Source organism: Chiloscyllium punctatum, chromosome 5, assembly GCF_047496795.1.
Source record: "Chiloscyllium punctatum isolate Juve2018m chromosome 5, sChiPun1.3, whole genome shotgun sequence".
NCBI classification, from domain to species: domain Eukaryota; kingdom Metazoa; phylum Chordata; class Chondrichthyes; order Orectolobiformes; family Hemiscylliidae; genus Chiloscyllium; species Chiloscyllium punctatum.
In genome coordinates, this window is record NC_092743.1 from 45053189 (window position 1) to 45125277 (window position 72089).

Below are 72089 nucleotides of genomic sequence, written 5' to 3' on the forward strand. Positions count from 1 at the left end.
AGACCAGGCCTCACTGCAGAGACTTCAACTAACATGTAATGTTGTTGCGTCCAACTCCTACCCCAACCCCTGCCTGGTACTTGATAAAAGTAGTAAAGACTCAGCAATAGGCTGCACATTTCACAAAAGGCCCAGCAGATCATGCCCCTGCCCAGATGCTACTTTTAGTTCCTAAGTGATGTTTCAAGCTCTGGGCCGGGAACGTCACTCCCCAGCTACATTGCATGAACTGACGAGCTCTGACTCTCCCCAAGATTCAAGCAGACTGGAAGGAATGTAATGTAACATCTCAATTCATGAAAGTAGGGAGACAGAAAAAAAATATCAAATGATAGGCCCACTATTCTGACTTTGAGAAATTTGAAATGCATTGTCTAATAATACGAGACCACACCCATATTACCGTGCACACTTTTGGGTTCCTCAGTTAAGGCAAGATACAACTGAAATTGAGTTAGTACAACAAAAGGTTTACTGATTTAATTGTTGAGTAGTACAGAACTTAAGCATTGCTAAAAACTTCAATCTCATGTCTCCTTTAATCTAGCACTCATCAAGACAGGAATGCAAAAAAACCACACAAAAAGGAAGTAGTCTTGCTGTGGCTTTCCAAATACTTTATTAGAGTTAGGTTTTATTGTCAAGTACTCAAGTACAGGGATACAGGATTACAATGAAGAGCTTATAATGTCACCAATATGATTTTGTACTTATTTCTTTATTTTTCTATAAAAATAAGTACGTACAAAATCATAGGTACAATGTAGAAAAATAAAGAAACAAGTTCAACATTACAGTTCTCCTCGGTATAAAGTAGTAAATCAAGTTAAAAGTTTCAGAATTACAGGCCTTACTTCCTCTAATTCAGGAGGCTGTTGCATGGTTGCTATACAATCAAGTGTCAATGTTATACAATTCAAATGGGCAGAATGCAGTGCTCACTTACAAAGTTATTTTCAATACATGTATACTTCTTTAACAGTTCATTCAAAATATTTTACTTGGTTTGCATGACCTGTTGTGGAGATAATGGTTTTCCCAAATCAGCTTATAAACAGTGAAATATTAGTCAGATTATCTGCCTGTTTGGTTACTTGGTTGACCTATTAGTTTTCCCTAACCTCAAGGAGATTTCTTTTTGCCCTTAAAAGGTGTTTCTTAATAAGCACATACTAAAAGTCAGAAATATTCAAGAAAGACATGTTTTTAAAGATGTTAATATGGCCTAGTGAACGAATACTGCAACTTGTTCTCTGGATGTCAATAATGCATTGATTCCTTGTTGGACCAAAGCAACAAGCTGTCTTCTGCGCTTAGAAAACTAGAATCAATTAGACAATATTACACACAAACATAACAGAGATATGGCCCAGATTCTATTCTCAGGGGAGTCACTGTGGTCATGGCAGTAATATCACTGGACTAGCAATCTAATGTTCTGGAAATGTATTCAAACTCCATGATAACTGGTAAAATTGGAATGCAATAAAATCTGGAATTAAAGTCTAACCATGTCAATTGTCATTAGCAGCAATAACTGCCCCCCATATACCTAGTCTAAACTCCAAACCCACAGCACGTTTGACCCTGAAGCAGCCTAGAGAGGCATTCAGCTTCAAACTGCAACACAACAAAGGGTAGTGGCGATCTGCAATGCACTGCCTGGCAGAGTAGCTGAGGTGAGAAATCTCAAAACCTTTTAAAAGCATGTGGATTAGCATTTAAAATGTCATAACATTCACAGCCGTGACTCAAGTACTGGAAAGTGAGACTCGTGTAAATTTAGTCGTTTTTGACAGTGCAGATTACACTGATTCTATGATCTTCAGTTCACATCACTAACTCTGCTCCCTTCTCATTCTCCCTATTTGCCACCAATAGTACATTAGTGAGAAAGTGCTGTTGTGTTTCAGTTGAGATAGTAAATTGATATTCGTTACCCTCTCAGATGTGGAAAAGCTCGAGATCACCTGATCAATATTGATCAATCAAGTAACCAAAAAAAGGCATACAATCTAATATTTCCACTCTTTGTGGTATCGTGCTGTGTATAAATATGCAGCCACATTTAGAAATATGTGCAATGTCTGCAAAATCTGAGGACATTAACAATGCTACGTAACTAGGAAGAAGTGAGGACTGCAAATGCTGGACTATCAGAATGAAAGGTGTGGCACTGGAACAGCACAGGTCAGGCAGCATCCAAGAAGCAGGAGAGTCGCATTTCGGGCAAAAACCCTTCATCAGGACTTTGCCAAAACATTGATTCTCCTGCTTCTGCCGTGCTTTTCCAGCTCCACATTCTCGACATTTACCTTGAAGCCCCTCTCTCTACAACTTCTCTATTGACATACTGTTTTTTTTAAGAAAACCATTGAAATACTGCACTTTATTAGATTCCTTACAATGTGGAAACAGGCCCTTCAGCCCAACCAGTCCACACCGACCCCCCGAAGAGTAACCCACCCAGACCCATTTCCTAATGCACCTAACACTATGGGCAATTTAGCATGGCCAATTCACCTAACCTGCACATCTTTGGATTGTGGGAGGAAACCCACACACAAACTAGGAGAACATGCAAACTCCACACAGTCACCCAAAAACAATCTCATCTGAAGTACACTTTCTAGCTCTTAAGTTAAGCTACCCTTAGCTGCAGACTTCATAGTGCCCCAGCTCAGCCTCAGTGACAACAGGTCATTTTTCATTAACTTGTGCCAGTCATCATTATTGTGAGGACATTGATAAAGGAAATGAGAAACATTCTACTGTCAGATGTTTTGGTAATCAGAGAATACAGATTTTAAGATAAAAGGAGGGAACTGTGTTTATTAACTGAGGTATTTTAATCTGGAATGCACTGCTTGAAAAGGTGAAAGCAGATTCAGCAATTTTCTGAAGAGAATTTGATGAATAACTTGAAGATTGTGTTCTAACATTTTATGAATTGGTATCAACTGCTGTTGTATGATCTCATCCCTCCACCATCTACAATAGGAGCAACATTTTGTAATTTCTGAATAATGAGTGGTGAAGCAAAGTGCAGGACAGCCCCAACGTCCCAAAATTGCGTCAAGCTTGAAAATGGCTCAGAATATTTAATGTTACCACCCAAGAGGCTATTGCCATGCCTGAGTAAGCACTTAATCTGTCCTTTCACCATGTGTCAGCTTATAGTGGAACTGCATTTTCTCTCACCCAGAAACCAGAATGAGAAAACAGAGGGAAACAGATGACAAAGACACAAGAAGCAGCCTCCTTCTACTGTCCATCCCTTTATTTCAGTTCATTACCGTACAGAATGTAGGCACTTCATTTCAAATCAGTTAACAGTCAATAGTATCACACACCAGGAGTGAGAACATTCAGGTATCTGTTAATTAGAGCAGAGCCCTGAATTTGATGAAGTAATCATAGGAAAAGGATTCAGCCACTACATTGTAATACAATATTAATTAATTCAGTTATTTTCTCTAGAAATTGTAGTTTGTAGAAAGATCTTCTGCATCCGTGATCAGTAACTACAAAAACCGAAAGGAGTTTTGAGCTAATTTCCCATAGTTGGTTCAGTATCTTTCTGTGGAGACACTGCCCAAAATTGCACAAAAGTTACATTCTCTTTATTGCAATTGTGATAAAGCATCAAGGATCAGACCCAAGTGCTTCCAGCAGATTCTCCTCCCCAAACTTGAAGAAATTAGTTTGATCCACTAACTAATATATTTTATATAAAACTGGTGGTCCCACACACAGCAGGACACTAAGACAATCTTGAGAGAGTTTCAGAGAATAATTTCTGGGGGGAGGCGTGGCACAGCAAAGAGGCGGTGGGGGAAATCAGCAAATAAAATATGTTGCACATTCCCACCCTCCCTCAAGAACTCCCTCCAAAATGCTGATACATTAGTTTTCTTGTCCAGTTCTACCTTGCATTCTATTGTTTATGTGGAGGGAGAATTAAGTGCATTCAACAAATCCCTATTGTTTAGAGCGAGAAAGGGAAAACTCCATTTTAAGTTCTATAACAGCAAGAATTTCCTGCAGCAAACCTGCCTCCAGCAAAGAAAGCTGATTTGATGTCCAGCTCCCCCCAGGTAAGGAGTTCAGTTCAGCAGCAACAGTACATGGATACCACCTCCCAAAAGCTTGGACGTACAACCCCAATTGCTAAAAGATGAACAAGCTGTTTTCATCAGGAATTTGTGATCCCCTCTCATTATTTTCATCAGAAGGCAGATTCCAGCTGTGTGATCAGTGCTGGAAAACAGGAACATCAGAAAATGTTGGAAATGTACTAAGTTAGTTGGCATCTGATACAGAACAGATTTAACCAGAAGTAATCCAAGTGTAGCCATCTAATTCCCAGATGCCACCCTCGGCATTCCAACATGTTTTTATTCTGCTTTGCCATGCTGACAGATGCCGCTTCATAGTAGCTGAAGGGGTCAATTAATTAATACAGGCTGTACTTTCAGATTGATCCGAGATGCTTATTCTTAAGGCAGTGCTCAAACAAGACAAATGAGAGCAAGCTGTAAAAGTAATCTTACTGACTTTACTGAACCCCATTTCTGAACTGAATTGTTTGCTTGCAAACATTTCATCCATTGTCTCCTCTCGACACGGTCAGCTTATATACAATTTAACTTGCCCAAAATTCTTTGGGTCTAATACTCAACAGGTCTACTTTCCATAACCAATATTTTCCCACACCTGCATTCATTGTCCATCATCTAACATACCAATGTTGTGGCATTTTCTCAACATCTCAATTCTACATTGCCTTTGCAAGTGAGTCCAATCATATGTTTCTTTAAGGCTAGGTTCCTCTGATCCCAGCCTTCTGTACTTAAATGTTAGTAGTAGAGCATTCAGCTTTGATTTACTTGCTACCATTTCCTTTTTGGTAAGTTGAAAATTTTGGTATTGCTAATATTTCACATTGATTGAAAACTTTTACAGAATCCAATTTATTTTTCTATGCAGAAAACCAGGCACCATTTACAAAAGCACAGTCCTTTATTTCAATAGGATATAGTATCCAATGATCCACAAAAACTCATTTAATTATCAAAAGCTTACAAGCATCAACTTAACAGTGTATACCAATCAAATTCATTATCTGGTTTTGACAAATTAAAAACAAAGTTTAACAAAGTTCTTCTGAAATTGAACTCTACAGTAATTAGTACAATTTAAAAAGATTCAGTTTGTGCCAAAGGAAAAAATTGTATTTTAAATGCAGCCCATTGAGTGTACCATGCCTTTGCTGTATTCATAGACCAGCCAAAAATTTACTTTTTAATAAAAGCATTTACATCTTGATTATTCAGTCAACTTTACTCACTTTAACGTACTTCAGAAATGCAGAGCTTGGCGGCAAAGATGATAGCGTAGATCATAGCTACAACATGCTGTACACAAAATAATAGGATACAGGCCTAATCCCTATGAGTCATGACTTGTTCAAATTCTCAATTTCAACTAAGTGGTGGTTAAAGATGCCAAGGAATAACCACGTACTTGGTTCCTACCAAAAAAGGGAAGGAAAATATGACTAAACATCTCAGCCCACACTTGCAGAGGTTAGCTATTATGCTATTTTGGTGGAGCTTTGAGTGTATATGCCCAAACACACACACACAATTAGATGATGAATGACTGGAATACATAGAAGTGAAGGCATTAACTTATTTTTATATTCAAAACTGGATGAAAATAAAACAGTTAATAACTTGGAACCAGATTTGAATTTTAGTCTATCAATGCCTGATCCAATTCGGTTTTTAAAATTAGACATTGTACTGTACCATTACAACCATCCCTTTCCAATTCATTCAAGGGATTGGCATCTCTCTAGCAAGACTAATATTTATAACTCAGTCTCAAGTAAGGTAACTTTCTGAAGTGCTGTAGTTCATACAGTGAAAATAATTTTAGTGCTGTTAGGAAGGCAATTCCAGAACTTTGACCCAATTACAAAGGAACAGCAATATAGCCGCAAATCAGGATAAGAGACTCAGAACTGATTTTGTGATCAAGGTGGCCCTGTGCTCACGGTCCTTGCTCTTCTTCGTACAACTTGAACTTGCATTGCACCTTTATGAGGAAGAAAGGGGGTCATGGCCACTACTAATCTGCGCTGCCTTCCCACGGCAACACCCTGAACAGAGGTTGTCTGTTTAGTCTGAGAACCAACAATAACTCAACCAATCACGATGCAGAATTTGGTGACCCTTTCTTCAAGTTTGTCTCTTGGCATCATAGTTCAAATCATAGCTCTTGCCTCCTTTTTGCAACTATAGCTCTATTGGCCAGACAATTATTTAAAATAATAAATTTAAGTGGGATACAGCAGTAAGAGAATACTATAATTAATACACAACACAAAGTTGTGAGGCAGGTCAGTAAGGCCATTCACAAAAAGCAAATCCATTAGTGGGGTTCTGGAGGGATCAAATTTAACAGTCAAGAAGCTATGTTGAACTTACAACATAGCTTAAGCACTCTAACTCAGCATAGTTCTGGTCAGCATATTATAATAACAACACTGCTGAGGGTGCAGAAAAGACTTCTCTGCCATGAAACTACTGATTACCGTGATAGCTTTGTTCAAGTGCACAGATATAATTTCTTTATTAATTCTAAAATCATCCCAAGGACAGATATCAAGCTAACTGGCCTACAGATTCCTATTTTCTACCTCCCTCCTTTCTTGAATTAAGGGGTTAGATGTACTCTCTGTTCGATGAAAACTTTCCAGAATCTAGAGAATTTTGGAAAATTAACCTCAACGCATTTATGACCTCATTAGAAACCTCTAGTGAAATATTAGGATAAAGTCATCTGGAATCAGAATTTTCAGCCGGCAGCTCCTAAAGTTTGTTTGGTAATATCTTCCTCGATATGATTTTGGTAATTTTCTCCATCTTTCACCTTCTAATTCACAACTATTATTGGAACTTTTGTATCCTCTAGTGAATTCAAAATCAAAATAGATGTTTATCTCATCTCCCATTTTCTTATTATCTATTAACTCCATTCTTATTTTCAAAGGACCAACACTCACTTTATTGGATTCCTTTTTAAATACCTGTAGAAACTCTGGCTATCCATTTTTACATTTTAATGAGCTTGTCCTTATTCTTTAATTTCTTTCACCTGTTTAACCATTTAGTTATTCTTTGCCATTTTTTAATATCGTTACCAATCGCCTGACTTGCTATCCTTGCTGATTTGCAGTCATTAAAATGATAGATGTGAAGTTATCACTTTGATAACAAAAGCAGGAAGGTAAATTATATGAATGGTGCAGAGACACTTAGGTACGATCATGCACTAGTCACTGAAACCAAGCTTGCATGTGACAGAGGCAATGATATTATACTCTTCAGTGAGGATTTCAATACAGGGTTGCCTTTGCTGCAATTGACAGGGCCTTGGTTACAGCACCCAAAATATTATGTGCAGTTTTGGTCTCCTTATCAGAGGAAGGATGTTCTAGTTATAGTTGGAGTACAGCAAAGGTTTACCAGACTGATTCGTGGGATAGCACGACTGACATATGAGGAGACTCCATCAGTTAGTTTAGAAAAAGGGAATTCCCAAAAACTTCCGATAGGAACAGGGAAAATGGAGGAAGATTTTCCTGTTGACCAGCAAGTCCAGAAACAGAGGTCAGTCCAAAGACACTAGGTAAAACTATTTAGGACCAAGATGAGACATTTCTTTACCCAAAGAGTGGTGAGTCTATGGAATGATCTACAGTTGAAGTCAAATCATGTCTTCAAGGTGACATTAGGATATAGTTCACCTCTCCCCATTTTTTGATTGTATATTTCAATGTCACACCCTCCTGGAGTTACACTTTTTCCTTAAGTTCGCTTTCTTCAGCTTTAATTTACCATGGATTGTGGGTTCTCGCTTTAGAATTTAAAGTGGGAATGTTCTTACTGAACATTTTAAAATATGCTCTTAACCAGTGTGCCACCGTGTCATTATTGATCATTCACCTGGACTAGCACACCAGTTCACATCAGCTAGCTCACCTTCATGCTCATAAGTTGCCCTTATTCATGCTCTCCTTTCCAAAATGGATGCTAAAAATCAATCATGTCATTGCTACCTTGGGATGTCTTAACTCTGAGGTCAATTAATTCTATCATATCAATCTAATATAGTCTGCTCCTTCATCAGTTCCAAATGTGCCAGTCTAAAGAACTCTCTTGAAAGCATTTGATAAGCTGCACACTCAGGCCAATTTAATCTTTCCAATTTCTATGCAGGTTCTTGTTTGACCACTAATCAATTCAGAAGACTCCATCCAAAGGGGTACAAGAATACATATAGATACATCTCCCCCTCAGTCATCTTGCAGAATCTGTAGATTGGCCTCCAGTTCATATTCAGAGCTGTTCAAGCTGCAAACACTTACTGAAGAGCTGTTTCACCTAGATCACAATGACTTCCTTGGTCGTTCTACCTGGCATTAGTTGTTCAATTGTGCACATGCTGCAGATCTTCAACCCAATCTGTTGGTTAGGAATTACCCTTGCACCGTTTATTGCATGCTGTCTCCACTTTGGTTGTAGGTCTGTGCTGCATCTCCGTTTCACGTGAGACGTGGCTAAGTTGGTCAATAGTATTTTACTGAGCCACTCGTGGTGATGAATGATAAAGTACCTCACCCAGAGTGCTGTATAAGCCCCTGCTACCGAGTGCTTTTGTCAACTGCTGTTCAACAGAGGGATATGGACTCGTGAACTGAAAATGGGCAGGTGATGATAATCAAGTCAGTTCTTTGCCTCAACTTGACCCTATCCTCATGAGGTAGGCAGTCAATGTTGAAGAGTCATAGGGGAATTCCTTCCTGACTGTAGAATACTGCTCTTCAACCTCTGCTGGATCTGTTCTGCGAGGTGATAGTGTCTGGGATATAATCATCCTCAACAAATTTTACAATCCAGTTTAATTCCTTTGTTTCAACTCTGTAGCAGTCGACTAAATGATTTGATAGGTCATTTCAGGGGGTAGTTAAGAGACAACCAACCTGGAGTTGCATGTAGGACAGACCAAAGATTGATGGAATTTAAACTCAAATAAAAATCTAAAACCTGAAGCTAATTTAATGATAACAAACTCACTCTATATCGTGAAAGACAGGCTGAAGTTGATGTCTGGGGTACCCTGCTAGTCTCTACCTTCCACTCTATAAAAGACCCATTTGTTCCTACTGTTTCCTATCTGCTAATCAATTCTCAATCCATGCCAGTATATTAGCCACAATCCCAGGTGCTTTAAGACTGTATACTAATATTTTGTGAGACCTTATCAAAAGCTTTCTGAAAATCCAAATGCACTACCATTCACCTGTTCTCCCTAGTCTGTTCTACAAATTTCATCAAAAAGCTTCACTTTGTTCAATTTTGTTCATTACACAATTTCCATGTTGGTTGTGTGGATTTAGAAAATATCAACCGATTTTACAAAATGCCCTGTTTTCCTTTGTAATAGGCTATAGTATAACCTACTGGTAATATTGGACTACCCAGTCTGCAATTCCCCCATTTGCTCGCTCCTTTTTCTGGTAGTGGGGTTACATTTGCAAGGTCATCTCCTGGCTGTCTTCTTTAGAATGTAGGTCTTCACACCCCATGGATTTCAATTTTCAGTCCCATTAATTTCTCCAGCTCTTTTTTTTAAATGAACACTAATTCTTTCAATTTCTCCTCCCCAATAGGCTCATCTTTCACTAGCATTTCTAAAGAAGTTCTTTGTGTCTTCTTCTCTGGAGACAGCACTAAATTAAAAAGCAAAATTATAGATACTGAAAACCTGAAAACACATGCCCTCAAAAAGCTCAGCAGGTCTGATAGTGGGGTGAGAAACAGGAGTTAACGTTGAGTCTGATGGGACGCTGCTCAAGTTCTGAACAGCTGCATCAAGCTTGAAATCTTTGTGGGCGGCACAGTGGCAGTGGTTAGCACTGCTGCCTCACAGCGTCAGAGACCCGGGTTCAGTTCCCGCCTCAGGCGACTGACTGAGTTTGCACGTTCTCCCCGTGTCTGCGTGGGTTTCCTCCGGGTGCTCCAGTTTCCTCCCAGTCCAAAGATGTGCAGGGTCAGGTGAATTGGCCATGCTAAATTGCCCGTAGTGTTAGGTAAGGGGTAAATGTAGGGGAATGGGTGGGCTGCGCTTCGGCGGGTCGGTGTGGACTTGTTGGGCCGAAGGGCCTGTTTCCACACTAAGTCTAATCTAATCTAATTTACCACTCTCCTCTCTCCACAAATGCTGCCACACCAGGTAAGATCCTCTACCATTTTGTGGAATAAAGTAGCAGTTTGCTTGCTCTAAAATATCTTTGCTCTCCATTAACACCTCTCCTATTTCAGATTATAAAAAAATTATATTTGTCTTCACTTTTTTTCTTTTTACATTCTTCTGGAAGCTTCTACACTCCATTTTCTGTACCTTGCAAGGTTATGCTTTTATTTCATTTCTCCTTTTTATTCAACCTCTTCGGTCCTCTTCTGTTTAAGGGAGGAGCGGCGCTGGGAATACGATAGATGGAAGGTGGGGAGGGTGAGGGTGATAGGCTAGAGAGGGGATGGGGGTGGAGAGGTCGGGAAGATGATTGCAGGTCAAGAGGGCGGTGCTAAATCGGGGGGTTGGGACTGAGAAAAGGTGGGGGGAGGGGAAATGAGGAAGCTGGAGAAATCTACATCCATCCCGTGTGGTTGGAGGGTTCCTAGGTGGAAGATGAGGCGCTCTTCCTCCAGGCATTGTGTGGTCAGGGTCTGGCAATGGAGGCAGCCAAGGACCTGCATGCCCTTGGCAGAGAGGGAGGGGGAGTTAAAGTGTTCAGCCACGGGACGGTTGGGTTGGTTGGTGCGGGTGTCCCAGAGGTGTTCCCTGAAACGTTCCCCAAGTAGGTAGCCTGTCTCCCCAATGTAGTGGAGACCACATCGGGTGCAACGGATACAGTAAATGGTGTGTGTGGAGGTGCAGGTGAATTTGCGACGGATATGGAAAGATCCATTGGGGCCTTGGAGGGAGGTGAGGGGGAAGGTGTGGACCCCAGTTTTGCACTTCTTGCGGTTGCAGAGGAAGGTGCCGGGAGTGGAGGTTGGGTTGGTGGGGGGTGTGGACCTGACGAGGGAGTCATGGAGGGAGTGGTCTCTCTGGAACGCTGACAGGGGTGGGGAGGGGAATATATCCATGGTGGTGGGGTCTGTTTGGAGGTGGCGGAAATGACGGAGGATGATACAATTTATCCGGAGGTTGGTGGGGTGGAAGGTGAGGACCAGTGGGGTTCTGTCCTGGTGGCGATTGGAGGGGTGGGGTTCAAGGACGGAGGTGCGGGAAGTGGAGGAGATGCGGTGGAGAGCATCATCGACTCCCCAATCCTGAGGCTAGTAAATTTTTCCTCGCAATTTTTTTTTGGATCTAAAACTATTCTTAAATTCCTTGGTTAACCAGGGTTGGTCACATTTCCTATTGTTGGAACTAGAATGGAATATACAACTATTGTCATGTATGCATTCATTCCTTAAATATTTACCATTTCCTATCCATCATCGATTAACGAACATTCGAGGACTCTGGGACTTTACTCAATGAACTTTAGAATAGTAAGGGGAAGACCCTTTAGAACAAGGTAAGGAGCAACTTCTTCAGCCAGAGTGGTGAATCTGAGGAATTGATTGCCACAGAAGGCTATGGATGCCACGTTATTCGATACATTTAAGATAAATAAGTTCTTGATTGCCAAGAAGATCAAAGATTACGGGGAGAAAGTAGGAAAATGGGGTTGAAAACCTAGGAGCCAGGATTGAATGGCACAGCAGACTCAATGGGCTGAATGGCCTAATTTCCACTCTTATGTCTTATAAAGTTACCCAATTTATCACAGCCGATTCATACCTCATATTTTCATAGTTTCCTTTGCTTGTATTTAGGACCCTAGCATCAGACTAGATTATTTCATTTTCTATCTCAATGAAGTTATGATAACTCTTTCCTGAAAGAACACACAAGATTAATTCCTCCCATTGCACAATACCAAATCTAGGATAGCCATTTCCCTAGTTGGTTTCTCAATATACTCATTTAAAAAGGCATCTTGTAAACACTCCAGGAATTCATCTGCCACCATATTATTACATAGTTTTGTTCAGTTTGTGTGTAATCTGTAAAGCCACCCATGATCATTGCATCACTTGTTAAGTGTATCTGTAATTTCCTGTTGAGTACCATCCCCTGCCTTATTTCATTTCAGCCAGACCAATTCCATGTTCAGATATTGAGCCAACATCTTTTCTTAGCAATGTCCTTTGGTTAAGCTGGCCTGTATGAAACTCCAGACCTACAGCAATGCAATACAGGATTCTCAGCTGCCTTCAAAACAACCAATTTAGTTCAAGGCCTGTAGTGATGGGTAATAAAAGATAGTCATTGCACTTTCCGTGAAAGAATATATAAAAAAACAGAAGGATAGCAGATTTCCTTCTGTAAAGAGCATTAGAGAATCAGATAGGATTTTTAACATTAAAAAATGGTTACAAAGTCATCATTAGGCTAGCTATTTTAAATTCTAGATTCTATTGCATTCAAATTCATCTACCATGGTGGCATTCAAATATTTCTCCAGATCATTAGCTTAGGGCTCCATCCAATGACGTTATCGCTGGGCCAAGACTCCCCCAATGTATGGTTGGCAGCACTGTGAAACCTAACTCTGTATGCAGTTTAACATAACTCGTCATAAATTCACTTTAACTAGGTGTTCCACCTGATTAACAAACTTAACAGGCAAGTAAACAATGGTCCATTGTATAATTACTTCATTCTCATGCAATTGTTCCATCAGATCAACTGACTGAAGCATTTTCAATTTCCCACAAAAACATAATAGCAAGACATTTTCAATATGGAAAGTAGTAGTGTTCTAATATTAAACTTATCCTGCAGCCTAACAACGCAAAGAATATCATTAATAAAACAAAACGCCATCTGACAAAAATATTTTCTTCCATATAGCTTTAATGTTCTTGGTGATCGTATAGTCTCAATCCAATTCAGAATGTCCCAAGCTTGTCCTAAATTTGCTTGCTAAGGCCAAAAGGATGAATGATATGGGAAAGCTATCCCAATGGAACTAAGATCACTCATACAAGGTGTTGTTACTGGACAAGTCAGACTCAAATTGAAATCTGGTTTGATAGGTCAGATTTTGTTTTCTTTCAAATTAATGTAGCAATCTTTCACTAAATATAGGAATAGTTTTAGATGGACTATTGCTGATAAATGGGACTAGATTAGTCATAGAGATGCACAGCATGGAAAGAGACCCGTCCAGTCCAAATCGCCCATGCCGATCAGATTTCCTAACCTAATCTAGTTCCATTTGCCAGCTCTTGGCCCATATCCCTCTAAACCCTTCCTATTCATATACCCACCCAAATGCCTTTTAAATGCTGTAATAGTACCAGCCTCCACCACTTCCTCTGGCATTTATTCCATACACGTCCACTCTGTGAAAAAGTTGCCTTTTTATCTTTCTCCTCTCACCCTAAACCTATGCCCTCTAGTTCTGGACTCCCCCACCCCACTCTTCATAACTTGAGAGTTTTTGGAAGAAGTAATGAGACATGATTTCCCACACACAAAGCCATGTTGACTATCTTTAAGCTCTCCATGCTTTTCCAGATTAATTTAGGATATCTGGTTAGCTTGGACAAGTTGGACCAAAGGGTCTGTTTCTGTGCTGTACATTTGTGACTCTAAGCACACAAGGTTGCAGATTCCATTTCAACAATAAAACAAGTTTATTATGTAAAACCAAGTCTAAACTAACCTAAATACAAGTTTGAAAGATTTCAAAACATATAGTAAAACAAAATACCAACTTACTTCCCAATACTATGACTACAGTTAATGACAATTCAGGGAAATTTTCCTTCCTTGTCCAATCTGTAGAGTTGACTTAACCACTTCGTCTCCAGTTCGTCTACCGTGAGTTGTGAGTTCTTTTCCCTTGAATGCAGTCACAATTTTTAACAATCTACAGAATTCAAACCAAACACCCCTAGTCTGGAGTTCACCCTTCAGGTTGCTCTGAACAGTCTCCATTTTATAAGACAAAATGTATTCATTTCTGACTCAATTGGATTTCCTTAAAGCTAAACAAAAAGACTACTGAACCAAATCAAAAAATAAAACCTGTTCATCCTAAACTTTGATTCATCTAATGGCTTAATATTTTCTCTCCTACCCCCAACAATACAAACAGCTTCTATTAATAATCCAGGGGTCCCCTCAATTACATATGCTGTCTAACACATTTGTTTTAAGTTGGGTACTTCAGCAGAAAGGCCAACCTAATGAATTTGAAAATAACTTCACAAAAATAAACCAATACCTTATTCCACTAATTTAATATCAAAATATAGCGCTGTGGTTTGCTACACTAATTTGGAGGAGAATGTTGGTGACATGATTAATAAGTTTGCGGACAACACAAAGACTGGGGAGCTGCAGAGAGTGAGGATTACCTGAGGGTACAGCAGGATACAGATAAGCTGGGTGCTTTTGTGAAAAAAATCACAGATGGAGTTTAATCTGGACAATTGTGTTGATGCATTTTGGAAGAACTAATGCAAGAGGCAAGTACACAGGAAATGGCAGAAACTTAGCAGCATCAACATGCAGAGGGATCTCGGCGGTTAGGGAAATGTGGTTGTGTAAGTGGCTACACAAGTGGATAAAATGGTCAAAGCCATATATGGCATGCTTACCTTCATCGGTCCAGGCATAGAGTATAATAATTGACAAGTCATATTGCAGTATACAACTTTAATTAGGCCGTATTTGAAAAATTATACACAGTTCTGGTCACCACACTAACAGAAGGATGTGCAGGCTTTGGACAGGGTACAGAAATGGTCTACCAAGATGTTGCCTGGTTTGGACAGTATGATCTATGAGATGTGTAAACATACCAAAATGTGTCCATTGAACAAAGTGAGAGGTGACCTGATAAAGATTTCCAAAATTATGAGGGGCATGGATAGAATAAATAGTGCCTTTATCCCAGGGTGGAAATGTCAATTACTGGGGATCATAGGCTTAAAGTGAAAGAAGGAAAGTTTAAAAGATTTGAGGGGCAAATTTTTCTTTAAACACAGATGTTAAGTGCCTGAAATGCATTGTGAGAGGTGATGGTGTAAGCCAATACAATAGCAATGTTTAAACAGCATCTTGACAGACATATGAGTAGGCACAGAATAGAGCGCTATGGACCACGTAGAGGAAAAAGGTTTTTAGTTTGGAAAGGCATTGTGTCGTTGCAGTCTTGGTGGGTTGAAGGGCATGTTTCTGTACTGTACTCTTTGTTCTTTGAAACCCAAGATAATGATGCACATTTTCATTCAAATTTTTCACCTTTTATCACAAAGGCTGAAAGTAAAAGCAATTAGAAAAGTAGCAGGAATGGTTTATTTTGCATATAATTTGAAAATGACAATACTGACAAAAAAGTTAAAAAACTCGAACACCCTAAATCCAAGGTCGCTTTCACTGACATTAACATTTTAAAAGGACCATAGCTGACAGAAATAGCTCCAACAGTCAAATGGATATTTTTTCCAATATTGTAACTAGAAAGCACAATCGCTGTGCACACCCGCTGCTTATTCCAATAACTACAAACTAATCTCGGGGCTGAAGAACATTCACCATCTGTTTCCCGTCTTAACCAGGAAATGATTGCTTCCTTCACAAGCAAAACGAACCTCCATGCAGAAGCAATGACTAGCCACAGAACCAACAATGTCCAGTAGGTACTGAATCACATTTACGACTCATATTTCCACTAGTACTTTCTCTTGAATTCACTTCGGCGATGTGGACATCGCTGGCTAGGCCAGCATTTACTGCCTATTCACAAGTACCCTGGACAAGGCAACACAGTTGCCATCCTGGATTACTACAGTCCTTGGTCGGACATACACCATTACTTGTTATGAAAGGAGCTTTAGGACTTTGTCTAGACCAAACTAACTGCAGCCAGTTTTATCAACAGAGTCAGGTTGCCAGATAGCAAAAATATTTCCAAAGTTCCACTTCTAACAGCAGCAATCTATGGCTGCTTAAGCTAGAGTCTTTTTATTGCTATGTCAGGTGTCATTTTTGCCAAAGAAAATCAAATACAAAATATTTTCAACAATTCAACTTGTCGGTCTAAAATCGCACAAATATAAAAATCAACCCATCCATTTTCACCATGTTAGCTTTGGCAATTCAAATCAGATTCCTTGAGGATTTTTATGCTTGCTGTTGGATTGCAAAAAAATTATTACTCAAAGCTCAGAAAATTGAATGTTTGAAGGCACTAAAACATACCAATTTTATAATGTCTTTGAAGTCTTATTTTAGACTTGGAGCTGCTGCATTTTTAATGTTTCCAAATGGACGACATAAAGCATGTTTAAGTTGTATTAAAATAAACTTTTCCTTTTTTAAAAAAATGAAAAGTTAAGTTATTATTGACATTTGTAAAATATTTATATTCTAGAAATGTTATATCCTGATTCACACTTGAGGACTGTGGCTTATTTCCAACCCAATCATGCATTTGACATGCTTATCTCTAAATTTAATGATAACTAAATTTGCCGACTTAATTTCATATTAGTCTTCAAAAGATCAGCAAAGTACGAATAATTCATAGACAACATAGCAATGTAGTGCTACTGTGTCCTCTTAAAAGCAGTGGGATTTTTTTCAAATTAAAGGCTCTATACAAATGTTAGCAGCATGAAGCATAACAAAACCTTGTTGGTAATACTCCACAGAAGGTGTAACAATGATTCTTCAGGTCTTCACTATGAAAGCATGTTAAATTTTACTAACTCTTCCAACCCCACCACAATGTAGTGCAACCTACTAAGTAATGAAGAGCATTACGAATGACATGGTTAACTTGATATGTAACTTTTGTCTGTGGGGCCTTTGCTGAAGTGCCTTCTGTCAACAGAGAAGCATCAGAATAAATGTTGCATTCTGATCCACAAATACTCCCTGGGCTGTTGAGTATTTCCAGTACTTCTCATTCACCCGAGTTCACAACTATTAACCTGAACACGAATGTGTGAATTACAGGGACTCAAATTGTTTTAAAGCTATATCTAAATTTTACCATTTGAAACAATTTCTAGTTTTTCACACAGCGTGCACATATGAAGTCTGATTAAAACAAAGTTAAATAATTAGGTTAAGGATATGCCCTGGTGAAACCTAAATTATTTGATTAGATTAGATTACTTAGTGTGGAAATAGGTCCTTCAGCCCAACAAGTCCACACCGACCCTCCGAAGAGCAACCCACCCAGACCCATTCCCCTACACTTCACCATGGGCAATTTAGCATGGCCAATTCACCTAATCTTTGTGACTGTGGGAGGAAACCGGAGCATCTGGAGGAGACCCACGCAACATGGGGAGAATGTGCAAACTCCACACAGAGTGGCCTGAGGCGGGAATTGAACCCGGGTCTCTCACGCTGTGAGGCAGCAGTGCTAACCACTGTGCCACCCCTAATGGTTGTGTTCTTGAGGATTAAAATGACAAATGTTTCAAATGTTTTACAGCACCACTGCACTTTGAAAATTGCAGTCCAATGGACAGTAGAGTGATCAGTTTGCTTCATATGACAAGTTTATAATTACAAACATTGTTTCTTCCCCGCACAATATGGGATAAAGTTTTTTTGTAGACAAACCATACTAAAGAAATTTTTCACTCACCTTCCAAAAATGTTACACAAAATGTGAACTGGCAATTTATGACATTTAGTGTAGGTACCACTTTCCTTGCTGAATAGGAATTGACCTGATAAAGAAATCACCGATTGTCACAGGAACACAACTGTTTACTTTGAAAAACTGAGATGCCAAAAAAAATGTGCATCAAGATCTGAACAATTACAAACAGTTAAGAGAGTTTATTTTTAAAGACAATTTTAGTTGTATTTCATTACATAATCTGCCCTAAATCATCACTTCATAACTTGGTATTAGTGTCAGATATCCACTAAAAGTATTTTAAGTAATGCAATACTTAACAAAATACATCCGTTACAAAGTACTAAGCCCTTTCAAAAAGATTAAAGTTTACACATTAATAGTCAACACCAAAACAAAAATCTACATCTCAGACTTAAAGATGAACTGAAGGAATTCTACACCATCATATACAAAAGGAACAGCTTGCACAAATATTTTAATCATTAACTGCAGATAATATACATTTAACCGTGTTTAATTCAGACATTTCTCCATCAAACTCAGTGCAGTATAGTGCAAGCTTCTATATTTGCAAGGAAAAGCCTGAATGTAAAAGATAATATCACATTTACACTTTTTGGAAAATTCTTATGAAGCAACATACTTTGTCAGCAAAATAAAGTGCCAATTTTGAAAAAGTACATTTTATAGAAAAATGGTACATCTTAACAAAAGAACTGTAGATAAAGTTTTTTTTTGAAAAAAGCCATTCCTTTATATTACAGAATACCTGTAGGAAGCAAGCCAAAGGACAGGATAGTAATCTAACTCCTTTTGAAAATCTTTCTTAAATTTATGTACCCTTTGTACACTGATCTTTCCTGAGGGAGAGTTTGGAAAGATTAGATTTTCAAACTGTAGTCATCTTATTATTTTGCATAACTGGAAGTAAAATGACTTCCTTGGGCAACTCAAACAGATCTAGCGTACAGAAAATTAAACTTAATTTCTCTTGGGTGCAAGTTGCTTTCTTTCTCTCTACTTCAACAGCTGAATGCACAAGAATGAGCATGGAAAATTGCATAGATTTTCTATTGACATTCCATGTAATTCAGCTGATGAGCAGGTGAAAATTTTGAATTGAGAAAAGTTGTTTCTTAGGATTCTAAATCAATACAAACTTCAAAAAGGTTAGTTGACTTAATGACCTCATGCTGTCATATTTCACATACGAAGGACTCAATACAACAGCTCCATCAAAAATTTAATCCTCAATGTAACTGCTTAACAACTTTGAAGTCTAGAAACCTCCATAAATCAGAACAGGACCTTAATAAAAGTTGCATATACTAAATGCAATATTCAACTGAAGGTGGGGGGTGAGAGGTCATCTCAATTTGATTTAACAGATCTGGTCACAGAATCAATAATCTAAACAAAAACCCTCTCAAATAGATTAACACCATTCACAAGGTCACTGCATACAAGCACAGTTTGAGACATTAACAAACTCAATTACAGTCCATTAGGAGTATCAGACAAATGGAACTCAGCAACTTTCATCAAAACTTGTTTTGTATTTACATGGGTGTCAAACTGGAGACAAAGTATAATTCCTGCTACTTTAAAAAAGTTACGTCTTGCTGAATAAATATAGTGATTACAAATGAAGAGAGGTTAAACAGTGCAGTTAAGTATTAAAATAATATTTCACGCTACTCCACATTACTAATTAACCAACCAAGGAGAATAAAACATACGCCACCAAAAACACAAAACAAAGGAACAGAAGGATCTAAAGTCACTCTTATCAAAAAAAGCCACCAATTTAGCAGAGCTCAGCTTCCTCCAAAAATGTTGCAATAACAGCTGATTGTTTTTCTCTTAATACTCATTTCTCAGTTTAAAATACTATTTGGCGTAGCAGATGGAAACCCATAATACTATCCATCAACCCCATTTTTACTGATCTTTTGTATAAACAAAAGTGGTTTTTCAGTGGGTCAGATGTAAGACAGAGTAACAGAGTATGGTTAAAGCTGTGGCTTTAAGGACAAGATAAGATCTGAACAAATCTAATGTGATTTGTTGTTGCACCTTTGATATTACCACAAAATGAACCACACTACAAGAGTGGATAATTTCAGTTTCCTGGCACTGGACACCACGACAAAAGACTAAGCTTATTCACTATAATTAGCATTTAGGAAATAATGGAATACTGCTTCTGCTTATGTTTGCTTTTACAAATGCTTTACATCATGAAGATAGCTGCTTCATATCAAAGTTAGTAAAAAAAAAATTCATAAGCCAAAGGTCAACAACCTTTCCAATACACACACCACAAACTTGCCTCCTGCACCATAGATGGCAGTACAGCTATTAGGGTATTATTCAAATTTAATTTCGCTTTTTAAAATACGCTGATCGAATCAGGTTTACAAAAGGGAAAGCCAAAGATGGACGGTTGTGTACAGGACTATGCCCCTGTTACCAGAAAAATTACACTTATCTAGATAGCAATAAAACCTTAAAATTTAACCAGTGTACAAAGGGTTTGCTTCCTTGTAACACACTTTTGTCAAGGCACTACATGGTCTAAGGAATTCTCATTTCCAGTTTGCTGCCTCCTCTCCTCCAGATTCCCCTGCCAACTTGCTCGCATTCATGAATTTGTTAATGATAATCAGCTAATTACATTTATTCACTGCTTCTGGAATATTAAAACAAACCTGAATGCCAGGTTTTAGTGACCTTATAATACAACCCAACTAAATAAGTGTTTCAGTAACTGAAGTAATGTGTGCCTCATTTTAAAAAATAAGTTTTACCAAATTTAATTACACCACAGAAAGTAATACATAACATGGTATTTAGTCTTACTTCTGCTTTACTACAAAAAGTTGGAATAGAAACTCCTCAGGCAAACTGATAAGAAAATTGTTACCATACCAGTCAAATCACAGTACTCCAAATGTGATCATGCAATTCAGATTTCCAATTGGTAATAACGGTCTTATTGGCCATATATACTGACAAATGGTTTGTACTTGACCACGTGAGAAAGCAAACAAATTAATTTCTCCAATCATGCTTTTCAGTCAGTTAATATACTGAGACTTTGTTGTTAATTCTATGGAAGTCAATAACTACTTCACTCTACACGTTCTACCTGAATTGATTATTTCCACAATGGTCCACCTTATTTCAAATTTCCAGCAACTGCAGCACTTTGCTTTCCATAAACTCTTTTTGTATTCAATGTGCTACGCAAATAAAAGATTAATATCAAGACAAGTTCCAGCTCTTTTCCTAAAGAGTTAAAAATTTGGTAGCGAAGCTGGAACAGGCTACGTAAAGGAGAGGGGAAATTACCTTTTAAATGTAACCTGACTATCTGAATTGCATTAAAGAAACACAATTCATAAAGTACTCCAGAATAAGAGATTTCTCTACAATGTATTAACTGATATTTAGTCAGGAATAAAACTGCTTCCCAAAATAATCTTTAGTAAGCTCAATACTATTTGAAAGAATGACTTCAGACTTATTTATGAAACATACTATCCTACCACCTGAGGGAAAGCTTCAAATAATGTGATTTGATTTTTGAAATTAAACAAGATATTTAGGACATGACAAGAGATTGGAAAGGAAATCTACAAAATTTGCAACATAAAACATTTCCTTCATTAAGGTCCCACCTAGATGTGCAAGATTAAATTCAACTTGTCTGCATTATTTAGGTCAGACATTTAGTTTTGATTTTGTACAAGCCACTGCACTAATTACAAAACTTCAATATTCTTTTTAAATCTGGCCAATATTGACATTTGACAGTAACGTACAACTGAGCTTTCATCTGGCCCAATCTGAATATTCTCTCCCCACTTAAATCAAAATTGCTGCATCCAGCCATGAACATTTACTGTACTTTTCAGTAATAAATGAAATTTCTAATTTAAAATATTTGGGTGGACAGAATAATGTAAATGGAACACAGCAAGATTTATTTTTGTGCAGCCAAGAAGCAAATCAGTTAAAAATTATGATTACAAACAGTCAAGAATTATATTTTTCAACCAGCATGTGTTTCAGCAAAAGACAGTACGAACCATGAGTATATCCAACATTTAGGCACAAGTTTTGTATTAAGGTTTGTCGGTATAACTTATGGCTAATTGTCATGGGAGGATATTTATGTAAAGTTAATTCATCTCAAAAGCAGTTCATTTGAAGTTCTACCCCAATTATTTAAATACCAAAGCTGACATTTCACTTCTTAATCACTGCTGTCTTCATCATCATCTTCATCTGATAAATTTCTAGGGGACTGGAGGGAGCCACGGTAAAACTCAGAACGATTTGGCAGAGTTGCAGTCAGCTGACCAGTAGAGAGCAGATCATAGCAGAAGGAGCAGACACGTACTGGTTTGGAGGATTGGCTGGGAAGAAGAAATCGTTTTTCTGAACAAGGCCCACAAACGACAAATCCACATTTTCGGCAATGATGTCGACGGCTGACTGGTGTAAATTTGACTTTCTGGCAACGCATGCATATATTCGCCTCTGAATCAGGCACCCAAACAGCAGCGTGCTCATTACTGGGTACTTTCCCACTTTTTGACAACAAATCAGTAACACACTTGTTAATATGATTCATCCATTCAGATTTCTCAGTGGCAGTAGCAGCATAAACAGCAAAAGATTTAGTTGGTGTCTTAATAAGCCAGCCATTACGCAACTCACCATCATCTTCAATGGAATCAATTGTAACGTTCTCCAATGGAATTATATGCTGCTTGTTGTACTTTTTCTTTTGGATGACAATATTACCATAAACAAGAATGTCATTGAATAGGAAAAATTGCCTTGCTTTCGGCTTCTTTCGACAAAGCTTTGTAAGAACACCCTCGCCTATAAGTACACGACCCGGAATAGTTAGAGGTTGGCCAGCTGCTCCAAAACAACTCTCAACCATGCCAATGCGGCGAGCATTTGCCTCACTGTTTGCTAAACGGTCCACCATCTTGCTCTCTGTAGGGGAGAAAGACATGAATTACATGGTATATTTAGATAGAACTAACATTTGGCTACGGAAAAAACTAAAATAACTGATCTTTACTGGGGACAAAATGATTAAAAAATAATTACAATCTACAGCATCCACTTCTACAGCCTAGGCATGTACCTACATTACAAGACAAGACAGCAGGAATAAGTATTATAATGCAGAAGAAAGAAAAAGCTACTGAAGTATATAACTTATTTGCCATTCTTTCATTAAATTCAAAGATTGTTAGGCAATTATACACAAGTAGAAACATGATGGAATCAGAACCCTTAACAGCGTTTAAAACTAGACAAATATCTGTGGAAGAAAGAATAGAAAGGGAACAAGTGGATAGCTCTTTTAGCAAGTTGGCACGTTTGACAGTCTAAATGATCTCCTTTTGCTCTATAACTGTATCAACTGAATATCAACCATACATTCATAACCATTAGTTATTTGATTTACACAATCATTGTACAAAATTAAGCTTTGGATCCTTAATTAGCTGTAATGTACAAACTTGATAGTTTCAAAGTCTTCATCTAATCTTACATATGATTTAGTAGCATTTAAAATACATTATCTGTTCAAATTCTTAGACTTCCTCAAATATAATAGTGGACTCAAAAATCTGCTTCAAAAGCGGTGTTCAAAATTTTAGTCTGTGCATTCTAGTCACACCTTATACTTTCAAGTGCTATCAAGTGTAGTTAGACATCAAACCATTAAAAACGATTAAGGGCATTTGGTCAAATGTTTTGTCAGAGAGGTAGAGGTTAAGGAGCATCTTAAACAGGAACAATGAGGTACAAAGGAGATATTTAGCATGGAACAAATATTTTAAACAACTCAGTATGAGCATTGTTGGCTAGGCCAGCATTTATTGCTCATCCCTAATTACGCAGAGGCCAGTTCAGAGTTAACCACATTGTTGGGTGTCTGGAGTCACATTTAGACCACTTGCTTACTCCAACTGATAAAAGTGAACTATTGTGCGAATGGTTGTGCGCATGTGGGCTTTCCTTAATCAGAGGGTAAAGTCCTGCTTCTGACTAGAAATTCAAATTCTTCTTTTCCTCTTTCACACATTTATCTTTATCTCTTTAAAAGTTATTATTCAATCTGCTAATGTTTCCCCTTTAAAGGAGGCATTTCTCTGCTGATAACTCAAATATCTCATTTCACCACTTGTCTGTTACTAAAACAAAAGACTTCATGAATTCACTTTCACCTTAAACTCCGTTTCTCTCTACGGACAAATCTGAACCATTGAGTATTTCCAGAATTTTGTTTCTTTTCAACAATTCACTTCAGCTTAGCTGCTGGATTCCAGTTAAGCATATGCATCCCATTTTGTTACAGTCATCTGCAACACCTGTAACTTATCACAAGTGTGATGTGGGTCTTCTACAGCAGTTAGGATTGACAATGAGGACATTGATAAAATATCAGCAAGCACTATTTCAAATAAGCAATTATTTTATGACGAATTAATTTGATGCGACTCTTTGAAAACACCAACTCTCAACAAACAGATGCATTTTTCAATTAAAATACAAAAGTACAGCACATAAATCCTTCAAACTCACCATATCTGCACTAACTATAATGCCAATCTAACCTCAATTGCCTGTACATGGTCCATAACCCTCTAACTTCGTGTGTCTAAATGCTTCAACTTTGCTATTACCTCCTTTCCTGGTAGTATACTCCAAGCACCTATGACCCCAAGTATTTGACATTTTTGCTTGCTCCCCATCCATGCCTCCTTTTATATACTTCTATCAGGTCACCCCTCAGCCTCCTAAACTCTAACAAACAATCCAAGTTTGTCCAACCTTTCCTTATAGCCAATGGGCTCCAATCTAGGCAACTTCCTGGCAAACTGCCTTTGCACTCTCTCCAAAGCCTCCACAGCCTTCCTATAAGTGTAGTGACAAGAACTATACTGCTGCAACATGACTTGGCAATTTTTACTTAATGTTTAATGGGATTAACCTTTTTAAAGAGTTAATAGAATAGGTGGTGATGCTCCAATCTCCAGTTTTCAGTCAAACCATTGAAATTAAACAATCCTTGCCAAGAGTTGAGATTTACTATCAAAGCAATTAGCATGCAAGGCTAGCAGAACATGTTCATGGCACGCTGCTTTAAAATAATGGGAATCGTTTCAGCCAAGTGGAAAATACATGCTAGGGAGACCAGTAGCAGCCTTAATCGGTAGTTCAACCGACCAATCCTTGACGTAGGTTAAGTTCCAGGGTCCAGCTGAGACAAGCATGTTCTGCTAGCCACTGCTTCCAGTTCCAGTTTTCCAAATAGAATCAATTCAACACAAATTATTTCATGGGAAATGGGTACTGCCATTCCCAGTTAACTGAGGCAGTGGTTGTGATTCATATTCTTGGACAGCTGCAAGGGCAGGTGAATGCAACACGCAGCTTGCTCTATTAAACATTTGAAGAAAAAATCCTGCAACTTCAAGATCACACAAAATTGCACATGCAAACATTTCTAAATTGCGCACTGCAGACTTATGCCAACATAAAAAAATCCATGATAGAATACATATGAAAAGTACTATTCCCAACACACTAGTTTCAAGATGTTCCAAGGAGGAGGACATGGCCTCAGTGAGTTTCATGTCACCGGGTAGTATCGGAAGTTTAATTTAAAGCTCAGACAGAAGTGGCGAGTGGATGGTGCATCTCAACATCTTCCAGAGGTCCTCTATATCACGGAAGCAAACATTCAGCCAACTCAATTCACTGCACAAACTACAGACTACAGTGTGGAAGCAGGCCATTCAGCCTATAGAGTCCATACCGACCCTCCAAAGAGCATCCCTCCCAGGCCCACCCTCTGATCCTCGCCCTTAACATTGTGTTTCTCATGGTTAATTCACCTAGCCCACAGAGTCCTGGACACTACAGGCAATTTAGCATGGTCAATCTATCTAACCTGCACATCTTTGGACAATGGGAGAAAACTGGAGCACCCCTGAGGAAACCCACCCAGGCACAGGAAGAACTTGCAAATTCCACATAGACAGTCACCTGAGGCTGGAATCAACAGAAGAAAATTAATAGGCTTCCAATTCCAAAGCGTTAAAACTGAAAGCACATTAAACAAGTGGCAACCTGGTGACACGAGTATAAAATTGGCTGGAAGGTAACACATTCAACACATTATCTGGGCTGACACCAGTTGTTAAAGTTCACCTGAGAATCCAACTTTTAAAAAGAAGTTTTGTGGTTTACATATGAAAGAAGTGAAACTAACACGGTCATTCCAACAGATGAGAGACTTAAACAATCAAGGTATTTTTCAATGTATAATTTTAGTTACATCACACGGTAAACTTTTGCTATAAATTCTGTGTCTTACAATTGTGCACTCCAAAACCACCTGATGAAGGAGCAGCACTCCGAAAGTTCATGCTTCCAATTAAACCTGTTGGACTATAACTTGTTGTTGCGAAATTTTAAACTTTGTACACCCCAGTCCAACACCAGCATCTCCAAATCATGACCTCATCAATGTTGAACACTACATACCTACATTTACTGATGGCATCAACTTAGGCAATATAACAGTGTAAATATTGTCACTGGACAATGAGCACTTAAACGAAATTACAAAAATGTGGTAGATGGAGATTAATGTAGTTGAGTAAGAGGATGATCCGCTGCCTCAATTCAACTTCCCATCATTCCCCAATTCGGAGACCAAAAATCTGTATTGATCTATTCCGAACCCTTTTCTATGTCCCTAACCAGCACAGACAATTCAGTCTTGAACGTGCTCTGATGTTCAGTTGATCATGTCTCAACTGATCATACTTCCAACTATCCACTTTAGTTCCACAACCCTGAAAACAATCATCAGGAAAATGTGACAATCTCAGATTGAAGTTTCAATTGACCAGTTAGCAAAGACATTTTCTAGTGGAGAAGGTTCCAAATTTTCACAACCCTCTGTTGGAAGAAATACAATTTGGCATGGACCTCAAGGAGGATGGCTCTATTTTTAGAGTGTTATCCTTTGATCAGACCTTACCAGAAGGGGAAATCATTTATCAATTTACCCACTAGTCATAAACACTCAGATGTAGGAATAGAAGTAGGTTGCTCAGCTCATTAGGCCTGCTCTGTCATTCATGAGATTATGGCTGATCTGATCATCATCACCACCATTTTCCTGCATTGTTCCCCAAAGGTAATTCCCTTACTGATTAAAATTCTAAACCTAAAGTATAGTTAATGACCTCAACAGCCCTGTGCAGTAAAGAATTAACCTCAGAGATACAAGTGAGACAGAATTGCATATTAAATGTGTAATCCCTTATTTTGAGATTACATCGTTTGGTTAAACAACATCTCTGCATCTACTCTGTCAAGTCACCTAATAATCTTGTATATTTCAATAAGATCACATCTCATTCTTCTGAATTCCAACAAGTAGGAGCCTAACTTATTCAACCACATTGGAAAATCTCTTCATGAAATCAACCTAATGAACCTTCTCCAGACTCTCTCCAATCCCAGTACATCTTTCCTTCAAGAAACTGTTTACAGTACTTCAGCTGTGGTCCAACTTCAGCATAATTTTAGCAAGACCTCATTTTTATACACCATTCCCTTTGAAATAAAGGCCAACAATCCACATATACTCCCCAATACTGATTCAACTTGGATGCGACCTTGTGATTCACACACAAGGTTCTCCCACATGTAGTGCAGCTTTCTGCAGTGTTTCAACACTTCAAGAATAGTCAGCTTTTCTGTTCTTCCTGCAAAAGTGGACAGCCTCACACTTTGCCACATTATTTTCTGCCATGCTCTTGCTCACTCAACCTGTTTATATCCCTCTCTAGACTTCTGGATCATCCTCACTACTTGCCTTATTGTATTATCTGTTGGCGACAGTACATTCGCTTCAGTCATGCAAGTCAATGTAAATTATAAATAATTGTGCAATGATCTCTGTAGCGCTCTACTAGTTACAAGTTGCTATCCTTTAAAATCCCCCTTTTATCCCAACTGTCTTCTATTAATTAGTCAATCCACTATAATTGCTAATATACAAGCCCCATTACCAACAGGTAATTTTATTAAATTGCCTTATGTCCAGTATATCAAAAGCTTTCCAAGGATCCAAATATCAGCTGGATCCTTTTTGTCACTGCTGCTTACTACCTCCTCAAAAAACTGTTCTGTTTGTTGGCATGATTTCTTCTTCATGAAATCATGTTACTCTGCTTGCATTTATGTATTCCTAAATATTCTGCTATTACCTAATTTACATTACAGTCCAACACTTGCCCAACAAATGTTAAGCTAACTGGCACAAAATCAAACTACTGGAGAAACTCAGCAGGTCTGGCAGCATCTACAGAGAGAAAATAGAGTTAACCTTTTGAGAAAGGCAGGAAGATGAGATTGATATGTTTAGTTGGCTGGACGTTGGTTTGTGATGCACAGTGATAACAATTCCTCCACTGGCTGAAGTTTCCATGAAGGACCCCTTCATGGGGTCAGGCTAAACCACAAGCAGTTGTCTCTCTCCAATGAGAGAATAGCCCTGTAGTCTGGTATGACGATAATGACATTAAAGGGTCACTGGATTTGAAACAAACTAGGTTTTCTGTGTAAAGCATGATAGGATATTGGTGCAACTCACACACAAGGACTTTAAGCATGCTTAGATTATATAAAGTTTTAATATTACCTCAAAGGTCAAACAGTCAATATAAGATACTTTGAATCTATACTCTACAGATATTAAAAATATTAAGACTTTTTCTGTATCCCCTACAAAACCCTCAAGTTTAGAGGGGGAGGAATCAAATTAAAAAAGGAGAATAAAATATTTACAAAGTTGTAATCTTTTCCCGATAGAAATAGAAATTCAATTTTCATTAACAAGAGTAAAAACTCTTCCCTGCAGTAAGGGCCGAATATGTCTATCTTCGTAACAGATCTTTGTCAACTGTAGAGGTCATCTGACACAAATAGAATTGACGATACATGTTAAATTTTTAAAGATGATAAAGCTGTACAAAACTGATTAGCTTGCAAGCTTTACATTGAATACACTTTGTCCACTTGCTTCAGTGCTCACTGTAGCAAATATATATTGAAAAGGATACAGCAAATTTAAAAATGTTTCAAACGCAACTGATTTGGAAATAATGTTCAGACGAAAGGCTCCTTTTTATTTATTCATGAGATGTGGGTGTTGCTACATAGGCCAGCATTTATTTCCCCCTCCAATCACGCAAGGGGCAATTAAAGTCAACCAGAATGTTGTGGGTCTGAGAGACTCATGTAGGACAGACCAAGTATAGACAGCAATTTGCTTCCCAAAAGGAAATTAGCGAATCAGATGGGTTTTTCTGGCAATCGGCAACGGTTTCATGGTCACTCGACTCATTTTTAAATTCAAATTCCACCATTTGCCATGGCAGGATTTGAATCAGACAACAATGCCTAGGTCTCTGATTTAATAGTCTAGCGATAATACCAGTAAATCAGCCCCTAGCTGTAAACATTAACTTTTGCTTCTATTCAAAGATACTGTCTGATTTGCTTAATATTTAAAATAAAAAAATTACACAGATCCAACAGGTTGCTTCCTCTAGCTCTAAATAACAGTAATCTGAAGTAAATCCAAGCATCAATCCAAATTTTATGTTAATTCATCAGAGCAGCACAAACTCACCTGTTGACAAAATGTGCCAAATTTTGATTAAGTAGAATTTAGTGAGTAGGTATGACAGGAATTGTGGACAGATTAAACAGAGTCCTATATGACACCCCTTCTGAGCAAACATCAATGTAGTTTTATGAACGCGAAGTTGACAACCGTTAGACAAACTTAGATTTTTGAGATTGTAAAGAATCACGTGTTCCAAAGAACAGTCATATCAATTTCAACACATTAATGGCTCATCTCTCCATAGAAAACTGCCAGACTCTAATTGCTCCATATCTTGGATTTTCACCATTCGCAGCATTTTTCTTTTATAAAAATCATTTGCCTCTTGCACACTTCGATTAAATTCTTTGAAAATGATACATTGCCAAAAGTATAAGCCACTTGTAAGAATGAAGAGCAACTGGGACTTGAACGAACAGGGCAAGTAATTCATGTCTCCTTAACCAAAACAGATTGAGAGATTGTCAAATCAGCATTGCAAGAATGGAAAATGAAGACAAATTGGAGTAGGGGAATTCAGTGCCAAATCATGTACAATCACATATTAAAAAAACAAAAAAATAACAGGTGGAGTATGAAACAGAAGTAAAAATTGTTCAATTTTAAGTGTGACATTTTTTAAATTGACGATGATTAAAGTATATGGAGTGAAGCTCTCCTTATCATGGTTAATGTTCAAAGCCTAAGATCAATAACATTAAATGATACTTAGACTGAAACAGACAAGTCTTAACTTTGTCAGGTTTAGTTCATATCTGCCTCACAAATGGCGCATCTGTATGCCAATTAAGGGTAAAGCAAGATGCTATTTGGACATAGCTAACAGCAGAGCAGTGCAGGTCAGGTCATACAGCTTTTGAATTCAGCCTCTCCCTTCAAATTAGAGTCAGAGATAATAAGCACAGAAACAGACCCTTCAGCCCATCTCATCCATTCCGACCAGTTATCCCAACCAAAATCTAGTCCCAACTGCCAGCACCCAGCCTATATCCCTCCAAACCCTTCCTAATCATATACCCATGCAAACATCTTTTAAAATGTTGCAATTGTACCAGCCTCCACCACTTCCTCTGGCTATACGTTCCATACACATACTACCGTCTACATGAAAAAGTTGCTCCTTTGGTCTATTATCTCTTTCCCCTCTCACCCTCTAGTTCTGGACTCCCCCACCCCAGGAAAAAGACTTTATGCATTTATCCTATTTCATGCCCCTCGATTTTAAGCGCCTATCTAAAGTCACCCCTCAACCTCCAAAACTCCAGGGAAAACAGCCTTAGCCTATTCAACCTCTCCCTATAAATCAAATCCTCCAACCTTGGCAACATTCTTGTGAATCTTTTCTGAACCCTTTCAAGTTTCACGATAGGAAGGAGACCAGAATTGCACACAATATTCCAAAAGTGGCCGAAACAATGTCCTGTACAGCTGCAACATGACCTCCCAACTCCTGTACTCAATGCTCTGACCAATAAAGGAAAGCATGCCAAACGTCGTCTTCACTATCCTATCTACCTGCGACTCCACTTTCAAGGAGTTTTGAATCTACACTCCAAGGTCTCTTTGTTCAGTAACACTCCCAAGGACCTTACCCAAGGTCCTGCTAAGATTTGCTTTCCCAAAATGCAGCACCTCGCATTTATCTGAATTAAACTCCATCTGCCATGACTCAGTCATCTGGTCAAGATCCCATTGTAATCTGAAATAACCTTCTTCACTGTCCACTACACCTCTAATTTTGGTGTCATCTGCAAATTTACTAACTATTCCTCTTATGCTCACATCCAAATCATTTATATAAAAGGACAAAAAGTAGTGGACCCAGTACTAATCCTTGTGGCACTCCACTGGTCACAGGCCTGCAGTCTGAAAAACAACCCTCCACCACCACCCTCTGTCTTCTACCTTTGAGCCAGTTCTATATCCAAATGGCTAGTTCTCCCTGTATTCCGTGAGATCTAACCTGTCTCCTATGAAGAACCTTGTCAAATACCTTACTGAAGTCCATACAGATCAAGTCCACTGCTCTGTCCTCATCAATCCTCTTTGTTACTTCTTCAAAAAACTCAATCTCAAGTTTCTAAGGCATTTCCCACGGACTATCCCTAATCAGTCCTTGCCTTTCCAAACACATGCACATCCTATCCCTCAGGATTCCCCCCAATAACTTGCCCATCACCGAAATCAGACTCACTGGTTAATAGATTAAATTCAGATTTTAGATTACTTACCACAGTGTGGAAACAGGCCCTTCGGCCCAACAAGTCCACATTGACCCGCCGAAGCACTACATTTACCCATTCACCTAAACTATGGGCAATTTAGCACGGCCAATTCACCTAACCTGCACATTTTTGGACTGTGGGAGTAAACCAGAGAACCTGGTGGAAACCCACGCAAACACGGGGAGAATGACTGTGTGGAGTTTGCACAGTCGCCGAGGCAGGAATTGAACCCGGGTCTCTGGCGCTGTGAGGCAGCAGTGCTAACCACTGAGCCACTGTGCCACCCACTATAGTTCCCTGGCTTGTCCTTACCACCTTTCTTAAATAGTGGCACCACATTAACCAACTTCCAGTCTTCCGGCACCTCACCTGCGACTATTGATGATACAGATATTTCAACAAGAGGCCCAGCAATCACTTCCCAGCTTCCCACAGACTTCAAGGGTACACCTGATCAGGTCCTGTGAATTTATCCACTTTTATACACTTCAAGACATCCAGCATCTCCTCCTCTGTAATATGAACATTTTTCAAGATGTCACCATCTATTTCCCCACATTCTATATTTTCCATGTCGTTCTCCACAGTAAACACTGATGCAAAATACTCGTTTAGTATCTCCGCCCATCTCCTGTGGCTCCACAAAAAGGTCACCTTGCTGATTTTTGAGGGGCCCTATTCTCTCCCTAGTTACCCTTTTGTCCCTAATGTATTTGTTTAAAAAAAAACTTTGGATTCTCCTTAACTCTATTTGCCAAAGCTATCTCACGTCCCCTTTTTGCCATCCTAACTTCCCTCTTGAGTGTACTCCTACTGCCTTTACACTCTTCCAAGGATTCACTTGATCTATCCTGTCTATACCTTTCATATGCTTCCTTCTGTTTCTTAACCAAACCCTCAAGTGTCATGCTCCTATTTGGTTCCACCTCCTTCCTCAGAAATTTTAATTTGGTGTCTGACATTGCTTGCTGGGATCGTTTAGCTCAGTTGGCTGATGTGTGCCACAGAGTGATACCAACAGCATGGATTCAATTCCTGCAACAGCTAAGTTTGCCATGAAGGATTTCCTTAACCATTACCCTTGGCTGATATATGGTGGCCCTCAGATTAAACCAACACCAGTTTTTTACGTCAGATGGTGTTACGTTTCTTCAGTGATGCACTGTAGCATTAATCTAGACTAGATGCACAAGACTCTTGAATGGAACTTGAAGTCAATTTTGACAAAGACAAGACAGCCCTACCATTGAACCCAATCTTATTTATGAACTTGACAGTTAACTTATCATATTGATTATAAACAGGGTTCAAGAACATTTCAAATCACATCATAATGAAACAAACTTGTATTAGTTTCAACACAACAGCCACGTACGTTAAGATCTGTTTCTATCCCTTCCATTCACGGACTGTTCAAAATGTATTTAAAACTGAGAAACATTGCTGGTTCAGAGCAAAAAACAAAAGAAAAGTTAACAGCACTACCACCTCAAGAAACGTCTGAACAGAAGTACATTGTGCATTAATTCTTGCATTTTCACTGGTACACTAAAATCTAGGTTAATAATAATGCCGTTATTTGAAATGAAACATATAGTGGGTTGAAGCAAAACAATATCGATGTATGCACATAAAGGCAGGAATATTAGAAGCATATACTTAAAATTACTATTTTGGGCAATCAATAGACAGCAATTAAAGGGTTGTCAAGTTTGAGTTATCCAAAGCCAGAAAAGACCCAGCAATGCAATTATGAGAACTGCCTTTTTGCACTTTGTATGCTGTTTTCGAGCATAACCTAATATAACCAGAAATGGCTGAAATTCTCTTTCTACTACAGACAGGAATGGAAAAAAAAATTAAATATAACAATAAATTGGCTCAAAGGTAGAAGAGACGGTGGTGGTGGAGGGTTGTTTTTCAGACTGGAGGCCTGTGACCAGTGGATTGCCACAAGGTTCGGTGCTGGGTCCACGACTTTTGAACTTTTATATAAATGATTTGGATGCGAGCATAACAGGTATAGTTAGTAAGTTTGTAGATGACACCAAAATTGGAGGTGTAGGGGACAGCAAAAAAGGTTACCTCAGATTACAACAGGATCTTGATCAGATGGGCCAATGGGCTAATAGGTGGCAGATGGAGTTTAATTTAGATAAATGTGAGGTGCTGCATTTTAGGAAAGCAAATCTTAGCAGGACTTATACACTTAATGATAAGGTCCTAGGGAGTGTTGCTGAACAAAGATACCTTGGAGTGCAGGTTCATAGCTCCTTCAAAGTAGAGTCACAGGTAGATAGGATAGTGAAGCTGGCATTTGGTATGCTTTCCTTTATTGGTCAGAGTATTGAGTACATGAGTTGGGAGGTCACCATGTTGCAGCTGTATACAACATTGGTTAGGCCACTGTTGGAATATTGCATGCAATTCTGGTCTCCTTCCGATCGGAAATATGTCGTGAAACTTGAAAGGGTTCAGAAAAGGATGTTGCCAGGGTTGGGAGAATTTGAGCTATATGGAGAGGTTGAATAGGCTAGGGCTGTTTTCCCTGGAGTATCAGAGGCTGAGGGGTGACTTCTAGAGGTTTTATAAAATCACGAGGGGCAAGGATAGGATAGTCTTTTCCCTGGGGTGGGGGAGTAAAGAACTAGAGGGCCTAGGTTTAGGGTGAGTGGGGAAAAGATATAAAAGAGACCTAAGGGACAACTTCTTCACGCAGAGGGTAAGTGTATGGAATGAGCGGCCAGAGGAAGTCGTAGAGGATAGTACGATTGTAACATTTAAAAGGCATTTGCAAGGGTACATGATTAGGAAGGGTTTAAGGGATATGGGCCACGTGCTGGCAGGTGGAACTAGATTGGTTTGGGATATCTATTCGGCATGGACGAGTTGAACCGAAGGATGTTTCCATTTTGTACATCTCTATGATTCTTAAAAACTTCCTTAAAATTAAGAGAAAGCACTTAATACTCTTCAATATGGCGCCAGTATTGATATACTTCGTAATTCTGCTCAGAATACTGTCTAATCTTAACACAAGCTTTAAGATTCTTATGAAAGATTAAAAGCAGGATATAAACTTAAAAATTGAGCTTTATTAGTCAGTGTTTTTAAAAAAAACACAAACTGGTGATCTTGATTTTTCTCCAAACTGATGAATCTAGGTTAAGGGTATTGTTTCACTGTGAATGCATGCAAAGGAATGAGCCATACTGTTGTTGCAAATTTTAATGTCAGGCATTTATTTGCAAATCTCAGAGTCAAAGTCGTACAGCATGGAAACAGACCCTTCAGTCCAACAAATCCGTTTTACCAAACTGAAGTACAGCAACTCCCCACGTTACGAACAAATTCCAGTTTTTCCGTTGTTCGTAAGCCGAATTTGTGCTTAAGTCGGAAGAGATATGGGCTAATTAGCCCGCCCATTCGTTAGGATTCAGTATTGATATTACCCCAGCCACATGCACTGATCCTGTCTGTTGCTGGACTCGCAGTCGTTTTAACTGTGGTAAATCAAAATCCAAGTCTATTCCTCATACCCTCCATGGAAGCCAGAGCAGTTCCCGGAAGCCTCAGCAAAACATGTATTCGACTGGGTGCCCAGATCTTAATTCTGAGTAGTGCGTCCAAACCGGACTCCGATGCTGACTTCCCCACGAGCACTAATGCTATGAAGAACCACCCTGATCAGAGGTCCCACCGCTCAGATACCCCACTTGATTAAAATTCCCGCTGGCGATACCTCCTTTAACGCAGGTAATATTTCCACCCAGTTCAATGCACTCTTGATGCAGTGTCTCCCTGATGAAATAGGTAAATCCATCCATTCTCATGCCCTAGATTGGTCAGGAAAAAAGTACATCCCAGATGAAACAACTAGTCACCCACTTCTGAAGTTTGAATAAATCGGGCCTACCTGCGCCTGTTAAGCACAAAATGGTTCAGAGACCTGTCTGCAATATGGCCTCACGATATCAGGTGGGGCCAGTACCCTGTATTCCAGAGTGTGTTGATCCATACAGCAATGGCTGTGCCAAATACCTTAATGGTCCTGTGGCACCCCCCTTTACACCAGGCACCTCTCCTCACCCTGTCCCAAACACACCAGACTTTCGAGATCAGGGTTGGGGACTTCAACTTAACCCCAGACAGGTTGTTTCACCTGTGGTTCCTCTGGCCACTGGAGGAGTGACTGTCCACATAGACAGCCCTTTGCCAGGCCTATCGGATCTCCTCCCTGACAACTCAGGCAGAGTCCTGACCGCCTTGCCCCTTTCTCCACCCACAATCCATTCTGTCACTGACTAACATTCGGCAGACAAGGCCCCGCTCTAAGATGCAGTAATTTTCCCGTCCTCACCTCTTCTGAGGAGGAACCCATCCTTTACCTTGGTGTCAAGTCCACCCATTTACTCTTCCTCTTGGACACTGGAACTATATCCTCTATGCCAGATGCTGACATCTGCTCACAGTATGAATCCCCCTCAACGGATGAAAAACTGCTCCTCTCAGGCCTTTCCTTCCAGGTCCAGGAATTCCCCCAACCTCTAAACTCATGGTTCATTATGGACAGTTCGCAGTCACTCCCTTGCTGGTAGAGACATTCTCTGTCATTTGAATCTATCAGTCACTTGCGCCAATGGGGGAAATTAGTAATTCCAGTGTTGCTGACCATCACGCCCATTGGTGGCCCTCGGACATCTCCAACTTTTCCCTGCCTCCTGATGCCTACCCAGGACATGTGAAATGTCAAGACAGATCCAATGGCATTCCCTTCAAAAGAGGGGAACAGTTCCTGTGTGGTAAAGTCAATCGTACCCACCTCACGGTGGATACCTGTGTTTTTGTCCTTCCTCAAAACAGAGGAGGAATTAGGGAAGCTTCGTGCCCCACTGCTGCCACATTTGCCTGGATTAACCATGTTTACTCTCATGATAAAGGCTGTTTGGAAACCCTTTTCACAGACCTGGGCTATTTTTTCTTCTTTAACAGTACAGCCATAAACTTTAGAGTCCCCTTACCCTCATTCAGTGGCCACTGGCACCTACTTCCCAGAACAGTACCCTGTCTGGGGCATTGGGGACCGGCACATGACTGTCAGAAGCGTGACGTCTCCGAGGAATTTTGTGCTGCCTATAAAGAGCTTCCCATCCTTCCTGCAGGACAGGCAGCTGGTTACAGTGCAGCAGGTCTTTTTTCTCCCTTGGGGCTTCTGAGGCTAACATGGCCACCCACAACCCTAAATAACTTGCGGACTTACCACGTTGGGCAACACTACACGCAGGGCGCTCAAGGTCATCTCCCAGAACCTGAACCAACTCAGACTTTTCTTCATGCAAAGTCACTATATATTGGATTACCTCCTCGCTTGTCAGGGTGGTGCTTGCTCTATAGTACAGGACAAATGTATCATGAGTCTGGATGACGTCACAGCTAATGCCACCCATTATGTCCACAAGATAGATGAATAATTAGGGTCTATAAAGGAGGGCAAGGGATGGGCTGGATGGGGGAATTGGGGACTCAGGATGGAAGGACTGGTTAGCGAACATGGCTATTTACGCAAGGGTGATTATAATGGGAAGCTTCCTGGGAATAGCTGTTCTGAAATGCATCTTACATCGAGTGATAGACTCCATGCAGGGAATATTTCCAATAGGACGGGCTTTGGTGACCCGATACCCAGCTGTTGAGGATTCAAATGACAACAGCACCAAGGTCAGCCCCTATGCCATTGGTTTGCACAAAATGATAAAAGGGAATGAGAATGAGAATACATAGAAGGTATGAGCAGGTAGGGAAAGAGTTAAGTTTTGGGTTGTATGAGACAAAGGCTCAGCTAGCATGACTTGGTTCAGATGAGAAATTGCAGAGAACAATGAAGTGCTAGAGGCAAGGGTAGTGGGTTAATGAGGTGAAAAGCATTCATTGTGTGAAGCCAGCTAACAAGGTTAAGAACATCCATTGTATGATGCCAGATGGCTTAATCTTTACGCTCACTGCCTGTAACGGTTACCCAATCAATATAGATGTTGCCTTATTTAGAAGCTGCTCCCTGCAAGTGCCTATATAATTTTGGGGCAGCACAGTGGCTGGCACTACTGCCTCATAGCGCCAGGCACTCAGGTTCAATTCCCGCCTCCAGCAACTGTCTGTGTAGAGTTTACACATTCTCCCAGTGTCCACATGGGTTTCCTTCCACAATCCAAAAGATGTACAGGTCAGGTGAATTGGCCATGCTAAATTGCCTATATGTTAATATATAACAGTGTTAGGTGCATTAGTCAGAGGGAAATGGGTCTGGGTGGGTTACCATTCACAAGGTCCATGTGGACTTTTGGGCCGAATAGCCTATTTCCACACTATAGGGAATCTAATCAAACCTAATAATTTCTTAAGAATTTCCTCAAGAGAAGACCAAGAACTCATATCTCTGTGCACATGGGCGATTGCCCTCTCTCCCTCCAGGGCACGGGATAAAGATGAAGGAGGTAAAGCCATACTGTGTGTCTCAGTGTTTGCATCAACTGATAGGGTAATAGGGAAACAGGACGACAACAGAGACAGGCTGGCGTCAGCCTGGCTTTAAGAAACATAAAGTTTAGGATTAAAGTTTATAATTTATCAACAGTCAGAGACCATAATAAGAAAACACTAATGAATCTATACACAAAAGACAGCTGCCAGATAGCCAACCATTTCAGAGATTTTGCTCATTTAATCTCATTAAAGAGGAGCTTAAATGTTACTAACTTTTGGTTACTGATTGGGATGCTCTCTCAATCCAATGAATGGAAAAATTTGTAGCACAATTTAATAATTATTAGATAAAGTTTACATTAAAAATTATTACACAACAGAGTAAACTCCCCTGCTAATTTAAACCAGCAACGCAGGAAAGATTCACCCTGTGCTGTAAACTTAAAATTTTAGAGGCAAAGAACTACCCAAAAGTCACTATTTAAAGTAAAAATTAACAACTTTATTCTTTAAGTCTAACAGGGAATATTAACTAAAACCTTCCTCTTAAACCTCCCACTCTATAATACTAGTCTGATTAAAAAAATCTAGATTATTATTTACGAAAAAAAATCATGTTTCAAAACCAGCCAGCTTTACCGAATCTCCTTTGTAGATGCTCTCCTGGTCAGTTGCAATGTTTTGTTGCACAGACTTCTTCCACAGACAGGCATCTCAGAAAGCTCTTAAACTAGCACTCTACATCTGTTGGTCTTTTGGCAGTTCTCTTAATTGTTCAAAGATGTCCAGCTTAATACACCATAACATCAGATTGTTTCATTGGTTTTAACATTATCAAAATACTAAGTTCAAACGCGATTGGAGTTTGGTATCTTGGGGCATAATTTAAAATGATTGGCTGAAGTTGAATTAGTTTTTGTCTCATGGCAACCCAGCTATTCTATTGGTGTTGACCATGTTACCTTGTTCAGAACACGATGCTGTGTCAGGCAGTTTGGCGATATTTTCAACTCTCAAAAGGTACAGTACATCTACACCTTCATGACAAATGTACGACAATGCAGTCAATGCTCAAGGGAATATGTACAACCCCTTTATCGTTGTCAAAATATTTTATGTCACAAAGAGTACAGAAATGAAGTCAATCATTTACAAATCAAATAAAAACCTCTTTCACAATCAAATTACCCCCCATTGCCTTAGGTCAGAACGTTGAAGACCAAACAGCCTCCAAATGATTGTAGCAATGGAAAATAAATTTGTGACTTCATGGTCAGGCCCCTCTTGTATAGTAACAAAGATCCTCCTTATAAAATAACTCTTCAGCAAACTGTGCTGAAAAATAACAAGATATAAATATACACATGAATTGACATGGCCCTTCATGACATTGAAGATTAAAGTGTCATGTAATTTATATTACATAGGTGGCACAGTAGTTACCACTGACGCTTCACAGCATCAGGGACCCAGGCTTGATTGTCTATGTGAAGTTTGCAAGTTCTCCCCATGTCTGCACAGATTTCCATCAGATGCTCCAGTTTCCTCTCATAGATATGCAGGTTAGGTGGATTGGCCATGGTAAATTGCCCCATAATGTCCAGGGATGTGTAGAGTAGGTGGGTTATCCATGGTTAGGTTCCATGGATAGGTTTGGGGAGAGGGGGAATTGGTGCAGACTCAATGGGCTAAACTGTCTGCATTGTAGAGATTCTATGATTCAATATAGAGGTGGGAGAGTAAGGCTGGCTGAATTATATGCCTATGCTCTTGAAAACTGGTGACAGTTTATTTTTCCATTTAATTTCATTAAGTTGTACGAATATATTGTAAATGGTACAAAATTAGTTCATTCATCCGACAGTCCCATAAACCCAATTGGTTAAACTGCCAAGTGAAACTGACTATTTTACCAATTATTTTGTGAAAGTACATATATACTCATGTAAAAGTCAAGTTTTTTGAACATTTTTAAAGGTTAAATTTATGGGGTGGGCTGAAATTCATGCTACAGTCCAAAATTTCTATTAGCAGAAGCCCAAACGAATAAAGAAAACACAAAGGGAGGTTGTCAACGGACTCTGACCTGATGCATCTTAAATTTTTGCACCAAATTCTTCCATTTCCCTCTATTTTCTCTTGTCCACTGTTGTTTTAATTTTTCAAACTGACAAATTTATTTCCTCATAACACTTATGCATAGGATAATATCTTGATTCATAAATGTTGATCTGCTATCTGAAGAATTAGGGTCAACCTTTACAGGAGATAATGGAAAATTCGACATTTTTTGGCCAAAATAGGGGGTCAGCTTTTACGAGATTGATTTTTACTTCAGCATATAGAGGAACCTCAACTATCTTAATACCAATTATCCGAAGGAGATCTTGAGGTCCCAACAGAAACATTACATCAAAGACGTGTGTCCAACACAGAGTGCGTCTTTTGTTTACAGTGATTAAAAGTGCTGCCGAGAAGAGTCCTGGACTGATGGAAGATGTTCAAACAGAGTGGAATATTGTGTATCCTTGTTTCTGTTTTTTTAAACAGAAAAGAACTGCTTTATAAACCAGGTTCGAAAGCAAAAGGCTGCAATTTTGAAAGCAAATAACCTGATACCTATGACAGCTGATACCAAATAACTAATGATACCTATGGTTAAAACAACTATTTGAATAAGCAGAAATTGTTGCTTAAACTGGAGATGGTCTGGAGCAGAGGGTTTGTACTGATACAGCTCTTGTTAGAAATAAATTGTAATTGGCCTTTTCCTAGGGTGGGGGAGTCCAAAACAAGAGGGCATAGGTTGAGGGTGAGAGGGGAAAGAGATCAGAGAGACCTAATGGGCAACTTTTTCACGCAGAGGGTGGTACGTGTATGGAATGAGCTGCCAGAGGAAGAGGAGGCGGCTGGTACAATTGCAACATTTAAGAGGCATTTAGACGGATATATGAATAGGAAGGGTTTGGAGGGATATGGACAGGGTGCTGGACTAGACTGGGTTGGGATATCTAGTCAGCATGGACGGGTTGGACCAAAGGGTCTGTTTCCATACTGTACATCGCTATGACTCTATGGTCCACAGACGAGTAAGTTTTTGATGCCTGAAACCTTTTGCTTGCTAACAACTGTGACTCATCCTCAGGTGGCTGAGCAGCTTGGAGTTGAAAACAAGTCACAGAGAAACAGTAGGAAAAGAGAAAAAAAAGTGTAAACCTTGTCCCAGCCTAGAAGCTACTGCTCTCTATCAAAAATTCAGTTCAAATCTGAATAAAACTAGTTAACTTTCCTGCAGCAGGTGCTTCCACTATAACTTCTGATTTGATAAATCAGAGACGTTTTCCAAGTGAATCAGTTATTCTATACTTCTGACAAGCCAATGGAAGCATACAAAGACATCTGAACAAGGGGTCTGGCCAGTCTAGGAAGGATCACCTCAACAACAGAATTGGGAAACAAATTCCAATGAACTGACATCCTAGTTTTTCTACCTCCCATAATCTATTTTCTCTATTTGTTCATCTGAGCACAGGCTCGTTTAAAGGGATTAGAATTTTATTTAATAGTTTATATGCCAAGGGTTTACATCTATTTAATTACAACTATTGTCTAATTATTTGTAATAATAATTCTTGATCAGTACTGAAACCTGTTTATACTTCGGTCTGAAAGTCAGGTAAATTGGGATATTGCACTTATGTTTAAAAAAACATTGGTACAACTCAGAACATCAAGGCTAATAAACAATACACTATACCAATGGGTCATAACAGGAGCACAAAGACTATAATGGTTGGCTGAACTGAATTTTAAAAAGTAACAATTTTTAGCTTATGGTTAGAGCTGGGAGACGATGAACTGAAGACTCAACATTGGCAAAGTGGAACTGACCAAAGCAAAAACGTACACATCAGATAACCAGAAGCAATCAGAAAACTCAGACGTCAGATAGGCAGAGGTGCCAAGTTAAGCTTGAACAGGTAGGAACATAAATCAGGGAACTATCAAAAGATAAAAGAAAGATGAGGTCAGAAGTGAAACAAGCTATGGCAAGGTCAGAAATCATAGCACACGAGGTTTATAGTCCAACAGGCATATTTTAAATCACAAGTTTTCAGAGCACTGCTCTTCATTAAGTGACTAGTCCAGACTAGAATCAAGAGGTAGATTTTGACAGGTAGGTGGAGAAATAAATCATGTAAAATAAAAGGAAGCAATTCACCTGATAAAGGAGCAGTGCACCGAAAGCCTGTCATTTCAAATAAACTGTTGGACTTTAACCTGGTGTCATCTGACTTCTGACCTTGCCCAGCCCAGTCCAACACCAGCACTCCACAAAGCTATGGAAATGATTAGGTGTGGCGGCAGGGATACAACTTTTGCAATCACAGGCAACAGTAATGATGATTGGATCCTCCGGGATTGGAATTAGGATAATTGCTTTTCTTAACCTACATTAATGACCGTGTGTGTGAAGGGTTTAACTTCAATACAGTATTTGCTCATGTTACAATTTAGATGCATCTTAAACTTGTGACTGACCACAAGAGAACACAGACAAGATAATGAAATGGGTAGCTGAGCATGTAGTGGGTAGAATTTTGTGCAGACTAGTATGAAGAGATAGATTTTGATAGGGAGGAGGAGGAATAAACAATGTAAAATAAAAGGATGCAACTTATAATGGGATGTAGGAATACATGGACTGGAGTACAAGTGCACAAATTATTGAAGGCTGCAGAGCACATTGAGATAATGGTTAAGAAGAGTTTTCTCAAGAATCAAAACAGGTAAAAGGAAGGAGATATTAATAAATCCTTAATAATGATAATATTAATTAATTAGGCAAGTTTTGAGTAGATTTGTAACTCAGGTTCGGGTTCTGGATGTAAATTTGCTTGCTGAGCTGGAAGGTTCGTTTTCAGTTGTCTCAGCTCAGCACGTCTGAAAACGAACGTTCAGCAAACAAACTTACATCCATTAACTAAACAGATCAGCTTCAACTGGGCAAGCTGCAGTATACTGGTCATGTCACTGCACTAATAATCCAGAGACCAAGGTTTGGGATCATCGAATCCCTACAAAGTGGAAACAGGCCATATGGCCCAATAAGTCCACATCAACCCTCCAAACAGCAACCCACCCAGTTCCATTTCCCCACCCTATTACTCTATACAACACCTGACTAATGAACCTAACCTACACATCCCGAAACACTATGAGCAATTTAGCACAAGTCGAAAGTGTGGTGCTGGAAAAGCACAGCTGGTCAGACAGCATTTGAGAAGCAGGAGAAATCGACATTTCAAGCACAAGCTCTTCATGAGGAATCTCAGATTTGTGGACGCAGAGGAGCATTAGAGTTGTTCTCCTTGAAGAGATCAAGAGGAATTTATATCAATATTCAAACTCATGGAGGAATATGGGCAAAGTAGATAGGGTGAACCGAGACCAAGAATTACCAGACACCAATTTAAGGTCATGGCAATAGTACCAAAAATGAGTTTTTTCTTTTTATTAAAATACACACAATGATTAGGATTTGGAGTGCATTGCCTGAAAAGTGTGTTAGAGGCAACTTAATTGCAGCTTTTTAAAGAGAACTATGCAATTATCTGAAAGGAAAGAAATAGTAGCAAGACAGGAAAAGTATATGGTGAGCCGGACAAGCTGAATTGCCCTTGCAGGGAGACAGCATGTACAAACATGCACAACATTCTTCTTCCACATTGTAACTATTTAATGATTAACGATTGCTTCGTAGTACAGAACCTCAACATAACTAAAAGGAGACAAAAAACAAAATCGAAGCTTTCTCATCTTGCATTCATCAAGACTATGCAAGGGACAGACTTAAAAAGGGAAACCACTTACACAATGGGCTATTATTAATAGGATGATGCAGCAACAATTAACTGTTCCTCCAGAGGAACATCAGTGGGATCTGAAGTACTCTCAACCGAGAGCCGACGTTCACTGGGCAGTGTGTGTTAGGATTCCTACATTTCCACAAATGATACAGTAACTTATTGATAATCTTGTCAACAGGGCCCTGGTCATCAGCTCAGTGTAGGCTTAATGCCAAGTCAGGGCATATTAAAGCTATCCTGCATAATACAAATTCCAACACCAGAGGAGTAGTTTATATTGCAAAACCCTGCCAAAGAGCCCATGTTCACCACTTTTGGCCCTGAGCAATGCTCACTCTACCTCTAGTTGTCACAGTAAGGGAGTGTCGCAATAAATTGAACAGGAGAAACGAGTTGTCTCATGCTTCTCCTATACACTGCTAGTTTAAACAAGATGCTACCATCAAGCCAAAATGACATTCTGCCTATCATACAAATGAATAATCAAATGCATGTCAGTGCTGGTGTGCTGTCAGGTATGTAGGTCATTTGTTCCAGTGACTAGCTGACCAGTTTAAGCAACATGCCCCATTGAACATTCGCCACAGGCATAATACTAAGCATACTCAACATTGGCCATGTTTGTAAGCCTCAGTTAAGTATGTATACTATCAGATGTAATTCGGCCAGTGAAAATCACTAAATAATCCAACAGTACTAAGTTACACTAGAAATCAACTTAAGATCATCAGTCAGCCATTCAGTGAGATACATATATATACACACACACACACACACACACACACACGAGAGAAGAAACCAGATCCTGTCTTACAAAAGCAAAGGAATTTCTGCATAACTTTATGACAAAAGAGGGTTACGATGACTGCCAATTTCTACTGCATTCACATAGCAATACGTGAGCAATCAGAATCCACCTGTCTACCTGCCTTATCCAAGAATTTGGACCAAAATTTGATTTTGTTCTTGCATCTCATTATTAGACAGCACTTTCCAAATCATGAAAATAAGACCATAGGAACAGCTCAAGCTTGCTCCGCATTCAATAAGATCATAGCTGATCCGATGGCATTCTGCACATCCACTTTCCTGCCCTTTTCCTATAACCCTCAATTCTGCTACTGACTAACAATCTGTCTCAGCCTTAAATATACAAACAGACTCTGCCTCAACTCTCTGTGGTAAGGAATTCTAAAGACTCTCAACCCTCTAAAAAAATTCATCTGTCTTAAATTGGCATCCTTTTATTCTAGAACCATGCCTGCTCCTAGACTCTCCCATGAGGGGAAACATCCTCTCAGCATTTAAGCTGAGAAGACGCTTCAGAGTGCTAATTGTTGAGGAGATCACTTCTCATTCTTCTAAATTCCAATGAGTAAAGTCCAACCTGTTTGACTTATGAGCAAAGGCTAATCTCTTCCTACCAGGGATAATCCTGGTGAACTTTCTCTGCACTGCCTCCAATAAAATATTTTTCCTTGAATAATGAGACCAAAACAGCTCACAGTAGTCCAGATGTGGTCACAGCAGGACCTCATATGAATGCAGTAAGACTTCTCTACTCTAATACTCCAACAACTTTTTGTGCTTCCTTCCAAAATGAACTTTGCATTTTTCCATGTTATACTCCATTTGCCATCTTTTTGCTTCTTAACCCATCAATATCTGTGTAAACTGTTTGTATCCCTGTCGCTACCTACCTCACCACTTTTTTCTTTAGCATCTGCAAATTTGGCTACAGTACCTTAATTTCATTACTCCGGGTCTTTGATATATCTTGTGAACAGGTGGATTTCCAGCACTGATCGCTATGGAACCCCACTTGCCACAGATTACCAACCTGGAAAAGAACCCCTTATCCCCACTCGCCATTTCTGGCCCATGGCCAATTCTCTATCCATGCCAATATACTACAGCCAATAGTGGGCTCTTACAACATAATCTTTTGAGAAGAACATTATCGAATGCCATCTTGAAATCCAAATACAACACATCTATCCACTCGAGTAGAGGCTTCCTTGAAAAACTCCAACAGATTCGTCAGACACTATTTCTCTTCCATGAAGTCAAATTAACTCTGCTTGGTTAGATGATTTCACAAATGTTCTGTATTACTTCCTTCATAGTTGATCCCAATACTTTCCCAACAATAGATGTTAGAATAATCCATCTATACTTACCTGCTTTTTATCTTCCTCCCTTTTTAAATAGGTGTATCACTGATAATTTTCCCAATGCTGTGGAACTTACCCAGAATCCAATAATTTTGAAAAGTTACAACTAATGTATCCACTACCTCATCTGCTATCTCTAGTCTGGAGACTTTGCTGCCTTTAGCCCCACTAGTTTGGCTAATATTACTTCATTACCGATGAGGACGATGCTACTTAACTCCTCCCATGTATCCTCTCGTATTAAAAGGAATGCTTGAAGTGTCTTCCACCACAAAAATTGATAGAAGGACAAGGCAACAGGTACTTGAGAATGCCACAACCTCCAATTTCACCCCTAACCTACTCACCATCCTGACTTGGAAATATATTGCCACTGCTTCAATACTCCAATTCGGGAAGTTTCTCCTTAACAGCATTGTGGGCCTACCTAAAAACACAGACTGCAGCAGTTCAAAGCAACAACTCACCATCTTCTCAAAGGTAACTAGATGCAATAAATTTGACTCAGCCAGCAACAACATCCCATGGTTGAATATTTAAGCATTCTCTCCATGCCAATAATGGCCCAATCAGCCTTGTCTTCCAATGCTTGATAAATTAGTCGCTTTTCTCAAGCCTGCTTCCTATACCCTTATGAAGAACAGATGAAGAAAAGCTTCAGCTTCTAATATTCTAAGGCCTCTTTTATAGCCTGGACACACAGCTTTGCACCATAATCCTCCAGGCAGTGAATATTATATGATTCTATTAGCAGCAGTACTGTCAGACTTCCCACTCCTTGATCATCAAGGCAGCAAGTGAAACTCCAGTACATTTTGGACTGTGTGTATAGCATTAGTCCTAACCAAGAATGAATTAATTAGGACAGAACTTAACTATTCAGCATATTGTGCCAGTGTCATGCCTTGCAAAGAACACTGCTCAATGCTCTCTCCTGTGGAACTACATATCTTTCCCTTCAAATAAATACATAAATCCCTTTTGAAGAGGGTACAGCAAATTAAAGAAATGGTAATCTAAGTTTCTTAGATGCATGCCATTACATTCTAATAAGTACAAAAATAAGGGGTATATAAAATATGATACGAGATGTATGTGCACTATGTCAGATAAATTCTTCAAGCAAGGACTAGACCAATACAAACATTGAGATGTTAAAAGACGAAAACAAAACTAGCGAGGAAACAATAAGAAACGAAAAAAGTAAAGTAATGAAATTAATTTTATTTCTACCACAAGTAAATACAAAGTAGGTAAGAGTTGGGTGGCACCACCTACAAAGACAGTGCTAAGTACTTATAGGCATGGAGGAAGGCTGCAATACTCAGGGAGAACTTTATTTCTGGGTTTACTAAGAATGAAAAATCTCAATATTTGTAGTAGCAGAGATGTTTGGGGTATTAGATAGGGTGAAATTTGATAGGAAGGACCTGCTGAAAAGCTGAATATGCTAGATAGGATATGTAAGTAATGCATTCAGTTTACCAAGAGGAAGTGGACATAATGTATATATTCTATATTCTTCCATTCTTCTGTAAATACAGGTGTTTCCAGTAGCTTGGAAAACGACTACACTGACCTCTGTTAAACAAAAGGGTGTCAAGGAGTTGTCTAGTAATGACAGGTTAGTCAGTTTGACATCAAAGGCAAGGTTTGAAAACAATAACAGAATTTTTAAAAAAGGCATTTGAAGAAATCAGACTTGTATAGGGTCTTGGTGAGACCACCTGGAGTATTGCATGCAGTTTTGATCTCCTTATGTTAAAAGATTAAATGTGAATGTCTCTCTGGACATTAATGTAATATTAAAGGGTTAAACTGCACTGTCTTTGGGTGGGGATAACAATGACAGAATGCGGATGACTATCCATTGTAATTTACACTTCATTTCAACAGTCATTTGCTATTACTCCCCTGCTATTGTCAAGTTAAACTATAATGCAAACTCTTCCATCCAGAATTGCTTTCTGGCCAGAGGTATGTTGCACCTGCATTGTCTTGAGGAATCACAGTCAGGAAATCGTCTGCACTGGGCGACACAGTGGCTCAGTGGTTAGCACTGCTACCTCACAGCACCAGGTTCCCAAGTTCGATTCCTGGGCGACTGTCTGTGTGGAGTTTGCACATTCTCCCCGTGTCTGCATGGGTTTCCTCCGGATGCTCCAGCTTCCTCCCACAGTCCAAAGATGTGCAGGTCAGGTGAATTGGCCATGCTAAATTGCTCATTATGTTAGGTGCATTAGTCAGAGGGAATGGGTCTGGATAGGTTCCGCTTTGGAGGGTCGGTGTGGACTCATTGGGCCGAAGGGCCTGTTTCCACACTGTAGGGAATCTAATCTAATCGTAACGATTTCCTAGGATTAGGGCATTAGCATTAGTATTATATCTGAGGATGATCTCATCCTGCCATTGTACCTGGGGTAACATGACAGAGTAACTGAGTTGTCTTGAGTGGCATGTGACTGTGGGGGAGAGGCCAGAGCATCTGTCAGCATGGCCAATTTACCTGGTTAAAGGGGATGTGTTTGTTCAGGGCCTAACTTTGACCTGACTTTGTATGCCTGCAAAGAGGGCCAAAGGGGGTCACCTAGCTTGTACAAGCTTTAATAAACTTGAATTTTTGCAGACGTTGGTGTGTGCGAGTTACATCTCATATGTGAAACCTCAGAAAAAGAACCCAACACATGAAAGGAAGAATGTTCTGGCTTTCGAGGGAGAGCAAGGTTTAACAAACTGATTCCTGGGATAGTAAGACTGACCTTTGAAAAGACACTGGATTAGTTAAAACTATATTGATTAGAGTTTAGAAGAATGAGGGGTATCTTGTCGAAACCTATAATATTCTAACAGAACAACACAGCGCAAACATAGAATGGATGCTCCCGATAACCAAATAGTTCCGAACCGGGATCCTAGTCTGAAGATATAGGGTAGACTGGAACTGGAACAAGGAGAAATTTCTTCAGTCAGCCTGTGAAGTTCTCTGCAACAGAAGCAATTGAGGCCAAAATAGGGTTTTAAAAATGAGATACAGTTCTCAGGGCTGAAGGAAGTAAAGGGTATGGGGAGAAAGCAGAAACAGTAGAGTTGATTGATAAGCTCGAATCATACCTAATGGTGTAGCAGGCTAATGCCTATAACTGCGCCATTTTTCTGTTTCTACAAGCCCAATAAAGAGAACCAACTTAAGATTTGAAAAAGAGAGATGATCTTTTAGTAATCTAATTCAATTACTTTATGAGTAGCAAAAGATTTAAGAAAGGCAGGCAACACAATGGATGATATATTGATTTTAGTAAGCATTTGGCAAAGTCTGGTTACCACAATTGAAACATAGGGAATGGAGAATCAGTTTAATTTAAAGAAAAGTTTAAGGACAAACAAAGCTAAGTCATGTAGGATGTAAATTGAGAGATTTTGTAATTGTATAATGAATGCTGTGTGGAATGCTAAAAATTAACTTCAGAATATTTCTGCAACCATGGTGATTTCTCTTCAACAATCTTGAAGGTTCAGCTTTTGAATTAATTGATTTTTGCTTACCTTACAATTGTTTCACAAACCAGCCACGTAAATAATCGGTCCTTTAGGTTTGTTATAGTGATTTCTGCCACTTAGAATATTTTCTAAGGGAAATACCCATACCTTGGAGAGATTTTATTTTTTGTTTTAGTTTTGCTCAGTCTTATAACTTGATTGGAGTTTTTGGAAGAAGTAACAAAGAGGATTGTTAAGGGCAGTGTGGTGGACGGGATCTATATGGACTTCAGTACAGCATTCGACAAAGTTTCCCAGGGTCATGGTAGACTGGTTAGCAAGATTAGATAATGTGGAATACAGGGAGAGCGAACCATTTGGATACAGAACTGGCTTGAAGGTAGAAGACAGAGGGTGATAGTGGAAAGTTGCTTTTCAGACTGGAGGCCTGTGACAAGCAGTCTGCCATGAGGATTCATAATGGGTCTACTGTTTTTCTTCATTTATATAAATGACTTGGATGTGAACATAGGTATGGTTAGTAAGTTTGCAGGTGACACCAAAATTGGCAGTGTAGTGGACAGCGAAGGAGGTTACCTCAGAGTACAACAGGACCTTGAGCAGATGGACCAAGTGGGCTGAACAGTGGCAGATGGAGTTTATTTTTGATCAATGCGAGGTGCTGCTTTTTGTAAAGGTGAACTGGGGTGTCATACAATTAACGTAAAGGCCCGAGGGAGTATTGCTGAATAAAGAGAACTTGGGAGTGCATGTTCATAGCTCCTTGAAAGCAGAGGTGCAGATAGGATAGTGAAGGCAGCACCCTGTATGCTTTCTTTATTAGTCAGTACATGGATGTAGGAGTTGGGAGGTCATGTTGCAGCTGTACAGCACTTGGTTAGGCCACTTTTGGAATACTGTGCGCAATTCTGGTCTCCCTCCAATCGGAAGGATGTTGCGAAACTTGAAAGGGTTCAGAAAAGATTTACAAAGGATGTTGCCAGGTTGGAAGGGTTGAGCCAAAGGGAGTGACCGAATAAGGTGGGGCTATTTTCCCTGAAGGGTCGGAGGCTGAGGGTGACCTTATGGAGGTTTATAAAATCACGAGGGGCATGGATATTGTAAATAGCCAAGGCCTTTTCCCTGGTGGGGGAGTCCAAAACTAGAGGGCATAGGTTTAAGGTGAGAGGGAAAGATTTAAAAGAGGATCTAAGGGCCTCTTCGCAGAGAGGATGGTGCTTGTATGGAATGAGCTACCAGAGGAAGTGATGGTGCCTGGTACAATTACAACATTTAAAAGGCATCTAGATGGATATAAATACAAAGGATTGAGAGAGATATGGATGAAATGCTGACAAATGGAACTGGATTAATTTAGGATATCTGATCAGCATGAATGAGTTGGACTGAATGGTCTGGTTCCAGGCTCTATAAGTCCGTGGATGAAGACTTCTGTAAACAAGCAATCCTGGAAAGGAAAGGATATAATGAAGTAGGTTACTGCAGAGTAAAGAGTTAAGATTTGCCTCAGGTCAAAAATGTTGGGACAAAGCCTAGAAGAGGTTATTTAAAGTGGACTATTGACTATTGCCTATTGACTACATTTAAGATCAGGTTTACAATAGCTCCAGGAATAAGCTACAGGCAGTTCAAATCCATAAGGTGAAGTCACAAGTGAAAGAAACCAACAAGTTGTTAGGGACTTGGACTCATGAGTACTGCAGAGTAGCAATTTTGGATATTATGCGACGTGTCTTTTGGGTTCTATACCCAACCTAATAACTTTCTTCATTTATAAAGTAGCATTTTGACATTAATGAGATTGTACATATTAATGGTATTAATGTGATTATACATATACTATGTAGTTAAAAATGCATGAACTTCTGTTCCGAGTAAATTGCTTGGATTATTCTATCTTCATTTATTTTTTCAACTCTACAGCACTGAATGCAAGAGGCCACTTCAATAAAACTGAAGGAAACCAAAATATGATACAGGATAGCCAGAATTCAATGTGGAATTCAACTTGTCCAGCAATAATATCATCTGGGATCATAGATAGTTAATGAATCTTTTTCAGACTGCAGCATGATTGAGACGGGCATTTCCCAAGGGTCGATGCTCCAGCCACAGCTTTTATTTTTGACACAGATAAAAGGCTTAGTTTGTAGAATAGAGTTAGAAATTAAATATTCATTATGCCAAACCTGGATGTGTCAAACCTCGATGATACTAATCAGCTATCAGACAAGATATATTATTAAAACGCACAGACAATGGCAGATGGAATTCAAAATCAAGAGATGAAAGGTGATGTATTTGGCAGAAGAGACATGAGGCAAAACAAACTAATTGACAGTTCTGCTGAGCATGCAGAAACAGAGCTTACTGAGGGTTTGTGTTTATCAATCTTTGAAGGTGAAAGACCACACTGGTAGCCTAGTCGATTCTAAGGAAGTTATGTCAAAATTTTATAAAATTTGGGTTAGACATTTCTGCAACTCTGCTAATCACCATAGTTTAGGAAGTAGTTTTGAACTTTTGACAGGTTGAGAGAAGATTCACTGGAATTGTTCCAGGTATGGAGATGTCAGGTAAAAGGTTGAGTCACAAGTAAGGCAACTGAAGGAGTCAATGACAGCACCATCAAGCAATAGGTACACACTTAAAAATCTCTCTCTACTGACTCTAGTTAGATCTCAAAGTTCATTAAGTCAGACATGGGCACAACAGCTAAAAATCCAGAAACACGACAGTAACCACACTCAATACCATTTGACTAAGAATAAAACCAAGCAGCCTTAAAATCAAAACCAGTGGAAATTCAGTGGGAAAATCATCTCCTGGTCAGAAATACACAAAGCAAAAAATTTGGCAATGGCTATTGTGGGCCATTCATCACATCCTGAGGCAAACATCTTTGGCTGAATGACCTTCAATCTTTGACAATGTCAGGTCACTTGCTGACATTTCTGCAATTCAATTTGCAACTCCTTTAATAATAAAACAAATCATGCCAGCCAAAAGAACTTTTATAACATTTAGGCTTTTGTTAATAAGTAACTGGTAACAATTACACCATGCAACACCAAGTAGTGACTACCTTCGATAAAAGAAAGACTGGATTAATTTGATTTTTAATGGCACCATTTTTTTAATGCAAGCTGCGAGAAAGACTGCATAATCTGGTTTCACCATGTACACAGAACGTTTTCCATTATCAATTTTCTGACCTTTCTTCCTCTACAAATTATCCCAGTGACAACGAAGTTGCTCACCTTCCAGACACACACTTTCTTTCACAAGAAAATGCTTCAAAACATTTTTACAGAAGGAAAAAATGAAGACTGGTCCGGGAATGGTAACCAAGTCTCAAGGACTGAAATAGGGATGTACTTTAGAACAATTTGGAGGAACAACACCAGAGAAATATTTAATAAATGTACCTATGCTACAATTAGAGCCTAAGGAATTATCCTGAATTTTAACAGGAAAAATAACATCCCACAATTGATTTGGATTCTAAGCTTTTAGACATTTTATGCAAGATCTATAGAGTACCTTTGGTGTGGACAAAAACTCCAAATGCAGCTTAACTAACATTTAAATTACTATCAAACAGAAACAAATTGCAGGAGAGGCTGGATCAGTGGGCTCAAAACATTAACTCTGCTTTCTCTTCACAGATGATACCAGATGTGCTGGGTTGTTCTAGCAATTTCCATTTTTTGTTTCAAATTCCCAGCATCCACAGTTGTTTGTTTTACTATGTCACAAACCAAACCTAATCATGTAAAGCAGTTTTTCAATCACAACAATCAAGAACACAACTGAAACAATGCTGCATTAAAAAATCATTTAAATTATATACTTTGTACCCACAAAGCTCAAGCTCTTTGCATCGCAAACATTCCCATAAACACCCAAAGTTTCCTTCCGAAAGTCACTAAAAATCAATAAAGCATCCCTTATCCATTAAGTTTAATGGCACTGGTGAACAAAAGATCATAATGAAGTACTCACAATTCCAATGTAAATATTTTAAACTTAAATGTTAACTTGACAAAGAAATTCAATTAAGAAAAGTAAACTCTTTAGTATTAATGTGCTTTTATTTGAAGATATCTTCAAATAAAAAGCAATTCCAAAAGTTCTGCTAAATTAAAAGTGTTACTAGATGAATACACAGTGAATTTCATTAAATAAGGATAATTATAAATTGACTGTTTATGACATTTAAGAGTTAAACTGAAACACAAGGAAATGGGAGTAGATCCATACCTGAAATTCCATTTACCCGCCTTTGCTCAGTAACTCTATACAGGCACGTAACAAGTTTTTTTGAAGTTAAAAATCACAACCCGAGGTTATAGTCAAACACGTTTATTTGTAAGTACTAGCTTTCGGACGTACTCAGCTACCTAACAAAGCAGCGCTCCGAAAATTACTTCCAAATAGACCTGTTGGAATGTAACCTAATGTTATGTGATTTTTAACTTTGTCCACCCCAGTCCAACACCGGCACCTCATTAAGGTTTTTTTTAAATGACAGATTTGACCAATTCAAGTCACTTTCACAGCCTTTTGAATCCCTAATTTGGTCGAGCGCTTCCTGATTTCAGTCCGGATAACTTAGTTCACATTCAATTAACATTAGGTTGAGACACGGTAGAAACTTGGTTAGTTAAAAAAATATTCTACCCGAGATGCTTAAATTATATATGTGCTGGCAACCACTTTTCCTTTGACCCTGACATGTTTAAACACAATTTATTTTTTTGACGGCAAGCGTGTCAATTTCAAACAGTGGCGTTCAATCTGAACAACTCCAGTGCTAGATACAACCGACAAGTTTAAGCGCAGTTAAAGCTCGCATTACCAGTTCGACCAGAAGCATACGCCCAGAAACGACAACTTGAGAAAACAAGGACTTGTTGCTACAATTTTTTTTAGGAAAACGAAAAGTCAACGCCTATGATCTGAAAGTACAATTAACTCGGGACCGGCACAAGGCGAATTGCAACAGATCCCCCTTTTCAGACACAGAAGGGGTCAAAGAACGGAGATTTTTTTTTTCTTTTAAAATTGTAACGCGGCCTGTGGACGAAAACATGTGAATATTTCACGAAATGAAGTGGACCGACAGCCCCAGGAACTTTTCCGGGGAAAACAACCCCCAACAGCCGAATGCCCTGGAAACGGGGACCGGGACAGCCGCCACCCCGTCTCCCGGGAACTCAGGACCGCCCCAGGACCTCTCCCGCCCACCCCCCACACACAAATGTTGTTGATTTCCCTTTGGAGCACGACCACTGACAGGACATAAGTTCCCGAGGTGACCATTTTCGCTAGCCTTTTAGCGGGCGGGACTGGCTGGATGTTACCGCTCGCCCGGAGCCTGTCCCCCCCCCCGCGCTCCGCCAAGCTCCCGGGGACGCGGGGCAGCTGTCCCTCCTCCTCCTTCTCACTTAAATTCCCACAAACGGCCAGCGTGGACTCGCAACTTCTACAAACGACAACGGCCGCCTCCCCTCGCTCACCATTGAGTTCGCCAGGCGTCAAACTGGGTGCAGTTCGCTTCAGCCTGAAGCGGGCGTCGACTCCCTGAGCTTCTCTCCAAAGTTTTGCCTTCGCCTCCCCGTCCGGGCTCTCTCACTTTCTTTCTCTATCCCCAGAGGATCGCAATATGGCGCCGACGGAACTGGCCGCATGATCGCGAGCGCCCAGCCGTTGCTCGCGACGTTCGCACGCACAATCCGGCCGCGGTGGCGTCATCACGTCGACGCGAGGGAATCCCCAGCGCATCACGTGAGGAAGAGGTTACATCACCGAGCAGACCACTGTTACCCAAGGCTGGAAACCACATTCCACAGACTCATCGCCATCACATCACACTTTAAGCAGCAAGCAAACTGTCATCAGACCAGAAGAGAATACAGAAATCAAAGGAGATTATCCCCGACCACACCGGCTCAGATAAAAAAAACAAGAGAACATACACATCTAAATGAAGAGGTCTGAAATAAACTGAAAACAAAAATATTGCTGGAAATTACAATGGGTCAGGCAGCAGCCATGGAGACAGAGCAAGCTAACGTTTCGACTCTAGATGGCAATTCATCAGACCTCTGAAATAAAATTTATTTTCTTGTTTTGAAAAGGAGAACCACTGTAGGTTTAAAAAACGCAAAGAACTTTGGACGCTGGAAATCTGAAACAAAATCGAAATTGCTATAAATACTCAACAGGTCTAGCAACAAAAAGAGAAAATGCTGGAAAATCTCAGCAGGTCTGGCAGCGTCTGTAAGGAGATAAAAGAGCTGACGTTTCTAGTCTAACTGACTTTTTGTCAAAGTTCCATAGAGGTCTGGCAACATCTATGGAGAGAAATAGCGATAACATTTCGACAACAGTGACCTTTCGTCAGAAATGAGAGTCTCGGCACCAAAATTAGAAATCACTGGACTCAAAATGTTAACTCTGCTTTCTTAATAGGCAGTCCCTATTTTTAAGCTCTAATCCCCAAACGTTGGACATTGGGATTCCTTTAGAACTGAGTTCTTTTTGTATTCCATATTTAGTATTTCCTGAGACCTCACTTAACTGTTACAATAGAAATTAACCTTCCACAAAGATAAACAAAAGATTTATCAAGCACCACACTACCCAATTATGAATACAGTGGTTTTGAAAATAAAAATATTTTGTTCTGTGAAGAAATTAAAACTGATCTTCAAATGGAGGTGGGCAGAGGGGACAACAGTCATCCTGGCATTATGAGTATCTCCCTATGATCATTGGTTGAAAGGGTTTAGACAATTGATTGACACAGCAGAGATGACCAGTACCAAAATAAGATACATCAACAGAGACAGGTGGGAAGAAAGAAAGAGGATCCACCACTTTGTTGGAATCAGGAGCTCCTCACATTAGCCCCAGAGATGAACAAAGACCATTCTACCACAGACTGCATGATATGAGGCCAAACAGTCACATCCCAAAACCAACAGTACTACTTCTCCATTCGACAGAACAGTTTCAGGATCAGTGAAACATTGTCATCTGTCACAGTTGGGGTTTTTTGCATAACTAACTAATGTATCATATCTAACCTGTTGCTTCTTAACAAGCTCAAGAAAATATCAAAAAAAGTGCTCCAAATTATTGACAGCCTATATTACGTAATTGTTGTCATGAATATCCAAAATCAGCAGGGTGTCAGAAGTAATATATCAGAATCGGATATCAGACATCTGAACAGAAGTCGAGACTTGATTAGCTGTAAATTTGGGAAGCCAGGAAGCAGCAATATTAGATTGTAGTTAAACATGTATGGAATAACTCTAAGAGAAACGAGAAAAGTCCAATGGTTCTAGCCCTTTCTAGACAGAGTTAATAGAAAGTTTGAGTTACAAATCTATTTTGAGAGACTCTGTCAGGAGGTTTTGAAGGGTAAGATTAAGATAAAGAAAATCTGTAATAAATTGGCCTGCAGCGCCCACATGTGTGCCTAGCAGCTGAATAAAAAATACAATGAGTCAAGTTACAAAGTTAAAGAAGGACAAGTGACATCTTACACAGAATTAAGATAGGAGATAGAAACACATAATGAGGAACACTGTAAGAAGAAACAGAGAAAAAATTGGAATAAAACACTGAGTTGAGAGCAGAGAATGCAGCATTGAGGGAAGAACTAGAGGTTGAAAGGGTAACAGCAAAATTTAAATGACTCCAGACAGAAATTAGCCCACCTCAAGTAATGATAGATGCATTCTCTGCAAGTATGACAAGCAACCTTGACATTTATTGGGAAATCAAGAGTTGTTTCCTTGGTGATTTCAGGCCTTGTTGGGCCAGTGCAATTGAAAGCAATCTCTCCCTCTCTCATACAGTGAAGCAAAGCCAGTATATGTCGTCACAGGAGCCATGCCGAAAAAGGAGGTGAGGGAGCCCTGCTGTGGTTAAAACCATGCACATACTTCAGTCACCAGATGAAGCTAGAGCATTTAAGGAAGAATTGGCTATAATAGTAGATATGAATTTTGATATCCTTCTTATATAAAAAAAGGAAATGTTTGGAATCCCATATCCTGGAGTGATGATTTCAAATGGATTATCCTTGCTGCCTGCCTGACTAAAAAAGAACTGAAATAGGATATTATGAGAAAACAAAACTACTCAGTGAATTAGAAAATGACATTAGAAGGGCACTGGGGCTAGTAGGTATTGATTTCCACAAGCATTTGTTTCAAACAGTCCCCTCTGAAAAGCCCAATGTATTTGGACAGAGGCTTCATGACTGCCACCAACGATATGTTCCTTTATGAATGATGCTACTCCACCTCCATTTCGTTTTTGCCTATTCTTCCTGACTATCAAATCCCTTGAATACAGAGTTCACACTACTGATCACCGTGCAACCGCATCTCTGTAATAGCTACATGACATATTCATTTATTTCTGTTTGTCCTTTCAAGCCATTGAACTTGTTACAAATGCTGTGAGCAGATAAACAGACTTGAGCTTTAATTTTTCAACTTTATTACTTATTCTGGTTTTAACTTCTGCTGTGCTCTTCTGCATATATTTTCCATCCTTTCCTGTCCAAAGCTCCAAAATTAAATTCTGAATCCTAATACTTGCAGTCACTTGCAGTCACACCCTCCTGTCCCTGACCATGGACTATATTTCATTTAATTAATGGATGTGAGTGTCTCCTGAAACACATTATCCATGCACCTCTTCCCCTTCTTGCAGTGTCCGCTACAGTTCAGATTCCACTCATCAGCTTTGAGCCAAAGTTTCTCAAGCAGCCAACGCTTGCTGCATATTCATCACACTGAATCATACCGGCATCCACAAGGTCTCACATACTACTGCCACAACACATCACCTACAAGGCCTTCTCTCCTCTATTTAATTAATTATTTTAAAAATTAATTTGCTAACTTCAGCTGTGATAACATCTCCTGATTCAAAACATTGACTCACTCAAAAGAGACACAGAAGAAATATCCAAACATTGCCTAGCTATTTTCCACCACAATTTAGCTCTGACAGATAGAACAGGTAAATGAGATTCTCTGCCACTGCTGCCCACCTCATGAAATCTTTTCTCCCAGTCTGCTTCACCATGATGCTGACCTGCAGCACATTCCTTCCAGTCAGTTTCATAATGATATCAACTTGATGCAAACTCCTCCCAGCTAAATCTCTGTCTTCGAGGTTCTTAACATCAAGGATGTTTCACCAGTATGGGCATGGAAACAAGGCAAAAGGGAGATTGCAAATGCAATAGTGAAAGAGGATCAATTGTTAGAAGAATAGTATAAATCAATTTCATACATTGCTTCTCTGGTAGCTGGATTCAAGATGTTACTGAGCAGCTTAAGTGTATTCTGAAAGAAAGGGTAAACAGCCAATGAAGGGGCCTTTGTTGCACAGTGGCAGTGTCCATGCACCTGGACAAGGAGGTCCAGGTTCAAGTCTGACCTGCTTAAAAGGTGTGTAATAACATTTCTGAACAGGTTGAACAGAAAAATAGGCTAAATGTTAAAAAAAAAACACCAGTGATTGACATCCAAATTGGTACTAATAACATAGACATAAGTATTGTGTTCTGATCCTGGGATAGACCACCAAATTTATGTTATGATCTGGCCAGGGACGAGTAACTTGGTTTTTCCCAAGTCTACAAAATGTGAGATCCAGAGGACACAAAGAAAGACAGAAGATTTCACAATGTTGGACAAACTGTTAATGACGCAACATTAGCAAAACAATCGGTAATATAAATTCAAATTATATTCTAGCACTTAGAATAAACATTTGTCTCAGATTATGATCAAACACCCCATAGCACATATCAAATGGCAGAAGCAAAAAAAACACAGCCCCACCATTTTCTTTGCAACATCCCCCCGCCATGGTAATTAGATAGTGGGTCACCAAATCTCATTAAATTTGACAGGGGATTTCAATTCTTCACATTTACTGATCTTGCCTCTCTTGAAACTCCTTCTCTCGCACAGTCCATCATGAACAGCCTCAATGACAGATTGTTCTCTGGTACCTCTATGCTCCACTGGACTTCAAAACTGCTCATTCACCAGTATAACTCCAGCTCTTCCCTGACAGCTAGCTTCATCAAGCTAAAACTTTCCTTTTTATTCCCTGAGGTCCAATCTTACTTAGTTGCATCCAGCAAGTATTCCTATTGGCTTTACAATTTACATTCACTCAGCTGTACTGAATTTAAAACATTTGAAAGCTGTCTCTGAATCCCTCATAGTTTTCCTCGACACAGTCAATGAGCTTCTCATTTTCTTAGTTCCTTAGGACTTCTTCTGAAACCTGATTCCAATACTTAGCTGCCGAGTAACTCATAGATGAAGAGTCATCTGGATCAAAACACTAGCTTGTTTCCTCTCCATGGATGCTGTCTGACCCACTGTGATCTCCAGCATTTGTTATTTTCAACTCAAAGAAAGTCCTTCTCAGTTCAAACAACACTGAGCCATCCAACTGGTCTTGACTTCTTACTAACTTCCCTAACCAGAATCTTTATGGTTCAGCTGCCTTCTTGGCAATACCGCCAACTGCAGCACTCTTAATATGTAGTCAGCATCTCTCCCTCTCCTTTCCTCTTATACACACGTGCACACTGGCTGTAATATTTGAGTGCTTCTTTCATGACCCATGCACTGTTCTGAGTTACATGTGTGGTGCTGGAAAAGCACAGCAGGTCAGGAAGGGCTTTTGCCTGAAAAGTCCATTTTCCTGCTCCTCGGACGCTGCCTGACCTGCTGTGCTTTTCCAGCGCCACATTCTCAACTCTGATCTCCAGCATCTGCAGTCCTCACTTTCTCCTATCCTGTGTTACATAACATGACTTTGCAATAAACCCTTCTTTATACCTGGGTAGAATTGAATGTTACTCACTTGTTTAAACAGACAAATGTAGCATCTTCCTGAATGTGCCCCAAAGGCTGCATTCTCACTCATTTTAATGAGCCAAAAAGGAGACTATTCCAGGTGTAAAATGCTAATGATCATAGGAACAGGAGGGTAGGACAAATCTGCAGAATCCAGTTCTTTGTTTTATCTTTAAAATAGAACAAATATTAGTTTGGCATATCTTCATGCTCTTTTGTCTCTTGGTGAATGATACAGAGTATTGGAAGGAATTTGTAGCCTCAGTAACATCTTGCTTTGAACTGTATAAACACTCTTGCTGTGGTCAATAGTCTTAATTGAGACTTGAAGCTGCTGTCTTCTGGCCCAGGCAGAGCAGCCAACTGAGCCTATCAGGCTGCCAGAGCAGCCTTGTGAGAGATGGTGCAGGAGGGAGGGTTTTAGATTCCTGGGACATTGGACCAATTGTTGGGAGGTGGGACCTATGGAGACTGGACAGCTTGCACCTCAACAGTGCCATGATCAGTTTCATGGGTGATGTCCTAGTGCTGTTGGAAAATTATTAAACTATTTTGGCAGGGCATTTTAACCAGGATGTAGCAAAAGAAACAACATGCACAAAAAACTGGGAGAGAGATTGTACAAAAAATTGTAAGGTATTAGGTGAGGTCAAAGAATGTACAATTGTAGCATGATCTGAATAAGGTTTGGAATGGAACTGGATGAATCACCTAGTATTTGCCATTGGCACAAGAAATAACATCAAAACTTGAAGACCCTGCAAAGTCCTCCTTACAAATATTAAGGAACTCACTGATGAAATTCAGAAATGTCCCACAGCCTACTCAATCAACAGCCCGAAATAAGTATGTTCACTGAATCATACTTCCTGTAAATTCCCCAAACAAAACCATCACCATCCCTATGTAGGTCAGACCTAGCAGAGGTGGGAGTACAGTGGGATACAGTCAGAGGGGAGTACCCTAGGAGTCACCACATTGATTTCATGCCCCGTAAAGTCTCATGGCCTCAGGCCAGTTCTGGGCAAGGAAACCTCATGCTGATTATCATGTACTGTCCTCCCCTATCCAACTGCTGCATCCATACTGAGCCATGTTGAAGACCATTTGCAATGAACATGGCAACGACACAGAGGGTATTCTGGTTGAGGGACATCAATGTCAATCACTAAAAGTAGCTCAGCAGCTCAATTACTGACTGAGATGATCGAGTCCTAAAGGTCGTAACTCTGAGACTGGGTATGTGGCAGGTGGTAGACTAACCATCAAAAGGGTAAAACAAAATTGATCTCATCTTCATCAGTCTGCCTTGAAAATATCAGCAGGAGTGACTAAAACACAGTCCTTGTGGAGAGAAAGTCCCTTTTTCACAACTGAGGATACCCTTTATTGTGTTATGCAGCATTAGCACTGTGATAAAAGGGACAGGCTTGGAACAGATCTAGCAACCCAGGACTGGGCATCCATGAGGCACTGTGGCTATCAACAGGAACAGCATCATGTTCCAACACAATCTGCAACCTGGCATATCCCCCACTCTACAGTGCCTGATTGGCCTTCCCGTTTTGAAAGCCTGCTCACTAATGGCAAGCCCTCCCTTTGGGTATTCACTTAGCAGCTGCAAGGAAACTCACTAAGTGGCTGTTTTCCTCATGGTGTGGACTTCTGACAGATAATTGAGTCTGACAGCTGAGTTCAGATGCCTACTGGGAACATTCTGCCTTTTCTGAGCTCTGCATTGCATTCTGATTGACAGATTATTGAAGGTTATAGTGGTATTGGAGAATATGCAAAAATAATTTACAAGAATAAAAATGGAACTGCAACACATACAAGTTTTAAAAAACGAACAGGTTGTGTTTCCTGAAAAGACAAGCCGGCAAGGTCTTACAGAAGATTACAAAGTGGCTACAGCACAAAGCCTGGCCCAACCAGTCCATATAGGTGTTTATGTCCAACTCAAATCTCTACCCATCTGTTACAATCTATGTCTATCTTCATAAGCATATATTCCCTCTTCCCTCATATGTTTGTCTAATTTCCCTTTAAGTATAACTATACTTTCACTTCACCTTCTGTTTGTGATAGTGAGTTCCACATTCTCACCCTTCATTGAGTAAGGAAATTTCTCTTGAATTCCCCAGCAGATTTCATTGATGGTCTTTTTCTCACAAAATTTATCTCTATATCCAGGCAATCAAAACTAGTCATAACTTTAAAGACCTCTGCTACATCATTTGTCAGCCTTCTTTTTCAACAGAGAAGACATCCAATCTGTGAATCTGTTCCTGATATTGGTTTAGGTTGAGGACGTCATTCCCACGTTTCAATTCTAGCATTCTCAAAATAAATCTTCATACGAGGTTAATATTTTTAATGATTTGGGGATGCCGGTGTTGGACTGGGGTGTACAAAGTTAAAAATTACACAACACCAGGTTATAGTCCAACAGGTTTATTTGGAAGCACTAGCTTTCAGACCGCTGCTCCTTCATCAGGTGATTGTGGGGAATAAGACTGTAAGAAAGCTGGTGCTTCCAAACAAACCTGTTGGACTATAACCTGGTGTTGTGTGATTTTTAACTTTTTTAATGGCTTTCCTCCTGTGGCCTAATTTTCAGTGATCATTGTATTTGTACTCAAGGATCTTTTCGTTACATGACCCCACTCAAATTGTACCTTCCAATTAATAAGTGATGTTCCTACTCTTCCTACAAAAGTATGCTCCCTCATATTTATCTCTGTTCAATATCGCTTGCAAATAATTTCCCACTCTGCAGATTTGTTAACGTCTACCTGATAAGTTCTTGCAATCCTCCTCAGTATTGAGTATTCTCCCAGCTTTCTCCCATTCCTGAATTCAGAATTTTTTTTATACAAGATTTTAAACAGTCAGAGAGAGAAAGAGAAGAGAAAAGCTATGGCAAACAATACAAGATTATAATACAGGATAGACCAAAAAAAATGAAGAAACTTACAAGCTTAGAAACTAGCTGAAGCAAATTTCATGCATATATTTTAAGAAAAGCTATCAAAATAACTAAAGAAGAATGTATCAGGATGTAATGCTGATAGAGTAAGATAAGGAAGGATGGGGGAAAATGGTTCAAGTTCAGCATTAGTTTTCAATTGGGCTAAATGGTCTCATGACCAATCAATTTTATGTGCTCCTTTGTTAACAAAATGAATCTAGGGGTCGTTAGGGCCGACTGCCTGCCCCTCTTCCGAGGTTACGTTAGAGCCCGGGTGTCCTTGGAGAGGGAGCACGCGGTGTCCGCCAACACCCTGGAGTCGTTCAGGGAGAGGTGGGCGCCGCAGGGAGTGGAGTGCATTATTTCCCCCTCCAACTCTATTTTGATTTAGTCCCTACCCTCCCCTTCACTGTTTTGATCACACAGCATTGCCCTGTGGTTTGAAGGGCAGTGCTTGTCACTGGCCACTTGGGTGTTTTTCCTATCTTCCTGGTGGTGGAAATTGAATAAAGATCTGTGCACTTTGTGTCTTTCACTGTGTCTCACATCTACACGCACACACCATGGGTGCTGGGGAAAAAAATAAGCACTACCACACTTAGGCGGTAGTGTGGGGGTTAAATAAAATTTAAAAAAAAAAAAAATTAATTAGAAAAAAATAAAAAAAAAACAAAATGAATCTAGGGGTCGTTAGGGCCGACTGCCTGCCCCTCTTCCAGGGTTACGTTAGAGCACTGGTGTCCTTGGAGAAGGAGCACGCGGTGTCCGCCAACACCCTGGAGTCGTTCAGGGAGAGGTGGGCGCCGCAGGGAGTGGAGTGTATTATTTCCCCCTCCAACTCTATTTTGATTTAGTCCCTACCCTCCCCTTCACTGTTTTGATCACACAGCATTGCCCTGTGGTTTGAAGGGCAGTGCTTGTCACTGGCCACTCAGGTGTTTTTCATATCTTCCTGGTGGTGGAAATTGAATAAAGATTCGTATACTTTGTGTCTTTCACTGTGTCTCACACCTGCACACACACACCATGGGTGCTGGGGAAAAAATAAGCACTACCGCAGTTAGGCGGTAGTGTGGGGGTTAAATTTTAAAAAAAAAGAAAAATGAATCTAGGGGTCGTTAGGGCCGACTGCCTGCCCCTCTTCCGGGGTTACGTTAGAGCCTGGGTGTCCTTGGAGAAGGAGCACGCGGTGTCCACCAACACCCTGGAGTCGTTCAGGGAGAGGTGGGCGCCGCAGGGAGTGGAGTGCATCATTTCTCCCTCCAACTCTATTTTGATTTAGTCCCTACCCTCCCCTTCACTGTTTTGATCACACAGCATTGCCCTGTGGTTTGAAGGGCAGTGCTTGTCACTGGCCACTCGGGTATTTTTAGAAAAAAAAACAAAATGAATCTAATCCATGATCAATCATTGTAAACATTTCTGAAAATGTTTGAAGAATTCTAAGAAATGTTTCCTCAGTAAGTAATCGGTATCATGTTAACTTCAGCTGTTTCTCTTCAAAAATTAACATCAAAATGTTTTTATCAAAGAACCAGCTCACATTGCCATCTAGCAATTGGAATTGGAATAAAGTTAAAAATCACACAACACCAGGTTATAGTCCAAGAGGTTTAATTGGAAGCACACTAGCTTTCAGAGCATCGCTCCTTCATCAGGTGCTCCAAAAGCTAGTGAGCTTCCAATTAAACCTGTTGGACTATAACCTGATGTTGTGTGATTTTTAACTTTGTACACCCCAGTCCAACACTGGCATTGGAATAAGCTGTTAATGTTAACAAATACTGTGCAAAACTAATGTTCTCAGTTTTTCATGTCTTTTTAAAAAATGAAGTATTTACATCTCCATATTATTCAAAAAATGAATTGATAATGTCAATGAAGTTCTCATACATTTCATTTGGACATTTTGCCTTGTGTTAAAAGATCCAAAAAAGTGTTCTGAACTAATCCAGTGGGAATCCAGTGGATGGAATATTTTCCAAAAGGATGGCAGTGTGTGGAAACTCAGGGCACCTGAGTTGCAGTGTTGCAGACTGAAAGATTGATTTTGTGGCCTTGTTTTCTGGTGGCGAGGACACATTGCGGGGGTGGAAGAGTGATCTGGATGTTTCCTTTTCTTTTGACTGGTTCTGCCATTTCTGCTTCTGCTTTTAATCCTGTCTTTTGTACACTAAGATGGGGCTGGAGTATAGCGACTTTGTACACTGTTCACTATTCTCCTGTATTCCTGTACTTGAGTGCATGTGACAATAAAAATCTAAATCTAATTCTACGCTACCAGCCAGACAAACGGTGCCAAGATTGTATCAATAAGCTAACTTTTTGTTGTGAACTATTATACACAGGTGGCTTAAAAAGTTAGCCAGAACTTTTTTAAAATTTTCCCTTCTTCAGCTAGATCCTCGATTAGATTTCTGCATTCCTACATTGTGTAATTTTATGAAGCTGTTCTGCCTGCAGAGAAGTTTGCCAACTGGCAGCACACAACAGATAAATATGTTGCCATTATTTCCTGAATATTGAATATTAATTTTAATCCAGAATGTAACTTAGTTAAATCAATCCTTACTATGAATCTCCCAATTTATTTCAGTCAGTTGAGAAAATCAGATTGTGTATTGGATCAAATGTTTAAAAGTCAGTTCGGTGTACTCTCCCTCATTTTATCTGAATTTTAAAGGAGAGATTAGCCATGACCCCACACCCAGAGGGAAGCATTGCACATTCTAAATGCACAACATGGTCCAGATTAATGCAATTTTCTGATGTTCATTCATTTGCAAGCAAACACTCTGAAAGTCTTTATTTTTGGGGGGTTAGGAGATGTTGACAGAATTCTGGAAGATCTGTTACATATCACAATTAATGCCCTTCAGTCCGGTGTGTTTGTGCAAGTCATTAAATTTCTAATTCCATTTAGCAGCACCCTGGCCTGTAGCCTTGTATGTTAGGATTATAAAATCATGCAGTACAGAAAAGGCCCTTCGGCCCATTAGGTCTGTCCTGCCAACACAACACTAAATCTACTCTAGTCCCACTTTCCAGCACTTCAGCCATAGCCTTGAATATTATGATACTTCAACTGCTGATCCAAGTATTTTTTAAAGGTTGTGAGATTATCCACCTCAACAACCCTCCCAAACAGTGCATTTCAGACTCACATCCTTTCTGAGCAAAAGACATTTTCCTCAATACCTCTTTAAACCTTATGCCTTTCACCTTAAAAGTGTGTCCCCTTGTTATTAACCCTTCAATAGTTTCCTGGTTCATCCCTAATTGAATAATGGAACCATATTAGCTGTTCTCCAGTCCTCTGGCACCCCTTCTATGACAAAAGAGGTTTCAAAAACTAATGTCAGAGCCCCTGCAATCTTTTCCCTTGCCTCCCATAGCAGCCTGGGATGCATCTCATTTGGTTCTGAGGATGTATTCACTTTCAAGCCTGATAAAATGGTTCATGCCTCCTCTCTCTCAATGCTAATTAATTCAAGTATTTCACAATCCCAATCCCTAATCTCTATACCTTCGTAATCCTTCTGTTTAGTGAATACAGATGCAATGTATTCATTAGGAAACTCAATTTGTCGTTCAGTTAATCCTACCCTTCATCTCTAGAGGAACTTTTGGCCTGCACTCTCACTGTTACCCTTTTGAATGTGTCCCATACTCTAATGTACATTCCCCTTAAAGTAGCTGCACACATTCCATTTTGCCCAGATCCTGTCTTATCTCATTAAAATTGGCCTTTCCCCAAATTTGGGCCTTTTTTTCTGGTGCATTGTTGTCCTTATCTACAATTACCTTAAACTTATTGAGTTATCATCACTATCACCAAAAATGCCATCCCCCTGTACATGGTCTTCTTCAACCACACAAAGGTCTTTGATACTATCAATTGGGAAGCATCATGGAGCATCCTTCTCTGCTTTGATTGCACCATGAAGTTTTTCACCATCCTTCACCTGCTCCACAATGATATGAAAATCATGGTCATGGCAAATGGCTCCACCACTAGCAGGATCTTGCGCACTAACCCATTCCCCTTCGGACCGGTGTCAAGCAGGGCTGTGTTATCGCGCCAACGTTGTTCTTGATCTACCTCACTGCAATGTTTCACCTCACCTGTGGGAAATAATTCTACCTCCACCGCCTTCAAGCCAAAATCAAAGTCACCTCAACCAGTGTCAATAAGCTGCCATACGCAGATAGAGTCATAGAGTCATAGAGATGTACAGCATGGAAACAGACTCTTCGATCCAACCTCTCCATGCCGACCAGATATCCCAACCCAATCTAGTCCCACCTGCCAGCACCCGGCCCATTTCCCTCCAAACCCTTCCTATTCATATACCCATCCAAATGCCTCTTAAATATTGCAATTGTACAAGCCTCATGAATGGATATATGCAGTCTCTGAGGATGCACTCCTGATCATGGTCAGCATCTTTACAGAGGTATTTGTGAGTATACATGTCACCCTGAATATCCACAAGACAAAGATCCTTCTTCAACATGGCCTGGTATTGTGAAGCAAACCCCTGATCATGATGGTCCATTGGGAGGTCTTGGAGAATGTTGACCACTTCCAATCCCTTGGAGGTGTCCTGTTGGCCAAAGCAGCTATTGATGAAGGGATGCAGCACCTCCTCCAATATGCTAGTGTTGCCTTTGGCTGCCTGAGAAAAAGGTGTTTGATGATGATAATATCAGATCCAATTCCAATATCATGGTTTACAGATCTGTGGTGGTTCCCGTTTTCCTATATGGCTCTGAGGCATGGACTGTCTGCAGCAGACACCTCAAGGCTCTGGAGCAGTAGCACTAATGCTGCCTGCGCAAGATCCTGCAAATCGCTGGGAAGAAAGATGCACCGACTCCAGCTTCCTTGACCAGGCCAACATCCCCAGCATCAAAGCACTGACCACCCTTGATCAGCGTCGGACCCCTGTGTTTAGACAGGGAGACGTTACACGGTGGTCTTTCCCCACTGCGCCTTGGCAACAGCTGCCCCAAGCTTCAGCGCGTCCCTCAACACGTAGCCCTGGACCTTGGAATGTGCCAGTCTGCAACACTCAGTCGGGGTCAACTCCTTCAGCTGGAAGATCAACAGGTTTCGGACCGGCCAGATAGCGTCCTTCACCGAGTTGATGATCCTCCAGACACAGTTGATGTTCATCTCGGTGTGTATCCCGAGGAACAGACCGTACTGCACGCAGTCCCGTGTCACGGAGCTGCTCGGGACGAACCTCCACAAACACCACTGCATTCCTCTCTAGACTTCTTCTGCTTAGGCACATTCCAGAAGGAGGTGTGTGACAGTCTCGTCCCCCCTGCAGCCGCTTCGAGGGCAGCGTGCGGTGCGGGAGAGACTCCAGGCGTGCATAAAAGATCTCACAGTCAGAGCCCTTCTCTCCACCAGCCAAGCCATGTCTTGGTGCTTGTTGGAAAGTTCTGGTGATGAAGCATTCTGCCAAATGACTTTGATAGTTTGCTCAGGGAACCACTCGATAGGATCCGCCCTCTCCTTTTCCCGAAGGGTCTCAAGGACACTACGTGCTGACCACTTCCTGATGGACTTGTGGTCAAAGGTGTTTTTCTTCATAAACTTCTCCACGAAGGACAGGTGATACGGAACAGTCCAACTACTCGGAGCGTTCCGCAGCAGTGAGGCCAGGCCCATCCTTCGCAACACCGAGGACAGGTCGAACCTCAGTACGTAGTGACACTTGATGTTTGCGTATCGGGGATCCATGCACAGTTTGATGCAGCCACACACAAAGTTGGCCATCAGGGTGAGGGTGGCATTGGGTGAATTTTTTCCCCTGTTGCCCAGATCTTTATATTTCACGGTGATGCTGACAAAGGACACTCTTCCCAAACTGCTTCATGGGGATGCTGACAGCAGGACACTCTTCCCAGAATGCTTCACTACAGGTCACTCCTTCCAGGCAGCTTCGTTGTAATGGTGATTGCAGAACACTTTTCTTGCACTACTTTATAATGATGGTAACTGCAGGAAACTCTACACAGTCTCGCTCCACATAGAGTTGTTATATATCACTCAGAGAGACAGCAGAGCCATTTTCTTTTACTGTATTTGATAATATTTCAATGAAACTGAGAAAGAGCAAGGAGGAGGAGCTTGAAGAACAAACAACCTCACATTTGAGCTTATTTCTTTTCTTGGCTGCTGAGTCAACAAAACATTCCAGAATATTTTTATCTATGAAGATAAATATTTGAGAAGCTATTGGATGCTGTCCAATTCATTTACAAGGTGTGCTAAAGAGTATAGAGCTGATATTTATTGCATTTCTGCAGTTTAACTCTTACCATCACTTCAGATCATCACGTTCTTTAAACGGTTCAGAGGTTCAAAACAAAAAGCCCTCCTCTCATCAATTCCTAAAGCAAAAGTGTCATATGAATGTATATGATCTATTAATTAGCTGGAAAGAATGAACATAATCTTTAGGAAGGTAAAGCACACTTTGCTGTAGGTGACTATTTCACGCTTTTCAGTAACTATGGCTTTCTTTTAAATGGAATTGAGTATAAAGATGGGGGGGTCTTACTAAAACTATACAAAGTCAAACCACAGCTAAAATACTGTGAACAATCCTGGTTCTCCTATTTAAGAAAAAATATACTGACATTGTGGAGGCAGAAGGTTCGCTCAGTTGATCCCAGGTACAGAGGAATTTTCATATTAGAGGGAGTTGAGTAAATTATGATTGTAGAAGTGAGAAAGGAAGTCTGATTGAATTATATAAGATTCTTCAGGGGCTTGGCAAGTTAGACTCAGAGAGTTTATCCTCGTGGAAGAATTGAGGGCCAAAGGACATAATATTAAAGACACAGATGAGGAGATTTTTTTCCCAGAAAATGGTGAATCTGTGGAATTTTTCACTGCAGAAGGCTATCATTAGGATTTTATGGGTCATTAGGTATAGTCAAAGCTGAGGTGGACAGATTTTTAATCAGTAAGAGAATCAAAAGTTGTTGGGATATGGCAGGAAAATTGAGTTAAGCATTATCAGATCAGCCATGATCTCAATATATGGTGGAGCAGACCTATTGGGCAAAATGATCTGCTTCTGCTCTGAAGTTTTAAGGTCTTGTGATCTTAAATTCGACTCCACTCTGCAAGATCCAGTGGAGTCATAGAGATGTACAGCATGGAAACAGATCCTTCTGTCCACCTCATCCATACTGACCAGATATCCTAAATTAATCTAGTCCCAGTTGGCAGCATTTGGCCCATATTCCTCCAAACCTTTCCTATTCATGTACTCAGCAAGATGCCTTTTAAATATTGTAATTGTACCAGCGTCCGCCACCTCCCCTGGTAGTTCATTCCATTCATGCAGCACCCTCTGTGTGGAAATGTTGCCCCTTAGGTCCCTTTTAAATCTTTCACCTGTCACCTGAAGGTTATGCCCTCTGGTTTTGGACTCACCTATCATTGGGAAAATACCTTGGCTATTCACTAGCTTGATAAACCTCCATGAAGTCACCCCTTGACTGCCAATGCTCCAGAGAAAATAGACCCAGCCTAGTCAGCCTCTCCCTAAAGCTCAAACCCTTCAACTCCAGCAACATCCATGTACATATTTTCTGAACCCTTTCAGGTTTCACGACATCTTTCCTATAACAGGGAGAGCAGAATTGAATGCAGTTTTCCAAAAGTGGCGGAACCAATGTCCTGTAAGGCCACAAAAGACATTTCAACTCCTTTGGAATGCACTGACCAATTAAGGCAAGCACACCAAATGCCTCTTTACTACCCTATCTACCTCTGACTCCACTTTCAAGGAACTACGAACCTGCACTTGAAGGTCTCTTTATTCGGCAATGTTCCCCAGGACTTTATTATTAAGTGCATAAGTCCTGCCTTAATTTGCCTTACCAAAATGCAGTACCTCACATTTACCTAAACTAAACCCCATCTGCCACTCCTCAGCCCATTTGCCCATCTGCATAAGGTCCTGTTATATTCAGAGGTAACCTTTTTCATTGTCCACTACACCACTAATTTTGTATCATCTGCAAATTACTGGCAGCTTAATGTTCCAGGATACAAATGCTACACAAAAGATAGAAAGGGAGTGGGGGGTGGGGGGGGGGGTTGCAGGGGGAGGGGGGGGGGGATTAATTAAGAATAGCATTACAGCTGTGCTGAGGGAGGATATTCCTGAAAATACATCCAAGGAAGTTATTTGGGTGGAACTGAGAAATAAGAAAGGGATGATAACCTTATTGGGATTGTATTATAGACCCCCGAATAGTCAGAGGGAAATTGAGAAATAAACTTGTAAGGAGATCTCAGCTATCTGTAAGAATAATAGGGTGGTTATGTCGGGGATATTAACTTTCGAAACATAGACTGGGACT

At 39.9% G+C, this 72089-nt stretch overlaps 1 protein-coding gene across 1 annotated transcript; it reads right to left on the minus strand.

The window, feature by feature from the left end:
- Positions 1-3258: 3258 nt before the first annotated feature.
- On the minus strand, positions 3259-55533 carry plekhf2 (pleckstrin homology domain containing, family F (with FYVE domain) member 2). Its single transcript, XM_072570184.1, has 2 exons — positions 55328-55533; positions 3259-22822 (listed from the first exon to the last, which is right to left on the minus strand). Exon 2 carries the CDS (start codon positions 22812-22814, stop codon positions 22068-22070), a length of 747 nt encoding a protein of 248 aa, XP_072426285.1. The 5' UTR covers positions 22815-22822; positions 55328-55533; the 3' UTR covers positions 3259-22067.
- Between the last annotated feature and the right edge of the window lie 16556 nt (positions 55534-72089).

Excerpts from the sequence above, each read along its gene's own strand:
- plekhf2 (XM_072570184.1), bottom strand. The coding sequence starts at position 22,814 with ATGGTGGACCGTTTAGCAAACAGTGAGGCAAATGCTCGCCGCATTGGC.